Source organism: Neltuma alba, unplaced genomic scaffold (assembly GCF_004799145.2).
Source record: "Neltuma alba isolate B1F8T4 unplaced genomic scaffold, ASM479914v2 tig00012910_pilon, whole genome shotgun sequence".
NCBI classification, from domain to species: domain Eukaryota; kingdom Viridiplantae; phylum Streptophyta; class Magnoliopsida; order Fabales; family Fabaceae; genus Neltuma; species Neltuma alba.
The window spans coordinates 237,968-298,915 of NW_021637279.1; the positions used below are offsets into that span (position 1 = coordinate 237,968).

General features: G+C 33.1%; 7 protein-coding genes and 1 pseudogene across 8 annotated transcripts; 2 read left to right on the plus strand and 6 right to left on the minus strand.

The window, feature by feature from the left end:
- Positions 1-2,063: 2,063 nt before the first annotated feature.
- On the minus strand, positions 2,064-2,564 carry LOC114732395 (TMV resistance protein N-like). The gene has a single exon (XM_028919680.1). The coding sequence runs from the start codon at positions 2,562-2,564 to the stop codon at positions 2,064-2,066; it is 501 nt and encodes a 166-aa protein (XP_028775513.1).
- A 17,681-nt stretch (positions 2,565-20,245) lies between these two features.
- LOC114732396 (TMV resistance protein N-like) lies at positions 20,246-20,737 on the minus strand. The gene has a single exon (XM_028919681.1). It carries the CDS (start codon positions 20,735-20,737, stop codon positions 20,246-20,248), a length of 492 nt encoding a protein of 163 aa, XP_028775514.1.
- A 4,574-nt stretch (positions 20,738-25,311) lies between these two features.
- LOC114732397 (TMV resistance protein N-like) lies at positions 25,312-25,812 on the minus strand. Its single transcript, XM_028919682.1, has one exon. The coding sequence runs from the start codon at positions 25,810-25,812 to the stop codon at positions 25,312-25,314; it is 501 nt and encodes a 166-aa protein (XP_028775515.1).
- Positions 25,813-32,375: 6,563 nt separating this feature from the next.
- On the plus strand, positions 32,376-38,069 carry LOC114732417 (COP1-interacting protein 7-like). The gene is made up of 9 exons (XM_028919697.1): positions 32,376-32,485; positions 32,582-32,758; positions 33,510-33,637; positions 34,283-34,335; positions 34,415-34,464; positions 34,571-34,723; positions 34,985-35,223; positions 35,674-37,421; positions 37,537-38,069. Exons 1-9 carry the CDS (start codon positions 32,427-32,429, stop codon positions 37,750-37,752), a joined length of 2,823 nt encoding a protein of 940 aa, XP_028775530.1. The 5' UTR covers positions 32,376-32,426; the 3' UTR covers positions 37,753-38,069.
- A 2,483-nt stretch (positions 38,070-40,552) lies between these two features.
- On the plus strand, positions 40,553-44,073 carry LOC114732399 (uncharacterized protein At4g04980-like). The gene is made up of 10 exons (XM_028919683.1): positions 40,553-40,584; positions 40,739-40,933; positions 41,303-41,398; positions 41,494-41,623; positions 41,747-41,852; positions 41,946-42,869; positions 42,986-43,151; positions 43,243-43,407; positions 43,495-43,647; positions 43,762-44,073. The coding sequence occupies exons 2-10, from the start codon at positions 40,742-40,744 to the stop codon at positions 43,933-43,935; spliced, it is 2,106 nt and encodes a 701-aa protein (XP_028775516.1). The 5' UTR covers positions 40,553-40,584; positions 40,739-40,741; the 3' UTR covers positions 43,936-44,073.
- A 1,861-nt stretch (positions 44,074-45,934) lies between these two features.
- LOC114732400 (polyphenol oxidase, chloroplastic-like) lies at positions 45,935-47,768 on the minus strand. The gene is made up of 2 exons (XM_028919684.1): positions 46,971-47,768; positions 45,935-46,887 (listed from the first exon to the last, which is right to left on the minus strand). The coding sequence occupies exons 1-2, from the start codon at positions 47,766-47,768 to the stop codon at positions 45,970-45,972; spliced, it is 1,716 nt and encodes a 571-aa protein (XP_028775517.1). The 3' UTR covers positions 45,935-45,969.
- A 3,712-nt stretch (positions 47,769-51,480) lies between these two features.
- On the minus strand, positions 51,481-57,860 carry LOC114732420 (polyphenol oxidase, chloroplastic-like). Of its 2 annotated transcripts, XM_028919699.1 has the most exons (3): positions 57,705-57,860; positions 52,683-53,520; positions 51,481-52,605 (listed from the first exon to the last, which is right to left on the minus strand). In XM_028919699.1, the coding sequence occupies exons 2-3, from the start codon at positions 53,478-53,480 to the stop codon at positions 51,688-51,690; spliced, it is 1,716 nt and encodes a 571-aa protein (XP_028775532.1). In that variant the 5' UTR covers positions 53,481-53,520; positions 57,705-57,860; the 3' UTR covers positions 51,481-51,687. The 2 variants fall into 2 exon arrangements, 1 of the variants encoding a protein (XP_028775532.1); XR_003738980.1 differs by lacking the exons at positions 51,481-52,605; positions 52,683-53,520 and adding an exon at positions 57,086-57,548.
- Positions 57,861-58,813: 953 nt separating this feature from the next.
- On the minus strand, positions 58,814-60,737 carry LOC114732401 (polyphenol oxidase A1, chloroplastic-like; annotated as a pseudogene).
- Positions 60,738-60,948: the final 211 nt, after the last annotated feature.

A 60,948-nucleotide genomic window follows, 5' to 3' on the forward strand; every position in this document is an offset into this window, starting at 1 on the left:
CAAGGCGCAATTGCTCATTCTCAAATGGGCTATGCCCCAATTTCCTTACAAATAGAGACTGCCTAAGGAGCTTGGTGATGTGTGTGCGTGTGTGTATATTTATTCCTGTACCAACAGGAGTTAGATCTAGCAGAATGATTAATCCCTCACAATGTGACAAATCAAGGTTTGGATCTTTACTAGGAAAGGTACCCACATTTAGTGTCCGACACTACTTCGAATAGGATTGCCTCCACTAGAAGGATACCTATGTTTTAGCAAAAAATATATATATATTCCTGTAACCAAAAAAAAAAATCCACTTGTATATATTTTTGATTATTAAATTATCAATATACATAGCATAGTTGATAACAAATTTTTATTTAATTATATACGAGTATGATTAAAATAGTAAATTTTGAATAAAAACCATTAACCAACAGACACTGTAAAAAATGAAGCATCATTCACCATATTATGGACTTTAGGATGATTCAGTAATATATTATTCAATCGATAAGAATGAACTTTAGGATCAAGGTGCGGCACGGTGATCAAAACTAAAGAACTGTGATTCAATTATCACAGATGATACTACTGCTATTGTAAAAGAAAATAGTAGAATATAATGATAACATATAGCGATAAATCATCCGAATTCAATATCACAAATTTGTTTGACCTAATTGTCAGGCTAACTTCTGAAATAGTGAACAATGGGATGAATTTGCTAAATGAATTGGCATATATAGGAGAAGCAGACTTTATGGGGACATTAGGAGGCAAAGGGCCTCCAATGCCCCTTTTAATACTCCAACCTCCCAAATATTTTTTTCCTTAATAATTAAATTCCATATAAAATCAATAGCGTTTTGGTATCTTACATATATATAAAAGAGTATAGTTTTGAAATTTTTTAGGATTTTAAGAACAAATCAAAACTACACGATTTGACAATTTTTTCTTTAAAAAATAGTAAAAAATTCAAAACTACCCAGTGCATATATCATGCTCGTAAGGTCAATGTCAAAATATCACCCATTTTATGTAGATCTAATGACTGATGAAAAAAGAAAAAAAAATTGGAAGGTTAGAACATGAGAAGTGGCCTCCAAAGCCCCTTATTGGCCGATATTAGGGAAGGAGGTATGTGAGATGCATGCAGTAGAGCAGCGTCATGCTCATATTATAGGGATGCCGTTTCTGTCTGAATCTCAAACAAATTCATAAGCACTGCCTCCGACGTATTTCTTACCAGCTCCGACCAATCCCTGAAACATCCATTTTCTCAACTTATCATCAACTAAATCACACATTATTGTTTGGCTCATATATACATGTGCAATCACTAAATCTTTTTACGTTGGTAATAAGGCTATATATATCTTTATGCATATATAATGCAGTAACATCTTAGTGAAGTTACTGGTACACATTAGATTATATAACGTCCGTTTTGTGACATAAGACTTAATTGACTAATTTGAGAAGATTAAGAAAATTAATTAAATGAATTATTTATAGTAAATATGTGTTGTCTTTCTTAAAATATTCTTGTTAATCATATATGTTGGCTAAAACTACAATTTGATAAAACTTTTAATATATGCAATTACTCTAAGGACTACTTTGAAATAAATGAATAAATATGAAAGACAAAATAAATTGAGATCTTATATTTAAAATTAAATTAAAGTCAAACTAGCTCTTATGTTAAAAATTGGAAGTAGTATATGCCTATCTGATATATATGATAAATCTGCCATTAGTATGGCAAAAGAACCTGTTTATATACTGGCCAAATGCATTATGTTCGAAGTCCTGAGAGACTAGATGGAATTTGAGCAAGTGACACTAAAAATATCAAAGGAAATTAGCAATGCTTGGATTTGATATAAGCAAAGGGTGATTATATTCCTAACTAACCAAACTGATGCGTGCTAGATTCAAAGTTGTAACGTCGTAACTATATATGCTAGTTGGAACACAATATGTGCGCGCGCGCGTATCCTTCAAGTTTTTGTCATGCTAGCTATACAGTTGAACCCCTTCCACGTCTTAGAACCATAGATATAACTATGTTAGTAGAAAAGGAGCTGATTGACATACCCATTTAAGGGATCGAAAGAGATTCCTCGAATAGACTTAGCCTCTTCCAATGCTGAAGTAAACTTTCGGAGCTCTTCGGGAGTGAATCTTCTGCAGGGCTTAATCTGAAGCTGCGAGGGCTTGATGTTGTAGAAAACTGGGATCACTCTTTTCTTGGACTCCATGAGAAGAGCAAGCTCGTGCAGACAGAAGAAGGAATCACAGTAAGCAGGAGAGAAGACAGTGACACCAACCTTACACTCACCTATGGCCTTGTCTATATGATCCAACAACCTGTCACCCGGTTTCATGTTCTGTGTGTCCAAGAAGGCTCTCACCCTCACCATCCTCAGATTCTCGTACAGCAACCCTACGATGGTTCTTGCTGTGTCAATCTTCCTGTGGCTCAAGAACACGTCGCACGCTGTTCGCGCAATTCTAGGGCACTGTTGGGCTGGTAACAACGATTTCTGCACCGCTGCTGGACTGGCCATTGTTGCCCGGTTTCGGTTTTTCTAGTTAACTTGGTGGGTTCTCTGCTTCTCTGTTTCTGGTTTGTTAGTGGCGTGCATTCATACCTGTTTAAGGTTTTCTAATCGACGTAAAAGAAACGTATATTTTGTTTCTTTCTTAAGGGAAACGTTCTTCTATGTAAATGTAGACGAATGACTAACTGTATTAAATAAATTCTACGCATATGGTAGAAAAAGAATTTGGTTAATTGGTCTAATGATCACTGTGTGGCGCTTACAGTACTGATCCTTTGGACATTTTCATTCTCATCAAATACTACTTTTGAAATGTAATTAAGTGGGGTCCATTAATCTTTTCTTTTTGTGCGTGTATCTTGGACTTTGGGGGGAACCGAGCTAGATTTGTTTTCATGTTTGTTATACTACCATTTCAAAGATGACAATGGAGAGTTATACCACATCCACTACTTAATATAAGAGTTAGTTGACTAATTTGAATATATTAAGAAAGTTTTTTAAGTTAATTATTTGTAATAAACATGTATTGTCTTTCTTAAAATACCTTTACCAACCAAGTGTGTTGATTAGAACTATCATTGTTATGGAGACTAGCTTGAAAAAAATAAATATATATATATAAGAGACAAAATAGATTGAGGTCTTATATTTAAAATAAAAATAAAAATCAAATGAGATTTTATATTAAGAACCGGAAGTAATACTATTTTCTTCTGATGTTACGTACGTTCTAAACATTTATATTTTAAAACATTGTCGCACGAATCTCAGAAGACTCGTTCTTAGAAATGAACGTCAGATTTTCTTTAAAACTTATGAAGTCTTTCGAAATCGAAGTGTCCAAAATTTTCTTTTTTATTTTGATGCAAGTAAAATATAAAGTAGAGATTATGTTTAAACAATAAAATTACATATTTAAAAGTCTAATATCTGGGCACAATCATACTTTAAATTAAAAAAAAATCATGTTTCAACTTGAAAATTGAAAAATAGAAAGAACTTGACGGTGAGATTAATTAAATATGGTTCAAAACTCATTTTTAAGGATGAGTAATAAATCTAAATCCTTATATTTTTCTTTCCCCATTCACTCGTTGAGGCTTGAAAAGAAAATATTAAGTAAACAGTAATTCTTAGAGTTTTGCAATGACTTGATATGAAAGCTAGAGTCATCACAAAGGCTAAAACAAATTAATTAATCTGTCCTTATAGAACTAATTGAACTAGATTCAGCCTCTGATTTAATTTCCTATATATTCATTAGGTTGTTCTAACTTTCATGTTGCTTTTTCTTGCATTCAATTTCTTTTTCAAAGCATTCCTGAATGCTTGTAGTCTAGATATGATAGACTAATACAAAACTTTAATTAATTATAGTCGGTTGGATGAATGAGTGTCCAGTTGAAATAAAGTTGATACACTCAGGCAAAAAAAAAGAAAAAAAAGAAGAGAAATAAAGTTGATACACGAGGACAAAGTCATTAAACCTAACCTCCGTCAACATAACCGCGTTTATATACATTAACCGGATTTTTAGTAGCAAATAATGTCGCATGTTATATATGCATGTAATTCTATATATTAATTAATCAATTTATGACCGATTGCTCACACTTGACCTTATGATAAAGAACAATTCAAAGACTTATATGTGTTATGATAAACTTTTTTTTTTTTTATCAATAAATATGTAATGTTATGAATGACCCACTAGCAAAACGTTCAATCACAATTTTGAGTGACTTTTAGCGAAATTCAAATTTTATAACCAAGATGGGAGTATGATATAATCTTGATCTGTGTTTGCTCCAAATCTGTTTCGTATCATTATACAACATCAATCTACAATTATAGTATGGTGGAATTTAAATTTGAAAATTTCCTTTTAAAGTCTTCTGAACTAGAGAATTAGAGTCTAATTGCACAGGATTTTGTATTCTTATTGCTTAAGCATCTCCTCTAGTACTCAACGATAAGTGTATCTTACGACATTTGAAAAATGAGCTGCATAATTTGTAACTAACTTATAGATAATATTACTTCTGGTTCTTAATATAAAAGCTCAATCTACTTTATCTCTCATATTTATTTATTTTTTCAAGATAGTCATTTTAATAATAATAGTTTTAGCCAACAATTTTAACTGTAATATAGGGCACTATTTGGCGATCTACAAGTACTTATGCCGTGGCCCTTAAGATTACAAAATAAGAGTAAATCTAGAAGCACAGACACCTTACAAATTCTAACTATAAATATAGGAGCCATTCCTTGTCTGCTCTTAGCCCGAAAAGAAAAGAATTAATCTCAAATCTAATACTACCTCCGGTCTTTAATATAAAACCCCGTTTGACTTTTAGTTTGGTCCTAATTATAAGACCCCAATCCATTTTGTCTATCATATTTATGCATTTTTTCCAAGATAGTCCTTCTAATAATGATAGTTCTAGCCAACACACTTAATTAGCAAGGATATTTTAGGAATGACAACACTTATTTGTTACAAATAACTAACTTAACTTACTTCCTTAATCTCCTCAAATTAGTCAACTGGGTCTTATAATTAGGACTGGAGGTAGTATGATTTGGAGATGCCCTGTTCCACCTAAAAAAGGAAAAAATATACTACCTCCGGTCCTTAATATAAAATCATGTTTGACTTTTATTTTGGTCCTTAATATAAGACCCCAATCCACTTTGTTTATCATATTTATTCAATTTTTTCTAAGATAATACTTCTAATAATCATAGTTCTAATTAATATACTTGATTAGTAAGAATATTTTAGGAAAGGCAACACTTATTTAGGACAAATAACTAACTCAACTTACTTCCTTAATCTCCTCAGATTAGTCAACTGGCTCTTATAATTAGGACCGGAAGTAGTAAAATCTAACGAATGAACTAGTGTAAAATTTTTTACTGAGCCGGTCAGAGAAGTGGCTTACTGATTCACTAGTTTGACCGCTAAACTGGATTGGATTTTCATATTATATGTCATGAACCAACAGTTTTCGGAAGGCGCCATATATTTTAATAGGGAGAAAGTACGGTATGTCATAGTCTATAGTTATAGTTTTGATTTTGCTGAGGGCACATGCTGAAGGTTAAGTCTAATGAATAGTAGTCTTCGTTCAAATTGTGATACTCATCACTTATGATTATTACTACTTCTTGTTCTTAATAAAAGACTTTGTTTGATTTTTATTGTGGTCCTAAATATGAGACCTCAATCCACTTTGTCTCTCATATTTATCTATCTTTTTCAAGATAGTCATTATAATAATAGTAGTTCTAGCCAATATACTTTATTAGTACGGATATTTTAAAAAAAACAACACCCATTTATTATGAATAACGAACTTGACTAGTTTTTTTAATCTACTCAAATTAGACAACTAGCTCTTATATTAAGGACTAAAGGTATTACTTTTGATTCTTGGCAAGAAAGCAGCCAAATAATCAAACTTTTCAAACTCGGACGTACGAATTTTTTTCCAACAAAAAAAACATCATCAAATTCCTTATTATTTTAGTTAATGTAAGATTTGAAAACCGAATAAGAAAATGAAATAATTAAATATGGCGATTTTGGTGGCTATTAATTAAAGACAAAATATAATGCACGACAATTCTTGGCATGCCACTACGTACTATGATTTCAGTGTCATAAACTCGCATATATTATCTCAACTCTAATTTAGAGGAATCAAAAACTTAGAAAAGGAAGAAAAATAACGATCTTGGTTGTGCATAGTTTGATCACTTGGGTTATCAAAATTTTCAGTTCCGACGAAAAATCTAATCAAAACACAAAGTACAAGACGAACAACAAAAGGTTTTATTATGATATATATATATATATATATATATATATAGGACACGTATATGGTTTATCTTTTTATCGCATTTGATTAAAAATAATCACATACTTTTACATAATTTTGTTTTCCTCTCGCATGTAGTTGCAAAAATAGCTCAACGGAAAAAGAAAAGATAATGTTAAACTTTTATCAGTTCTGAATAAATCACACTAATTAATTTTTGCCATAAATTACACTAATTAACTTGAGTCAAATATTGTTTTCTTCTCTTATAAAAAAAACTTGAGTCAAATATATATTATAGAAATCTCTCTAATTAACTTTTTTATGGAAGATATTAAATAGTGTTGAGAATATTAAGTTAATTTATGTAAAATTGTACTATATGACTATTCATCAAAAAAGTTATACAGTGTTTGTATAGTTTTATTCTCAATTAGATATCAAAGTCATTAAGTAATTCTAGTTTTGGAAAACTATATATCGGGCAAAAAAATAAATTTCATCGCCATCTATAGTAATTAATCAAGTAAATAAAAAGGAGTTAGGTATAACTTTTGAAATAAGAAAAACAGATGTATCAATTACAAGTCAGCAAATTTGAAAAACCAAAAAAAAGGATTTGTATTTATTTTACCAACAATAAAATTCATACATGTAAACATATTTACCCATAGATATTTACGCGCGACAAATTCTAGATTGAAAGTTTCAAAATTCGAAACAGAGAAATTTCTGCAAAAAACAGCCTGCGAGTTAAGATGCAAATTTGTTTTGGGCCATGAACCTGACTAATTTTTTAAAAGTTTGATCCGCCAAACTTGGAAGAAAGAGCGTTCTTATTTGGGCCGTTTATATTGGGCCCAATGGTTTCAGATGTCCCCCGCCACCTATTTGGGCTCATAAATTTTCTTTTGTAATTTCTCAGTCCATGAATGTGCACCCGCATTAATCTGTCTATGGGCCCATATCTATATGGAGATCGTTAACTCACATAGCGGATCTGTTTCAAGTGAAAGAAAAAAAAAATTTAATAGGCAAAAGTATACATTTAGTGTTTTATTTTCAGACAAACTCTTAATTTGGTCTTTTAACTTTAAAGAGTATATTTTTAGTTCTTTAATCTCAAAATCGTTAGCATTAAATGATGATTTTTTTTGTAACAATTATGATTCTCATGAAAATTAAACTTAATATGTTACTATTTGAAAATGTTTTATTAACATCAAGATATCAATATTATTGTTTTTTACTAACAGTTTTAGGATTAAAAGACTAAAAACATATTTGTCAAAGTTAAGAGATCAACATAAAATCTTATGCAAACTTAAAGGGCCAAAAATATATTTTAACCAAAATAATTCTACTTGTGATTCTGAACGCTTTTTTTTAATTCAATGCTTCTAAAAGATTCTAAATAAATTTTAGCCCTGACTTCATATGTAATTTTCAATTTGACCCTCTCAATTATGAAGCATAGTCATATTACTATCATAATTTAATTTACAAATGATGTAAATTTTTTTATACCTTTTATATTTTATATTTCATATATATATATATGTATGTGTGTGCGCTCATGTAAAGAGATTATATTAGCTTGCCGGGTTCTATATTAAATTGTACAAAAGGGGGGGGGGAGAAAAGAGTAAATAAACGTAAATATTGTGTATATGCAAACAACCGTATTCTCTTATGCATGTCCCTTTTAACAAAGCGTATATGGTCCCTGAGCATAAATTAGTGAAGAACATGCAAAATTAAAACTAGAAAACACAGACAAAACCAAGTTATTAGTGGGCCTGTGGAAATTAAACTAATTTGTACAGAAGTAGAAGACAACCTAGAACAAGAAAAAAAAACATTATTACCAGGGTCGTGCGCGCGCGCGCTCGTGTGGAGATATTGCCAAAGGCAAAATGACGTTTTTGTAGTGTATGTGTGGTGAGAGATTTGGCTCAGAGATTTGAGTGAGGCCCCAAAATTGCTGAGGGCTTGCAGCTCTCAGAAACTAGCATCTAACTCCTTTGAGCAGTGCAGAGGAAGAAGTGCTTCCAGAGGAAGACGACGAGAAGGCGGCTAGGCTTTCTTACCGTCTTTGACACGAAATCTAATGAATGATTGTTGGGGACGGCAAACCTTGTTTCTTATACGCCCCAAAAAAATAAGCATGTCATGAGTATTTGTTGTTATTATTATTAGGTTAAAGTATACATTTAGTTCTTTAACTTTGTACAATATTTCAATTTGGTTCCTTAACTTTAAAAAGTATACTTTTAGTTCTTTAATCCTAAAATGTTTTTAAAAATGATGACATTAAGATCTTAAATGTTGATAAAATATTCTCATATTAAGTTTAATTTTCAAAAAATCCATGATTATTACAAAAAATAATCATTGAAACCTAATGATTTTAGGTTTAAAAGACTAAATGTATGTTTTTCAAAGTTAAAAGACAAAATTAAAACCTTATATAAAGTTAAAGGACCAAATGTTTACTTTAACCTTATTATTATACCCCCCACCTCTTTCTGCATCTCTAAATATAAGAAATAAATTCTTTTTGTTAAATTAGTATTTTCGCTTGTACTGCCATTAAATATATATTATTTATTATCTTTTTACAATAAATTTTTATCTTATTTTTTTTTCATGTACTCTCTTTATGAATAAAGATATAATTAAACAAATATATGTATATATACTTTATATATTTATTACTCTTAACTGAATTAGCTAATATTTTAAACTGCGTGGTTTTAGTAGATTTTTGTAATAAGACATAAAGTAAGCATCTACAATAGATCTGATATCCAAAACTACAGACAACGTATTGGGTTTAAGAAAGGGCAAATTATACTGAGATTTCACAAAAGACAAAATATGGCAAAAAAATTTTAAAAAATCTGATAATTGCTTGGGAGTCCTTAAGGGACTTGATTACAATAATAAAAAAGTTGAAAAGATATTGTTGTTTTTAGTACAGAAAAAGTACTAAAAGAAGAGAGTTGTCAATATGGGCAGCAACATTTATCAATATTGCTGCTTCATTTGCAAATTTATCTGTTGATATAAATTTAAAAAAATATGATTTTAAGTTAAACAATAACAAATAATATTGACATATTTTGTAAACTAATACTTTTTTACGATAATGTGATATAATATCATTATTAAAAGTCAATTATCACTTATAATGTGAAAAGTTCATTAATGACAAATGATTTCATGATTTCATATGACTGATAATTGATTCTTAATAACAATATTATATCACATATCATTAAAGAGTATTAGTTCACAAAATATGTTAATTATATTACTTGTCATTATATAACTTGAGATCACATTTTTTCAAACTTATATTAGCAGATAAATTGAGAAGTGAAACAGTACTATTAACAACTATCACAGTCTATGTTGATAATTATTGTAGCCTATCTCGACAACTCTCTCTCTTTTTATCATTTTTATATACTAACGGCAGGTCTTTTCAATTTTTTTATTATTGAAGTCAAGTGTTTTTAGGATTCCAAAGCAATGATTTTAAGAAACTGTTTTATAGTATTTTATCTTCTAACAGACTTCCATGGAATTCTCCAACCACCCAGTAGTCCATCAGTACGTGGGCGTTATTAATGACGTTTCACATGTACATTCCCTGCCTACTTTTCACCTTTAAACCATTGCGGCCTTGGGATGGCTGTTCATTTGTACATCGTCAAAAAAAAAAAAAAAGGAAGGGAACCAAGCTAAAACAAAACTAAAACACTACTCCATTACATATTATACACACAGTTGCAAAATATGTCATGTTCTTTTTTTATAACAGGTACTTAGATATTGTCTCAAATTTTGTTGGTTGATTTTTCATATTACCCTCATTTTATTATTCATGTTACTCATATTATTACTTTTAATTCTTACATATTGCCGTACCCACATATTATCTCTCTTTCTTTTCATATATTTATTATTTTAAACTAATTTTAACTAATATTTTGAACAACGTAATTTGAGTAATTGTCTCTTATAAAAGGAAACTGGAAGACTATTATCTATATATATCATGCTAATGTGTGCATCGAATTACATCGCATGTTTTTCATTTCAATCCACATGTGCATTGGAAAAATTGCTGGTTTGACATTAAACTAAACTAGGACAGCCTTTTTTATGTATGTATTGAACTCAAGACGATCAGATACTCTTCCGGTTTTTAATATAGGATCTAATTATTAAATTAATTTTGGTCCTAAATACAAGACCTATTTCTCATATTTATCAATTTTTTCTAAATTACTTTTATGGATATTCTCTTAACCATAATCAAGTAGAAGAAGGGACAGATGATATTAAGAAAGATGATTATGGTGTTTTAGGAAAAACATGTCATATTTTTTATAATTAACTAACTTACTTGACATCTTTAATCTAATCAAATTAGTTAAATAGGTCTTATATTAACAACCGAAGGAGTATAATTTACAAATAGCACCCGTTTCTACGGCTTGCATAAATATATTAATATGTTAATGTTTTCATCAATTTTTTTCTTTATTGAATTCGTAATTTTTTTTTCCTAGTAATGTAATGAAAACATATCTATCCAATTAGCTATCTATAAAATTTATATCACATTATACTAGTCCCCAAAATCTAAATACATATTATTCATGTCCTGGATTATGTACAATGGGAGCTTGTGTGTGTGTGTGTGTTTTTTTTTTTTTTTTTTAGTAGAAAGGAGCTTTTATGTATTTAGTTTTACACTCTTACGCATGCATTCACCCGCACACACATCACTTTGTTTAAGTTACTTGCACCTTATTTTTGTATATTAAAAAATGCATTAAATTAATAAAAAATTTTACATTTGCCCTTATTACAGTAAGAGTGTTGAAGAAAAAAAACGTCTTGTGCATTTCTCTTATTTGTTTTTTTTAAAAATTGTATTCAATAGGGGTAAAATTGAAAAATATCATTAATTATCCTACAAATAACTTATATTTAGAAACAAACTTTCTCCTACAAATGATTTATGGCTAAGAACAAAGTGGCATAAGCTATTAGTCCATAATATAAGTCACTAGTCATAAATTCTCACATATCAAGCAGTGCATTAGATTTAGAAAATTTTTCAATTGTACCATTATTAGAGTTTTTTATCTCTCTCTGCATTCACAAATTTACAAATTATGTACATATCTCTCCCTTCTCTCTCTCTTTCCAATAACAATTAAATAAAAATAAAATTAAAAATAAGTATTAAATATACTACAAGGGACTTGAATATTATATTTCTCATAAATTGGTTGTCTTTCAAGTGAATAAACAAAAGGAAAAAAAAGACAGGAAAAACACAAAACAAGGCACATATAAATTTTGTGCATCATGAAATTTAATAAATAAGCTACAAGGTTACAGATCAGCATAGCCTATCTATACGTATTATTGATTTTACTGAAGCCACTCACAATCCTCAATGTAAAAACTACTCAACTCATTTGAAACGATTGAAGAAGTTATAAATAAGTTATTTAACTTTAACAAATTCAACATAATCGTTCTAAATAATCATTGTCTAATACCACCTTCGATTCTTAATATAAGACCTCGTTTGACTTTTATTTTGATATTAAATATAAGACCTCAATCCACTTTGTCTATCATATTTATTCATTTTTTTTCAAGATAGTCTTTCTAACAATAGCAGTTCTAATCAATAAACTTCATTAGCAAGATATTTTAAAAAAGACAACACATATTTATTATAAATAATTAACTAACTTGTTTCTTTAATTTATTCAAATTAGTTAACTAGCTCTTATATTTAGGACCAGAGTTAGTACCATATTATATACTCCTCCGGTCCTTAATATATGACCCAATTATTGAATTGGTTTTGGTTCTAAATATAAGACTCATTTCTCATATTTTTCAATTTTCTCTAAATTACCCCTATGGATACTTCCTCAACCATAATCAAGTAGAAGAAGGAGATGGGGTATTAAGAAAGATGATTATGGTATTTTAGGAAAAATGTGTCACATTTTTTATAATTAACTAACTTACCTAACTTCCTTAATCTAATCAAATTAGTTAAATGGGTCTTATATTAAGGACCGGAGGATTATCAATTTATAAGTCAGCCATAAGATAAATTGATTTAAGAAAAAATGATAAATATGAGAAACAAAACATATTGGAGTCTTATATTTTGGAGCTTAATTAACGCTTTAACTATCTCTTAATTACATTAGAAAACGGAGGGAGTAACTTATTTCAAATTTCTTACATTAAAGTTCTTAAAACATCACCACTTGTTAGTTTGTATATATACGTAGATATATAGATGTGCCCGATTAAAATGCACGCTCTTCTTCTACAGCATTTAGTTACCATTGTAGCTGGCGTACAATATTACTTAATGAACACTTGATGAGAAAACATTACTCGCAAGGAATTGAAATATTACACCCATTGATGGCTTAAAGCCTAAAGGATAAAGCCCTGAACTAGCAGCAATTTAGTTACTTATTAGCTTTGACCCGACATTAATTGTTAATGAAAGCTTCTAATCAACCCAAACTGAACTGATGAAAATTAAACTTAGGAGAATACACAAATAGAAGCATTGGCACATGGTGACCAAATTTCTTGATTAAGCACTCATGCACTCATTTCTTCATGTAATTTGCTCATCATTACTGCATTAGAAGCTTCACGTACCAGTCATTGAATTAAATCAACCCCATCACATTAATTATCAAAATTCAAAATATAGTACAACGAAGTTTCATGTCAATACTGTAACGTTCACTGCTCCTTCAATTGGAGTTTTTATATGAATTGGTTGTTGTTTTCCAATTATTTAAAATGTTCACTTTTAAGTAACCGATTTCTATGCAAAACAATCATCAACTAACCAATGTGTGTGTTTTGTTTGTATTTTCTGTTAGTTTGATATATAGATGATTTATGGGATGTAATATGTGTGATAAGCATGAGTCCAAAAAGAGAGTCAAATCCTAAAAAATTAACCTATTAGAAGGGAGAGTCTGTTAAACCTATAAACCACACAATACTTGTAAGGTTCCTCAATATGGGATTCATAACAATGCAACACCCTCCGAGAGTGAAGTTGAGAATCATGAATTCCTAAAATTTTCCCTTTTAAGGAAGAGAGTGAAGATTTTGTTTTATATAAAAAAAATCATAAAATGGTGAAAGCATGAACAAAAGGGCCGGGAAAACTTCATAGAAATTCATGGGCCTCAACTTCAAGATGGAAAGTGATTGATAATTGGACATCGGAAATTAAAGAGACATCACTGAAACTAAAACTGAAAGAGACAGATAAAGTAGATATAATATACTCTTTGGAGGAGTCGAAGGGCAGCCCCACAATGGACTTAGCTTCTTCAATTGCCAAATTAAACCTCCTGAGATCTTTTTGGGAACAGCTCAAAATTGCATTGTCCTCAACATGAAGCTGTGACAGTTTTACATCATAGAAAATGGGAACGATTTTTTTTTTTTTTTTTTTCACGAGAAGTAAGAGCTCATGGAGACAGAGATAAGATTCACAATAACGAGGTGAAAAGACAGCAACCCCAACCTTACATCCTCATATAGCTTTATCAATTGTATCCAACAACCTATCTCCAGGTTTCATAGATTCTGCGTCCAAGAATGGCTTGCATCGGTGCTGAATCAGATGGTCATACAGCAAGCGAGCTACCTTGCGTCTCGTATCAGCCTTACAGTGGTTTATGAACACGTAGCATGCAGGCCCTGCAACGTTGTGCCAAATTAGTAGTAGGCAGACACACTCTTCTTGTGAGCTAAATGCTGCAAACAACAGAAAATAATACCAAAATACTACATGTTCAAAACTATTTACTAAAAGTCGTTCTTCACAAGCTCGAGTTTAACTTAACACACAACTCGTTCTTTCCAAGCTCGAGTTTTGCATCCTAATGGTTTTTTTAATAATTTTTTTATAAAGTAGATAGCAGGCTAGCTTGTCACCTACACTAGCCCATTCTCTCCTTACAAATCCCCACGTCACTTTTTCTTGGTCCCACTTCTGTCCACACTCCCCTCCAGCCCCCTCCCCTCCTCCTTTTATAATCAAGGTATTAAAAACCGGATCGGTTGTTGAACCGGTTAAGACAATGGGTCAAGGGTTAGTGGGTCAAACCGGAATTGAACCGGAGTTAGACCGGAATTAATTAAAAATATAATATAAATAAAATCTATAAAAATATTTATATTTGATTATAAAAATATTTTAATAAATATGATATTTATAATATCATATTAAAAAAACACATATAAAATATATGTTATCATAAAAAATGGAATTTCCACGTTCCCTGTACTCCTTTTTTTCCCTCCAGACCTCCCCCTACTTCTTTTAATCGTATATATGTTTATATATAATCAATATAAAGCGAAGAACGTATGAAAGAAGTCATATCCAAATTTTCAAAAATGAAAAGAAAGGACGAAGTGGTACTGTAAGTCTAGTATCATATGCTGCTATAAAATTAATGCTCTTTTTTATTTCTGGAGATTCTCAATGTTCTTGTTTTCTCCTTTCTTTTAAGCACATTCTTCCAGGAAAAAAAAAAGTCAGATCTTGAAATCTCGTTCCAGCACACTCGAAAGGCGAACCTCGCTAGAGTTATCTATCACCTTCACCTCTATCAGTTGTTACCTTCCTCTTCTCCCTTAAGTTCCTGCGATTTGCGAACTCCATCATCCTTGTCTCCCCCAGTCATTCTCACCCAGATATTAGCCCCAACAATTGACTTTCCTTGCCTCCAGCACCGCTGTCACCGCCGACGACGCCTCTCACCTCCACTGGCTCTTTCAAACGCTGGCTACACATGTTTCATGTCTTGTTTCTTTCATCTACTATATTTTTCTTCTCTTCTTCTTCTTCTCATTTCTTTCTCTTTTACCTGGGAACTTGCTTTATTTTCATAATCCTCACACCTTCCTGGGCATTTTAAAAATGAACCAGGTTACCTGTTCAACCCAACGGGTTATGCGGGTTATAGCCGGTTCATACCGGTTTGACCGGTTTCACACCGGTTCGGAACAGTATCGGTTTAGACAATGAATTGGACCGGACAAGTGTTCGGTTTGCCGGTTTTCGGCCTGAACCGTCCGGTCTGGTCCGAGTTTTCAAACCATGTTTATAATTTTATTCACCGCACACACATTCACAAAATATTCAGCTGAATATTTTAAATAATTTTCAAATTTTTAATATATATCTTTATATGATAATTTACTAAATAAATATGTTTTTATACTAAAATAAAAATAATTACTTTTAAACTGATTAATTATTAAAGCTAATTTTTTTGCCAGCATAAAAACTAAAAATTTGATAAGTAGAAATATTTAATATTTTAAATATGTAAGATATATATATTTTTAATTATATCTTTATTTGTAAAAAAATCATGAGAGATAATAACAAGAAATTTATTGAAGAGAGATACTAGTAAGATAATAAGAAGAAATTTTCTGTAGAGAGATACTAGTAACATAATAAGGAAAAAAATTTTACATGACAGATAATAAAAAGAAATTTATTGAAGAGGGATCTTGGTGAGAAATAATCCCTCCCGTCCTATTTATAAGCTTTAAATCTAAAAAGAGGTGTGCTCTATTTTATAAGTTTCAATGTGGGTTTGTCTTAATATTTAATGTATTTTTCTAATGTTGTGTTTAATTATTTTTCTCTTATTATATTTTTCCACACATTCTCTTTTATCTTTTTTCTCATTTATTATAAGAGCATATTTAAAAAAAAAGTGTATTTTTATCATATTTATTATTTTTAACTAATTTTAATAAGGTTAAAAGACAATTTACAAATAAGGATATAATTTAAAAAATATGTATATATCTTACGCATTTAAAATATTATATATTTCTACTTATCAAATTTTTAGTTTTTATGCTGGCAAAAAAAGTAGCTTTAATAATTAATTAGTTTAAAAGTAATTATTTTTATTTTAGTATAAAAATATATTTATTTAGTAAATTACTATATAAAGGAATATATTAAAAATTTAGAAATTATTAAAAATATTTAGCTGAATATTTTGTGAATGTGTGCACGGTGAATGGAGGGCGGCTGAAGGTAGAGTCGAAAAAACAGGCTGAGCCCGTCGAGCCGGCCCGTTTAGGTCCTGAAATTATGAGGACCGGGCTTGATATTTTTTTATTTAAATGGGAAATAAGCCCTGGAAGGCTCGCCCTGGAGGGCTGAGGGCTTAAAAGGGCCAGCCTTGGAGGGGTGCGGGCCGGCCCGTTTACCCTTTTATAATTTTTTTTGTTTTTAAATTTTGTATATAATTCTAATGTTATTAATTTTTTACATTGTTAATAATATTTCAAATATTTAGTTATTATTATCATTTTAAGATTAAATTTATTTTTAGACAACAATTTATCCAATTAAATTTTTAAAAAATGGGTTAATTTTGGACTTTAATAATGATTTGATTTATATTATATGCGTTGATATTTTTAAAATATATATATTTGATAATAGAGTATTTTTATACTTATATAACATGTGATTTTATAATTTGAATTAGAAATTCATGAGTTTCAATAACAATGTTTCTCACATTAAAGTAAAATAATAACTAGATTGTAAAATTTAAAAGTAAAATTCCTATAAAGAAGAAAAACTTGATATTTTTGTTACGAAAGAAAAGCACACTTATGAAGAAGAGTAATTAATTATAGTGATGATGAAATTTCAAAAGATTAATGATAGTGTTTATTTATTACACAATTGCACTATAGATAAAACTTTTGGATGTTGTTATCTTATTAATGAATGTTTTAGATATTCTTGGATGTTGATGAATATTTATATATGATGATATTTTATATTTTTGATTTAATTTTATTCATATTTATGTCTTTTATTAATAATTTTATTGGTTTATTTTTATTTTTTATAAAAAATATGATAAATATAAAAAATAGTATTTTTTTTAAACCGGTCAAAAGCCCCCGGGCCGGTCCTGAGCCCTGTAGCTTAAAAGCCGGGCCTAACGAATTGGGGTATTTTTGAAATTTCAGTCCTGCAGGGCCGGTCCTTTTAAGCCCACCAACTTTGAAGGGGAGGTCCTGACTCCTACCTCTAGCTAAAGGGGAGTGTCAACAGCAGTGGGACCAAGAAAAAGTGACGTGGGGATTTGTAACGAGAGAATGGGATGGAGTAGGTGACAGGCTAGCCTCCTAGCTACTTTATAAAAAAATATTTAATAAACAATTAGGATGCAGAACTCAAGTTTGGGAAGAACGAGTTGTGTGTTAAGTTAAACTCGAGCTTGTGAAGAATGATCTTGACTGTAGTATTTCAGTAAATAGTTTTGAACATGTAGTATTTGGTATTGTTTTTTTTTACTGTTTGCAGCATTTTTGTGAACAGGGATGGTTATGCAACATTATGTTTATATATGAACTTTAAGGATTGAAACCGAGGGAAAATGACGAAAAAGTCAGGTCTGGGAAGATACCTACTATTTTGGACGCTGACTTAAGCATGAGAGAAGTCTTTGAATGTCTACTTTTCGTGATGTTGAATTAGCTTACAAATATCTTGTTCTTCAAGCAGGTCTATATATTTTAGCCAGTTTCTTGTTTTTAATTGTTGTATCATCTCTTTAGGTTGGAAATATAATAATTTTTTTGATATAATTTAAAATATCTTTAAGTCACTTTGTACTCGAAACTAATTTCTAACAAGCTATGAGCATTAAAGTTAAAACCTTTCCAATAAATATGTTTTTCATAATTCAAACTTGTGTTCTTGTTTTTACGAAGTGAGACTACTTACCATCTTAATCAAACAGCTTTTTGGTTAATATATAATAATTCATTACTTGCACATAGTTTATTTTATACACGTTTTTTGGACCCTATTGAACAAATGCATTCAAATATATTAATTTGCAGCCAAATTAGATATGAATGTAGTGTCGGTATATTATGCGCATGATACATAGCATAAGAGAAAGGCCAATTAGTATAATTCAATTCTCTCTTGACCAAAGCCACTTGCACGGCTTATATAGTGCTTCCAGCACTGCTAGTTGCATAAGTTCTTTGTGGCTTCTTTTTCCCTCTTGATGAAAACTATAGTGTTTCCAGCACTGCTATTTTAACACCCATTTTAGCAAGCCCAACAAGTTATTTGTTTATTCATAAATTTCCAGAAATCTTAACTTCCAATTATACCCCCATATAAACTAGAATTATGAAATTGAAAAAGTCATATTATTCTAATTTTTTTTTCCTAGAGCGCGCAACTCTCCTCTTGAACAAAATAATTACTCTTACTTTTACATTATTGCTCAACTTTTTCACCTTCCTTTTATCCCTAAATATAAGTTCTGTTACAAATTTTAATTCTTATTAATTACTTGTTTTTAAAAAACTCTTTCTAGGAATAATTAATCTATTTGTAAATATGTGGTTGAGATTTAAAATATTGTGACATTCAATAGCGGACAAAAATCAAAAAAGAAAAAAAAAACTCAACGTTTACATAATTCATAGATTTTAGTACCTCCTGAATGTGCATTTTTAAATATTACGACTTATATTTAGCCATCGAAAAATTTTTATATGTTAAAAAAGTTCATCTTGCAAGTGAGGAAATGTAATTATTTTCTTTGAAACAAGAGAGAGGCAATCAATAATATTTAATATCTCGCTGGCAATATATATATTTAATATTTGATTATTGATTAAGATGGTAAGTAGTCTCACTTCGTAAGAAGGAGAACACAAGCTTGAATTCTAAAAAACACACTTATTAGAAGGGTTTTAATCTTAATGCTCATAACCTAATAGAAATTAATTTCAAGTCTAAAGTGACTTGAGGATATTTTGAATTGCATAAAAAAAATTTATCATATTTCTATCCTAAAGAGATGATATGACAGTTAAAAACAAGAAACTGGCTAAAATATATAGACCTGCTTGAAGAACAAGATATTTGTAGCTAGCAACCCCATTCAACATCCTGGAAAGCAGATATTCAAAGACTTCTCTCGTGCTTAAGTCAGCTTGGAAAATAGTGGGTATCTTCCCAGATTGGACTTTTTTGCCATTTTCCCTCAGTTTCAAGTCAACTTGGAAAATAGTGGGTATCTTCCGAGCTAGGTCTGACTTTTTTGTCATTTTCCCTCAGTTTCAACCCCCAAAATTCATATATAAATATAACGTTGCATAACCATCCCTGTTCACAAAACTACAGACAGAAACCAAACCTAATTCAGTAGTAGGCAGATACACTCTTCTGTTTGAAGATGGGATTGCATACAAAAATTTGGCACAACGTTGCAGGGCCTACATGCAGTTGATACGAGACATACGGTGGTTCGCTTACTGTACGACCATCTGATTTAGCAACGATGCAAGCCATTCTTGGACGCAGAAACTATGAAACCTGGAGATAGGTTTTTGGACGCAATTGATAAAGCTATACGAGGATGTAAGGTTGAGGTTGATGTCTTTTCTATTGTGACTCTTATTTCTGTCTCTATGAGCTCTCACTCCCCGTGGAATCAAAGAAACAAATCATTCCCATTTTCTATGACGTGAAGCCGTCACAGCTTCATGTTGAGGACAGTGCAATTTTGAGCTGTTCCCGAAAAGATTTCAAGAGGTTTAATTTGGCAATTGATGAAGAGGCTAAGTCCATTGTGGCGCTACCGTTCGACTCCTCCAAAGAGTGTATTGTATCTGCTTTATGTCTCTTTTAGTTTTAGTTTTAGTGATGTCTCTTTAATTTCCCCTGTCCAATTATCAATCACTTTCAATCTTGAAGCTGAGGCCCATGAATTTCCATTGGAGGGAGTCGAAGGGCAGCCCCACAATGGATTTAGCTTCTTCAGTTGCCAAATTAAACCTCTTGAGATCTTTTTGGGAACAGCCCCAAATTGCACTGTCCTTAACACGAAGCTGTGACGGCTTCACATCATAGAAAATGGGAACGATTCGTTTCTTCGATTCCACGAGGAGTGAGAGCTCATGGAGACAGAAATAAGAGTCACAATAGCGAGGCGAAAAGACAGCAACCCCAACCTTACATCCTCGTATAGCTTTATCAATTGTGTCCAACAACCTATCTCCAGGTTTCATAGTTTCTATGTCCAAGAATGGCTTGCATCGTTGCTGAATCAGATGGTCGTACAGTAAGCGAACCCCTGTACATCTCGTATCAACTGTACGGTGATTTATGAACACGTCACATGCAGGCCCTGCAACGTTGTGCCAAATTTTTGCATGCAATCCCATCTTCAAACAGAAAAGTGTGTCTGCCTACTACTGAATTAGGTTTGGTTTCTGTCTGTAGTTTGGTGAACAGGGATGGTTATGCAACGTTATATTTATATATAAATTTTGAGGGTTGAAACTGAGGGAAAATGACGAAAAAGTCAGATCTGGGAAGATACCCACTATTTTCCAAGCTGACTTAAGCACAAGAGAAGTCTTTGAATATCTGCTTTTCGTGATGTTGAATGGGCTTGCTAGCTACAAATATCTTGTTCTTCAAGAAGGTCTATATATTTTAGCCAGTTTCTTGTTTTTAACTGTCGTATCATCTCTTTAGGGTTGGAAATATAATAATTTTTTTTATGCAACTTAAAATATTCTCAAGTGACTTTAGACTTGAAACTAATTTCTATTAGGCTATGAGTATTAAGGTTAAAACATTTCTAATAAGTGTGTTTTTTAGAATTCAAACTTGTGTTCTCCTTCTTATGAAGTGAGACTACTTACCATTTTAATCAATAATCAGATATTAAATATATATATTGCCAGCGAGATATTAAATATTATTGATTGCCTCTCTCTTGTTTCAAAGAAAATAATTACATTTCCTCACTTACAAGATGAACTTTTTTAACATGTAAAGGCTAAATATAAGTCCTAATATTTAAAAATGCACACTCAGGAGGTACTAAAATCTATGAATTATGTAGACGTTGAGTTTTTTTTTTTCTCTTTTCATTTTTGTCCTCTATTGAATGTCACAATATTTTAAATCTCAACTACATATTTACAAATAGATTAATTATTCCTAGAAAGAGATTTTTTTTAAAACAAGTAATTAATTATATAAAAATTTGTAACAGAACTTACATTTAGGGATAAAAGGAAGGTGAAAACGTTGACTGAGAGTAATTATTTTTGTTCAAGGGGAGAGTTGCGCGCTCTAGAAAAAAAAAGAATAATATGACTTTTTCAATTTCATAATTCTAGTTTATATGGGGATATAATTGGAAGTTAAGATTTCTGGAAATTTATGAATAAACAAATAACTTGTTGGGCTTACTATAATGGATGTTAAAATAGCAGTGCTGGAAGCACTATGTAAGCCGTGCAAATGACTTTGGTCAAGAGAGAATTGAATTATACTAATTGGCCTTTTCTATTATGTTATGTATCATGCGCATAATATACAGCAGCGGCTGACACATAGGTTGACGTATGCCGGCGTGGGAACCGTACTGTAGGCTTGGTTCCATGTACTAAATTAATTAGAGCCGTATGCAGCACCGGCTGACTCGTCTCGCTTTTCACGTGTATTTTTTAATTCTTTAAAATGGATCTTATTTTTTAAATATTAATATTTAATAATATTTATCTATAAATTTATATTTTTTAAAAAAGTGACTATTTGTGATTGAAAAATTTAAAATAATAAATATAAATAATTTGATATAAATATTTTTTTATATACTACGTTTAATCTTTAACAATGAAACTTGTTCACAATTAGGTGGCGAGAGATAGAGAGAGGGAGGGAAAAAAAAAGAGTTCGTTACGTTGGTAACACCTCTCTTTATATATATATTACTTTCTGTTTTTAACAGAGGAGCCAATTAAAAATTATATTAATTTTAAATATAAAATCTTAATTTATTTTATCTTTTAAATTTATAATTCATTCACTAAACTATCCTTATTGATTACACAATATTAAGAGGGTTTCCATCCAAATGCAATCATAATTAAAAGAATAGTTTAGAAAATTCAACTCAAATTTATTACAAATAACTAACTTAAAAACTTTTTCAATCAACCTAAATTAGCCAACTAATTTTTATATTAAAGACCTGAGGTCGTATTATATATGTATTGACTTATTTTTCTTTGGAGGAGAGAAATATGTGCATTAACTATTAAGTTTACAAATAACTCACTCTAACTTTTTTTTTTTGGGGGTCAGAAGAAGTATTCATTCATTCAAAGCAAACAAGATTAAACTGCAAATAAACTCACTCTAATTAGATCATCAATATCGAATCAATATAAAATTTATAAATTTATTTTGCATGGTCTATAAGTCGGAAAAAGGGACGCGTTCCTCGCGTTATCTCATACAAATACACGGAGCCTGCCTAATTATTCGCGACACATGAATTACAATTTGTTAATACTATTTTCAGTCCTATTTATATAATCCCTTTTATAGTTTACAAACTGGATTTTATAAATAGGACCAAAGGTAGTATAATTCTTATTATAAAATTGACCTTTTAATGTTATGAAGATATACTTCTCCGATCCTAAATATAAGACTCTGATATATTCTTCTGGTTCTAAATATAAAACTCTTATATGTATTAGTATAAAGGTCTTATATTTAGGAATAGTAATACCACCCACACATTGATCGCCGAAACTGTTGAGCGTCGGCGGCAAAGACTTCTTCTCCTTTTTGCTTTTTGGTGTGCCAATGAACCCTTTTTTGGAAATCACAACGCGGGTTTTAAATGCAATTCCAGTGAGGCCCAAGGTCCAAGGCGGAATTTCTCGTTCTCAAATGGGCCATAGGCCCAATTTCCTTATAAATATACACTGCCAGAGCAGGCTAGTGGTGTGCGTGTGTGTGTTCCTGTAACCAAAAAAGAAAATCCACTGATATATTTTTGATGATTAAATTATCAATATACTCCTTCGATCCTTAATATAAGACTCATTTAACTAATTTGATTAGATTAAAGAAGTTAGGTAAGTTAGTTAATTATAAGAAAAGTGACACATTTTTCCCAAAATACCATAATCATCTTTCTTAATACCTCATTTCCCACTTCTACTTGATTATGGGTGAGAGAGTATCTATAGGGGTAATTTAGAGAAAATTAATAAATATGAGAAATGGGTCTTATATTTAGGACCAAAACTAACTCAAGAATTGAGTCCTATATTAAGAATCAAAGAAGTATATAGCATAGTTGATTGCCAGGCAAGGGGCCTCCAATGGGTCCGGATTGTCTCAGCGGCGCGTCCCTCAGCGTCTCTCAGTGTCCCAATATCTACCATCAGATTTAATCTATAAGCTCACAATATGCCACATCATCAAGCTATTAAAAATTTAAAAAATCTAATTAATGCTATAAAATTGCTTTTTTTTTAAAAAAAAAGTACTATTTTTTTGAAAAAAGAAATTTGAGTGCACCATCTAATTTCTTGGATCTATTTGTTTTAATTGTAGAGTTTAATAAGAGTTCAAATTAATATAAATTGAGTCAGATAGGATAATAAAAAGAGGTAGAGTTTTGCCATCAAGTATTTTAATTAAAAATTTTAAAAAATAAAATACTTGATATAGTTTTGCCACTCTTTATAGTTCTGTCTAACTCGATCTGTATCATATTGAATTTAGATAAATCTTCCAGTTTAAGATGAATAAATCCAAAAAATTATATATAAATATATGATGGTTTTTTTTGGTCCAATATAAATATATGATGGTTAAGTTTTTTTATTCTTTATGATTATTTGAATAAGTCTGGAGTCTAAACATTTCATAAATTTTTTAACTAAAATAAGTCTGGTGAAAAAAATTGGATATTTCATACTAAAAATATCCTAGTTGAAATCTAGTAAAAAATTCTACACTATATTTAAGATTTATTTCTAATTTTTAATAGCACCATGACGTGGCATAATATGATCCGCGCTAGATTTATTTTAACGGCTGCGATTTGAACGCTGAGGGACGCTGAGAGAAGAGGACGCTGAGAGTATCCTCTTCCGCCTCCAATGCCCCTTTTAATACTCCAACCTCCCAAATATTTTTTTCCTTAATCATTAAATTCCATATAAAATCAATGACATTTTGGTACCTTACATATATATAAAAGGGTGCAGTTTTGAATTTTTTAGGATTTTAAAAATAAATCAAAACTACAGAATTTGACAATATCTTTCTTAAACAAATAGTAAAAAAATTCAAAACTATACTATGAATATATCTCAATCGTAAGGTCAATATCAAAATGTCATTCATTTTATGTAGGATCTAATGATTAATAAAAAAAGAAAAAAAAATTTGGAAGGTTAGAACACGAGAAGAGGCCTCCAAAGCCCATTATTGGCCGATATTGGGGAAGGAGGCGCGTGAGATGCATGCAGTAGAGGAGCGTCATGCTCATATTATACGGATGCCGTTTCTGTCCGAACCTCAAACAAGTTCATAAGCACTGCCTCCGATGTATTCCTTACCAGCTCCGACCAATCCCTGAAACACCCATTTTCTCAACTTATCATTAACTAAATCACACTTTATTGTTTGGCTCATATATCCATGTGCAATCATTAAATCCTTTTGCGTTATTTTATTATATATATAATATATAATATAATAACGTCTTAGTGAAGTTACTATAGCTGGTACCTTCGATTATGCCTAACTGATATCTGATAAATCTGCCATTAGTATAGTAAAAAGAACCTGTATGTATATATGCTGACCGAATTTGGACTGAGTTACTCATCGAACTAATGCCATTATTGTTTTTGTTATGCTAACTATTTAGTAACCCCACCCACGTCTTAGAACCATAGATATAATTATGTTAGTAGAAAAGGAACTTATTGATATACCCATTTAAGGGATCGAAGGAGATTCCTCGAATAGACTTAGCCTCTTCCAATGCTGAACTAAACTTTCGGTGCTCTTCAAGAGTGAATCTTCTGGAGGGCTTAATCTGAAGCTGCGAGGGCTCGATGTTGTAGAAAACTGGGATCACTCTTTTCTTGGATTCCATGAGAAGAGCAAGCTCGTGCAGACAGAAGAAGGAATCACAGTAAGCGGGAGAGAAGACAGTGACACCAACCTTACACTCACCTATGGCCTTGTCTATATGATCCACCAACCTGTTTCCTGGTTTCATGTTCTCTGTGTCTAAGAAGGCTCTCACTCTCACCAACCTCAGATTCTCGTACAGCAACCCTACGATGGTTCTTGCCGTGTCAATCTTCCTGTGGCTCAAGAACACGTCGCAGGCTGTTCGCGCAATCCCAGGGCACTGTTTGGCTAGTAACAATGATTTCTGCATGGCTGCTGGACTGGCCATTATTGCCCGGTTTCGGTTTTTCTGGTTAACTTTGTGGGTTCTCTGCTTCTCTGTTTCTGGTTTGCTAGTGGCGTGAATTTATACCTGTTTAAGGTTTTCTAATCGACGTAAAAGAAACGTATATTTTGTTTCTTTCTTAAGGGAAACGTTCGTCAATGTAAATGTTGATGAATGACTGACTGTATTGAATAAATTCTACGCATACGGTAGAAACAGATTTTGGTTAATTAGTCTAATGATCGGCGATCGCTATGTGGGGTTCACACTGCTGATCCTTGGGACACTTTCATTCTCATCAAATATTCTGCCGGCCGTCGTGAAGGTCAAAAAGTTGGCTTTGTTCGCCACAATTATGGCCATAAATAATTAACTACATCGATTATGTTCACTTTAGGATCTCGAAAATTGTTTTGTTTGTGTATATATAAGTATTATATATCTGCTTTTGAAACGTAATTAAGTGGGGTCCATTAGTTTTCTTTTTGTGCATGTGTCTTGGACTTTGTGGGGAACCGAACTAGATTTGTTTACATGTTTGTTATGCTACAATTTCAGAGGAAGATGGAGACTTAATACCGTTTTCTTCTGATGTTACGTACGTTCTAAGCATTTTATATTTTAAAACATTGTCCCTCGAATCTCAGAAGACTCGTTCTTAGAAATGAATGTCAAATTTTCATTAAAATCTATACAGTCTTTTGAAATCGAAGTGTCCAAAATTTTCTTTTTTATTTTGATGCAAGTAAAGTATAACGTAAAGATTATGTTTAAACAACAAAATTACATATTTAACAATCTAATATCTGGGCACAATCATACTTTAAATTAAAAAAAAATCATGTTTCAACTTGAAAATTGAAAAATAGGAGGAAAAAAAAACTTGACGGTGAGATTAAGTATGGTTCAAGACTCATTTTTAAGGATGAATAATAAATCTAAATCCTTATATTTTTCTTTTCCCACTCACTCGTTGAGACTTGAAAAGAAAATATCAAGTAAACAGTAAGTCTTAGAGTTTTGCATGAATTGATATGAAAGCCAGAGTCATCACAAAGGCTAAAACAAACGACTTTAATTAAGCTAGATTCAGCTTCTTATTTAATTTCCTATATATATATATATATATATATATATATATCATTAGGTTGTTCTAACTTTCATGTTGCTTTTTCTTGCATTCAATTTCTTTTTTAAAGCATTCCTGAATACTTATAGTCTAAACATGATAGATTAATATAAAGCTTTATTTAATTATAGTCGGTTGGATGAATGACTGTCCAATTGAAATAAAGTTAATACACGAGGACAAAGTCATTAAACCTAACCTCCGTCAACATAACCGCGTTTAGAATGTAATAAAAAAATATAACCCCATTTCATTAATTAGTATATGAAAAAGAAGAAAAGGCATAATATTTTTATGTTATATGTAGTGACTTTTGCGTGTGGGATATATGTTTGTTATATACTACCTTCGATCCTTAATATAAGACCCTGTTTGACTTTTATTTTGGTCCTAAATATAAGACCCCAATCCACTTTGTCTCTCATCTTTATACATTTTTTTTCCAAAGTAACCCTTCTAACAACAATAGTTCTAGTCAATACACTTGATTAGTAAGGATATTTTAGAAAAGACAACACCTATTTAGGGCACATAACTAACTCAACTTACTTTCTTAATCTCCTTAAATTAGTCAACTGGCTCTTATAATTAGGACCCGAGGTAGTACATTAACTTGATTTTTATGAAGTAAATCATACCAAATGATGCCACACGTTATATATGCATGTAATTTTATATATTAATTGATCAATTTATAACAGATTGCTCATACTTAACTTCATGATAGAGAATAATTCAAAGACTTGTATGCGTTATGATAAACTTTTTATTGATCGATGAATATATAATGTTATGAACGACACGCTAGCAAAACGTTCAATTACAACTTTGAGTGAGTTGTAGCAAAATTCAAATTTTATAACCAAGATGGGAGTATGATATAGTCGTGATCTGTGTTTTGGATCCAAATCTGCTTCATATTATTGTACAATATCAATCTACAGTTTTAGTATGGTGGGATTTAAATTTCAAAATTTTCTTTGAAAAGCTGTCTTCTGAGCTAGAGAATTAAGAGTCTAATTGTACAGTATTTTGTATTCTTATTGCTCAAGCATCTCCTCTAGTACTCAACGATAAGTATATCCTACGACAGCTGCGTAATTTGTAACTAACATGTAAACAATACTGTTTTTGATCTTTAATATAAGAGCTAAATAATTAATTTGTTAATATTACAAAATTATTAACTAAGTTAATTATTTGTAACAAATTAAATGAGTCTTGGTTTTCTTAAACCATCTTTTTAAATCATGTGTGTTGGAATTGTTCTTTGACTGAGAGCTGCCTTGATACGTGCAATTGATATAGATAATTTGAGAAAAAATTATAAATTTGATAAACAAAGTAGATTGAGATATTATATTAATAATCAAAATGAACCTCTTATCTGGTTCATATATTTTGGACAAAAGGTAATAAGGTTATAAATTATATATCGGGTTTTGCTAGATTCTGACACAGGATTTTGTGTTCTTAGTGCGCAAAGAATGATGAGTGTGCCATATGAACTGTCAAGTTTGATAAACGAACTTTTTTTTTGTGTGGCTAAATGCATGTATCTTTCTATCAGAGATAATCTTATTCAAAACACTATTGGGTATTGCGTATAGCACTATAAATGAACAAACTTGTTGATAGCTAGCTAACAAGGGTTGGTTTAGTTAATAAGGAGCCGGTTTATATATAACTCATAAAGTTGTGAGTTCAAATTCCGCTACCGATGTGAGGATGTTATTGGTGAGTGATCTTTAAATATTTCTACAAGTATTTTCTAAGTTTAAAGGCATGTCTTGACCTTAATGAGTTTTTTAGGCTCCCTTACTAAAACTTTTTTGCAGCGAAAAAATAAATTGTTAATAGCGAGCGTATGAATTTTGCACACATGTTTGGGTGTGGTCACATTTTCATGATATTTCTGGACCAAAAACATTGTGAAATTTCTTACTTAAGCCCGTCAAACTGTATGATGAGTGCATGAGGGAGCTTGTCATTTACCAGTGGGCCCAGGCCCAATTATAAAATCATGTTCACTCGTCCCACCTCCAACTACAAGCTTGTGATGTTTGTTTTTGAGTATGTTGATTTATGGGGGAAAAAAAAAGACAAAAAAAATCAACCTTAAAAACATTTTTTGTTGGGGGTATGTTGGTATATTGGAATAAAAAGACCAAATTGGTGAAATTACTTGTTAGTCCTCTATACTTATTCGTTTTGTTTTTTGATTTTATACAATTCAAATACATGCATACACACAAATATGTTAAAATTGAACTTAAATTAAAGATCTCATCTGAGTATGGTTGGTGGTGTTATTGCTGGGGCAATTAATAGTTGACAATCCAAAACCAAAAATATATTTTCTTCCCAAAACTATGATTTGGATTGAAACCCACTAGTGATGTAGCTTTTTAAAGTGATTAATTTTCTCAAAATCTATTTTCCAAAAGCTAATACAAACACCCGAGTGTTCTAATATAAATCGATCTATATATGCCACCAAGAAAGAATACTCTTGGTATCTTAGGGGTTTAAAGCAAAAAAAAAAAAGCTACACAAACACGGTGTATAAATATGCCCAGGAGGGAGGTGAAATGAACGTGGGATATTTGTCAAAAAAAGGAGAGTGGCTACAATAATTGAAAGGCATCAACTATCATGTTGTGGGGTTGATTGCGAAATGTTTGGCATGTTGTTATATAGAAGGGAATATCTGAAAAACTATTAATATGGTGTGAACAACTCATTCATAACCCCACAACAAATGCAACTACATATTTTATTATATCATATGTAGGTATATAAATAACAAGAAGTTCTCTTTTTCCAGCTCAGAGTTATTATTTAGCCTTACAGCTGTTTCGCAGTTGGCATCAGATCCATTTCCACACATATTTTTCTCTCTAAATTATAACAACAGAATTACATTTAAAGTATTTTTATAAGTTGTTACAGTTACATTTATTGGTATACATGAGGTGTAAAGCCTCGCTAGATTTCCTTGTCTCCCAAATTCAAATCTCACACGACACTTATGCTGGGAGGACTTATTTGGCACGTTAAATAAAAGATTTTTTTTTTTGTTGCTTTTTTACGGGAAAAATTATTCTTACCGCTGAAAGATGTTGGTGTAAATGAAAGGCGAAAATATAAATAAAATATTTGTGAAAACTTGAACAGACCATTTTGGCCCAAAGAAGTTATATTCGCTAACATTTCAGTAAACTCCATGTCGGTCTACTTTTGACTCATCTTTCATAAATCACAATTAGGATAAAAGCGATTTACTAACTCCATTCCTCTTTTCTGTATATACACCGACAGTACAAGCGCAATTAAGGTTTATTTAAATTTAAATCGATACATTAACTAAAATAATATTTAGTGGGACCCTAATATATATATTCTTTCAGTCCTAAATATAAGACCCTTATACACACGTGTATAAGGGTTTTATATTTAAAATCGAAGGAGTATAAGACCTATTTTGTATTACATTAAAAAATAGATATTATATTTAGGATCGAAAAAGTATATATATATTGAGTTGAGTAAAAGCATCTGGATTTTTCTTAAATAAAGTTGAGGACGCGAATTTTGTAAATAAAAAAATTATGATAAAAACTCTTCTCAATTGGTCGAGCTTGGAGTTGAATAAATGGATGAAAAAAATGGTTAGCTTTTTATTTTCATGCATAACAGACATATATTCAAAATGCTAATTCAGCGGGAAGATCCGAAGATGTATAATATACTAATTAAAATTTTCAGAATGATTATGATTATATATATAGAGAGACACATATATCGTCACTTTAAAATTTCAATAGACCGCTTGTACTGTTTTATGCTTTATTAATACCCTAATACAATCTAATGATATATTTAAAGAGTATTTATGGAAAAGGATCTTTTAATGAAATATTCTTAAAATTATTATAATTTAAGTTATTTAATTTTTTAGGCTGTAGAAAAATCTCAAAGAAACAATTATTTTAAAATAAAGGGTGATTCATAATTAACATAATTGTAGGCTTTAATATAACATCTAATCTGTAGTTAAAAGTTAATTTGAATTGCAAATTAAATATTATCTTTTGTTCTAAATATAAGAGTTATTTGACTAATTTAATTATATTAAAAAAATTAGTTAAACTAGTTATTCATAACAAATATAACTTTATCTTTCTAAAATATTTTTTTTAGCCATGACTATTTATAAATAGAAACTTCTTTAATATATATAATTAATAAAAATACTTTAACAAATAAATTGATATTTTATATTTAAAACTAAATCAGATTATAACGACTTATTTATTGTATTAAACATGGAAGGTAGTCTCCCAAAAATAAAATGAAAATTTTTAGCGCCAACGAATCTGCCAGGTTTTGAAGGAGAGCGAAGGTTGGAAAGGCAATCAATTATAATTAAATCAATGATAAGTAATTTATGAGAATTTATACGAATAAAATTAAAATCGGATATATTATCCGCAGACCACAAGCCATCATGAAAGCAACATAAGAAACAATCACTCTGAAAACCTCACGAGTCACAACACAGTCCTCTTTTTTGGAAGACATGTGATAACCTCCCAACCAACCAAAAAAAAGAAAAAAAGAAAAAAGAAAAGCTTCTATGAGCTTTTTTTGACTTTTTCCAAAGTACACTCTGTGGAGTTTAGATTTTAGAAGCCTAAAAACTTGTGGTCCCCGGGTTGAAAGCTAACCATGAACCGCCAAGTATGAGTTCAGATATTTTTGATTTTTTTACTTACTATAATTTATTTTTATTTAAATAATTAAAACAAGTATTAAGTGTATGGTTCCAGAGAGTGAGAAGAAAGAGTATTATTGTTTTGGGAAAAAACTCATCTTCAACAAGATTTTTATATTTATTATCTCAATTTTTTTAATTATAGACGGTTATATTTTTTTGTTTACTATAAATTTATAATTATTACGTCAAGTTTTTTAATTTTACATGGATATATTTTTTTTTATGGAAATTTATAACCAAATTTCACGAGAAGAAAGCACGCAATAATTAGACCCTTTTTCACCTACCTCATCAAAGGCCAAAAACCCAAAGTGCTTCTCTGATCTTGCTTTCTCTCTCTAATCCCAGTAAAATCCCTCATACTCATGACCGGAGGAGTTAGATCTAGCTATGATAGTAATTATACTTTACTATATTGCATGTGGAATCCTATAATGTCCGAATTTACACTCCAAGGTGACCAAAGCTGCATCTAAGCATCTTCCTGCTGGCTCTCTCTCTCTCTCTCTCTCTCTCTCTCTCTCTCTCTCTATACTCTCACCGTCCCATGGCCAGCTTAGACCCAATGCGATGATGGCCACGTTCCGCAACTTCACAGCTTGCACTACCCAACACTCAAACTAAAAGCTTTTCTTAATGTTCACGGACAACAAGTGAGCATTCCTTATTGTGCAGTGAAGATTATGCTCTGACACTCTGCTGACCCTCATGGATTCCAAGGCCGTTCTCGATTATGCTCTGTTTCAACTCACCCCAACAAGAACTAGGTGGGTTTTCACGCTGGTTTTCTCCTTGGACACCTAAATTTGTGTTTACTGTATCGCCTTGTTCTCCATTTCATTCTATTGTGTGTCTGTTTGTAGATGTGAGCTGGTCGTGTTTTCTGGGGGTGCTCATGAGAAAATAGCTTCTGGTTTGTTCGATCCTTTTGTTTCTCACTTGAAATTCGCAAAAGATGAGATCTCCAAGGGTGGATACTCAATTAAGCTTCTCCCACCCACCCTCCCTGCACTTTGGTTCTCCAAAGCCACATTTGAGAGGTGATTGTCTCATGATATGGAACTTTACTTGGCAGTTTTGATGTCTCTTAATGATGGGGTTTGAACATAATTCATCGTTTGTTCTTCAAGTAGTTTCTACCATGGTACTCATTAATGCTCGCATAAATAATGGATTTTTCACTCAAATAGCGAAAACCTGCAATTTCTTTCTGTGTAATAGGATTGAATCTAGCAATGGGATGCCCACTAACTTCTCGATTAAATGTCTCAATGTGTGTGATAACTCTTATTTGAGAATTAGCCCTCACGTTAAAAACTTGTGGTGCTGGGAATTTTCTCAGTATTTACAATTCAGTAGTCTCGAATCAGTGGGTTCAATGACTGGAATGCAGATCTCGATTAATAACTTTTTATGATGTGGATCATCGAATTAATTTATTTGGTTTTGTGGGCTTATAGAACACAAGTTTATTGGATCAACGATTTTTGTAGGCTGGAGGCCTAGAAAATGGATAAGACTTGAGAGGACTAAGATACAGTAGGATACTCGAAAAGGTGCGGACAAAGAAAGGAAGCTGTAGGATTTGCTTAGAATTTAGGATCTTCTGCATTTTTCCCTGCGCAAGCCTCTCTGCTCCTCTAAGTAGCATTTGTATAGATCCAACGTGCAGATTCGTTGGGCTAATTTTGCTTCTTTCATTTTTGTTTTTCTGGTTATCAGCTTCCCTCTTCTCATTCTTCTTCTCCTGTTATTGGTTTGGGTTGGGTTGGGGGCGATTGATTTTTACAGATTTGTGCGCTTTGTCAGCACACCGGCTATCTTGGAGAGATTTGGCAGCATTGAGAAGGAGATCATGCAGACTGAAAGCTCATATGACGCTAACAAGTTATCAATGTCTAATGTAACTTTCGATGAAGGTATGGTCAAGAACTGCCACTTAAACATGCTTGTGGATTTTTCTTTAGTCATTAGGTTATAGGTACTCTGTTGTAATCGACATCTGTATAATCAATGTGGATATAAAATATGAAATTTATAATAAGCTGATGCACTATTCAATAATCGTGAACAGTATGATTTATTCCTTAATCTTTGTACAGTTTATGTGGGCTCACCTAATAAGTTGAACGATCATGCATGTTGGTTAGTTACAGCACTTAAGGCACTAACAAAAGGGAAAGCAAGTCAAAGATTAGACAATCACTTTATTCTTGTGGTTACGCTTCAGCTAATGAAATTACAGGAAACCCTTCTTATTCTGTATATTGGTTTCCTTCACAGTAAATTCAAGTTTAAATCTTCTTTTCAATGAAATATTTGCTTGTTTTTAAAGAAAATTATGAAAAAATAGCCATTAAATACTAATTTTTTTTTTTTTTGTTATGAAATGGTTGATGTACACATCGCTTGCAATTTTATTTATGATTCCCCCTCGTTTCTCTGTTCTGTGTAACTCCCTGCATTTTCTGGAGAAGTGACAGTGTAAATAATATTCTATACACTTTCTTCACTTAATTAATCACCATTTTAGTCATTTTCTACTGATTTCTGTGGTGTACCAGGAATCGTGTCACAATCCAGTGGCAATGCCAGGAGGTTAAGTGATTCTTCAAAGGTATTGTCTCTAATAAAATCACTCAAATTTACCTTAAACTTCTCCCAGTCAATTAATTTATGCTCTGTGTTTGTATCAGCTAAATGGTGAACTTGAAGGTTGTGAAAACAAAGAAGAGGAAAACTCAAAGTATCTTCTTATCTTTATATCTAATTGCTGCCAATTAAATTATCTCAATTTGCTTGCAAGTTCATCAACGGTTAGGACTAACACATTCAGTTTCCATAATGATAAGGATGTCTCTACAGCGTCTGTTAGAGTCTCGATTGGCACTGCTCCGGAAAGAGCAAGCAATGGCTTATGCACGTGGCCTTGTTGCTGGATTTGAAATTGATAATATTGATGATCTCATATGCTTTGCAAATGCATTTGGAGCATCCCGTTTAAGGTGAGAACTGGATATATTTAAGTTATAAGCGATTACTTGTAAACCATAAAGTGTAATATTGTCATCCCGCATATTGAGTTTGAAAGATTACATGTATATCGGACAGAATTTTTCATACCATGGAACTGCTTCCTCTAATTAAGATATGCTACATCACCTAAAATTCATCCAGCATCTATGGCAAATCTTTCCCCTAATTGGCATAAACCTTCAGTTCAGTTTCTAAGGTTGAATCTAAATCTAAGGATGTATTATGTATAGGGAAGCGTGTATTGGTTTTAAGGAATTATGGAAGAAAAAGCATGGGGATGATCTTTGGATAAAGGAAGTCGCTGCCATGCAGTCATGCTTACCACCAGCACTCTCGTTTTCTGGAGCATCAGGAATTATTCTAGCCAATGAAGTTCCTACCCCTGATCAGAACAAGATTGATAATTCCAAGGAAAGTCTTTCTTCTAGTGATGACACATCAAACTCTTCCGCGTCAAACAGAAAAGAAGGTATTATTTTGTTCTTTTTTGAATTTCCCAAGCTTAGTCACATCACGTAAATTGTATAGGGACTTCAGTTATCTTAGGTGAATCTCACTATTTAACATCTTTATGGTTTCTTATTGTATTTATTTTATTTGTCACTCAGTTGTGTACTGCAGTCTGATTCAGTTCCTAAAAACTTCTTCATTATGTTTTCATGATGCACTCTTTGTTGTCTATTTTTCCTCTTATTCACCCTTTCGCAATGCAGTGCAGTGCAGTGCAGTGCAGAAAAAGATTGAATGCATATAATGCTGCTTGGCATTGGATATGCCGCCTAAGTCAGAACATTTTTACAAACCTTAATTTTGCGTAATGGAAATGAATTATGGAGATCCGTGTTTATTTCCAGTAATCACACTGTCGTTTTCTCACAAATTTAAAGAAACCTTAGCTTGTAACGGATGCTTTGTGCAGATGACAAATTGCCTCCTTCAGATCAGGTACCATCATATCCTGCAAATGTTCAGATGCCAATGCCATGGCCTTACAATGTACCTCCATTCATGTACAATCTTCAAAGTCCCATGCAGCAAGTGCCTCCATATCCAGGATACCCTTTGACTAATATGCAGTCCGTTCCTCCATACCTTCTAAGAAATATGCATTGGCCTTCCAACCTGGAGAATTCTAACGTTAATGTACCTAGGCAGTCTAATTCTCAGAAGAAGAAGTCTTCTGCAACTAGAAAGGAGAAATCTCTTTACAAGCAAGAATCGGAAGATTTAGAAGACCAGCAGACAGAGTCTAGTGACCCTGATTCCATGAGTGAATCAGATTCAGATGGGGAGTCAGACTCAAAGCATTCCCTGAAGGATGATTCAAAAAAGAAAAAGCACAGAAGAAGATCTGGAACTGTTGTAATTCGCAATATTAATTACATCACTCCAAATAAGAAAAATGGAAATGAGGGTAAAGCCTCGGATGAATCATCTATAGATGATGATGATGTCATTGATGAAAAAAATATTAAACAGAAGGTCAATATTGCACTTGAATCATTGCAGAAGGTTCATAAGGTTGACAAACATGCTAATAAGAAAAACGGAGTGGCCCAATCAAATGGTGCTTCTGAGCCGGAGCTACGCGAAAATATGAGCGATGCATCTGAGGGAGGGAAGACAAATGAGAACTGGGCTGCTTTCCAGAATCTTTTAAAGATAGATGAGGATACAGGCAATGATGCAGCAGAAAGGCTGCAGCCAATTGATGTTCAGGCTGACCAATTTGTGGCAAGAAATTCTGAAGATCGAATGTCATATGCTGCTGATCCGTCTCATGACTTGGAATTCAAAAAAGTTCCAAAGCAGATGAAAGTCCCAAATGACTCTTTTATTGTAACTCAGAGAGATGGAGGAAATGAAGGGGGAGCTAAGTTTGATGATTATGTAGACAGCCGTACTCCAATTGGAAAAAGTAGGGACAACATGGGTGAGGAGATAATGTTTTCACATAGGTCTGAAGAATCTGGAAACGACATTGGTTACTCATTATCTACTTGTGTTTCTAACTCTTCAGTAAACAAGTTTACAAACGCAGAAGATTGGTTTGTTGCTGATCATTCAGAGAACACGAAGAGCCCGGAAACAGCAATTTTGCCAGCAGTGTTCGATGGTGATCGCATTTTATCATCAGTGGATTCCCATGCTGAAAAAAGAAACGGAAGCACTCCAGTTGATGATTCATTCATGATACAGGGTCAATTGGCCCATCATGATCGGCCTGATTCTCAGTGGAAGACTGACATTAGCATAGTGGCAGATCTAAATTCAGCCGGCAAGCTGGAAAATGACGCACATGTTTCACAAAGTAAACATGAATCGTTGAAGAATCAGGAGCCAAATGACCTTTGTGTGGTTCTCCAACGGGATTCTGGGTTAGGCCCTGTTGAGGCCTCTTGGACAATGGACTATGAAATTGACTTTTCATACACAGATAGAAGATCCTCTGTTGATGATTTAAACAATGAAGTGAACAAAAATCTTCCTGGCAGTCCGAAGAAAATTGACAAAAACAAAGTTCCAGCAACAAGGAATTCAGCAAGAGAAGAAAAGACTAAACCTTTGCGTGGATCCCTCGGAAGGGGCAGGCCAGAAATCTTTTCTAGGAACAAAAAGCCATCGACTATAAGCAGGCCCATCGTTCATAAGAGCAAACTGGAACAGGTAGGGTTCAATCTGCAGTTGCATTTTTGCACGTTGACATTTTACATATTGAACCTACTTTTTGGTTCGAAGCAAGTGTTCTTAACATTGATCTATAATCTATGGTGGTGATCAGGAAGAAGAAACTCGGAAAAGGATGGAGGAACTGTTGGCTGAACGCCAGAGGAGAATAGCAGAAAGAACTGCAGCTAGTGGCCTTGCTCGAGCAACATCAAAGAAAGACCAAGTTGAAAATAAAATAGCGAGGGTGTCCGCCAGAAGTGACAAGAATAGGACTCAGTCCATGAAGGAGACGAACAAGATAAGTTCTGTCAGAGTCAGAGCTGCTTAGCTAAACTATTAGTACTTCCTATCATTAAATATACTGTGTCATCATGTCATTTGTGTCAATATGAACTAGGCGCCTAATGTGGTCAAGTACCCGGTCGATTTAAGTTATCAGAGATTTCATTCATTCTCGTGTATTATCATAGAACAATAAAGGTTATGCTGTGAAATAGATGTATACCACCATTGTCAACCCCCAGTCTTCTGCAATTTCATTGTTCGCTGCATCAAACCTTGCGTATCTTTGTTTTTTGGGTGCAAATATCTGTAAAATAAATGCTCCATGGTATTTGTTTTTGTGCAAATAAAGAACAAACCTGGTGTATATGTACATATATACGCGCGCGCGTGTATGGATATATGAATGCAGACATGTGCACTATACTCTTTTTGCTGTCAAACTGGAATAGTTATTGTACATTTGGATGGAGTCAATATGTTGTTTTCGCCTAAGGCTTATGAATGGTATCTCGCCCCTACATTTTTTCTTTTTTTCATTCGATGTTGATTGGTTGACACTTTATGGCCGAGCAGTCTCTGGCCCAAATATGATGAGGTAGGTTTGAACGAGTGAAAAACAGAATCATTGATTATAGTTTTTAGTTGTGAATGGGGAAATTACTAACAGGAGGATTTTTTTCCCACCTTCAACGACCCATCAAGAGGTGCGTGGAAGATAATGAAAGGAGATCAGAGTATACCAAGTAACAAGTAATTTGGATGGTTGGCGGAGCACTTGGATGCGAGCATCTTGCCACCAACATATGAATCTGTGGGTAAGAAAATGATGATTGCTGGGGATAGAGGCATGGCCGGCCGATGACGAGGTTGGGGAAGAAGACGGCAGGAGCACAAGAAAATGTCTGCTTTTGGCAGATAAAAACAAAATGTCAAATGATAGATCACGGGAAAAGGAGGGATGGCGGGATATAGGATTGCTCATTCCTTTCATTTTTTTCGATGGAATGAGGATTGCAAAGCAGACATAAATCTTGCAACCAAACATTTTTTGTCGCCGAATCCCCTTTCCGTTCCCGTGAATGCTATCAAATCTCTTGCACCCAAACTGTATAGATTTTGTGCGTGTGTGTGGGTTTTTTCTAAAAGGAATACAAGAGTAGTTAGTTTTTTACCATCAAGTTCAGTTAATTATAATTATATAATACCTTCAGTCCTATTTATAAGACCTCGTTTATAAACTACAAATAAAATCTTATTATTAGGACCGGAGGTAGTATTAAGGATTTCAATTTCCTAGAATATATGTTGTATACAATTATACGAGATCTAGTTGTCGAGCCTACCACAACCTGCGAATCGTTTTTTTTAATTTTTGGGGGAAGGAGTCGTCTTTCTCGCTTCGTACAACCACTGTTATTAATTTCCTAGCTAGTATGTTTATTAATTATAAATCTCCAGCAAAACATTTATTTATTTATTGCCAACTAACAAAACATGTATTATATACTATATGATTATACTTCCCCATTCCGAAGGTATACCAGATGGGACAGGAATGAATGTGAGCCCACGTCGTTTGTTCAATATCAAAAAATAAAACAAAATACAAATTTTATTTTCCAATCAGCTGATTTCCAATTAAAAAAAAATTCTGAATTATGAACATTCAATTATTAAATTCAATGGCCACGTGATTTCACATCTTTTGTGATATAAACAAGTAGTGCTTTCCAAGTGTCATATTGACGCCGCAATCTGCATTATATCAATGAAAAACAAAGAAAAAAATTGTGTTGTTGTTAATTAGTCAATTCATTAGAAATTATTAAAAAAATTAATAATTAAATCATGTTTAACCCTCCAAAAAAATAATTAGAGCATAAGAATCAGGAAACATCAATAAAATGGTTAGGTTCGGTACGCAAAGAGATCAATCATATATCCCAAGAACTCAGAAACAATAATTTGTTGAAACTGAAAATAAATTTGCTTAAATTTAGAACTCGTCACCATCTAATCAAAAGTTTTCTGTTTAATTAGCACCTTAACCTCTTGATGTGCACTGATTAACAGCATTAACGAAAACTACAACTAATCTCTCCTAATGCTCTAGTTAATTAACCTTATAACCCTTTCCTCCTCCTTTCTTTCTCCTTGGCTTTCACCCTTTTCTGAAAGTTCCCTCGTCAAATTCTCCACTTTCTAATTCAACTTCACCACCATTAACACATGGTGTAGTGTCTTGATAATATATATACATCTTATATATTAATTTACGCCAACAATTTTTCTTTGAAAGCTTTCTTATTCCACAAGCAGCTTTGAAGAATTCTATTGTCAATAATTAATTCCACTTAGTTATTTGTCTTGAAGGGGTTTTGATCTCTTCAAATTCAAAGCAACATTCCAGAATGATTCCACGCGTTTTGTGAACATAGTGGTCTGCAACTCCGACTTCTTCTTCGTCTTCTTTTATTATTATTATTATTTTTGTTTTAGTCAAATCAATATAAAGGTTCAGGATTTTCATGGCTACCATGGGTTTCTGTGGCTTGAAGCCGTTGTTCCATCGGCGTAGCAAGACGTTTGCTTTCGAGGTAAGATTCTTCCTCTTTTCTTTGCTGTCCTTATCCCTTTGAGACATATGACCCACAAGAATTAGTTCACATTAATTCGGATCGAACCAGCATTTAGTGACATAGAGATAATCTTTATTTCTTTAAACCCCATTCAGATCAAACTTTTAGAGTTTGGAAAAACTGGGATTTCTGATACTTCATTGTCCTCAAACATGTGTGTCGTTATTGTTATTTTTCATGATGATATGGTGGCCGTCAATTTCAAGCTTTCAGTTTCCTGGAAAACTGGAACTGTTGTATGTCGTGTCATTTGTATTATACTTTCAGCAACCAAATTATTAGCTTCAAATTCTCTCTGATATCTGCAGTATAAATTAAAGAAATTTTCGGGTAGAGAGGGATTTAAATGTTGATCAGATTTTGTGAGTGCAAGTATAATTTCATTTGCAGGCAATGAAAGGCCAAAGCACGCCCAGGAATATGAAGCCATCGAAATTTAAGAAAAAAAGAAGAGAAGAGACTATGAAGAGTTCAGTTGTGAGTGCAGACCAAAAGGTTCTCATGATGGAGCTCCAAAAGAAGATCTTGGTCTTCAGGGACATCTTGGACCTCCCTCCTTGTGATCCCTCTGCTTCATTGCATGAGGTACATATGTCTGTGTGTGTACATTTATATATATATATATATATATAATACTTCTCTGGTCCTTAATATAATAACTAATTACTAAGTTAATTTTGGTCCTAAATATAAGATCTATTTCTCATATTTATTAATTTTTTCTAAATTACCCCTATGGATACTCTCTCAACCATAATCAACCAAGTGAGGGAGTAGAGATATTAAGAAAGATGATTATGGTATTTTAGAAAAAACATGTCATATTTCTTATAATTAACTAACTTATCTAACTTTTTTAATCTAATCAAATCAGTTAAATAAGTCTTATATTAAGGACCGGAGGAGTATATATTGTGCCTATATAGTTTATCTTACATGTCAAATGATATGCAGCTGGTAATTAAGACACTGGAGAATCTGCAAAGGCTTTACCCAGAGGTGATACCAGGGAATGAAGTGGCAGAGATTAAGAACAAGTTTATTGATGAGGTTTATTATTCATATATACCTAATCTATTTGAAATGTTTATATCTTAATGTGAATTTAAATCATAGCAGAATTTACTGACTTTTTTTTTTCACAGCGTCTAGCCTACTTCTGCAAGGCTTTGAAGTCTCTTGGAGAGTCATGGCTTGTGAACAATAATGATTCTATGGTCAAGTTCAACTTTGAGTTCCCTTCATGTAAAGACGGAGGCAATATGCAGCAACTAGGTATGCCTTTAATTTGCTTCAAATAAAAGTACAAAACCTAAAGAGATTGTAAATGTCATGGTTGGTTTAAACTGATGTATATAATTCGAGGACTTAATTAGTACTCTGTTTTTTTTTTGGCAGGTGAAGCTTTAATGGCGACACTGAATCAGTTGATAAAAATAATAGGGAGTGAGAAGTTTGAGGTGAAGGAAGAGGAAGAGCAGAAGAAAGAGCTGAGATACAGCTTGTCGTTTACGGATAGTAACTACTCTTTCAGCTCGCCGCCCATCACACCCACGTCGGTTCTTCCACAAGAGATCAGATATTCTTATTCCTACAGACAGAATAATCAGAATAATAATGGAGAAAGCCCGCCAAGAAGTTCATCGGCTTCATCATCTTCCTCGTCGTCATCACTTCTCTGGTCTCTCAGGCTTGAAGCTCTGGGAAAGTTGAGTCCTCTTGATATCAAGCGCTTATCCTTCCACATGCCACAACCTGACACAGCACAAGAGAAATTATCAAAAGCTGAGGAGGATGATAAGAATAATGATAATATGGAAGTGGATGGTAAATTTGAAAAGGACAATTCAGAGGATCTTGTTTTTCATATGGATGCATCGGAGGAATCTGTTTCTGATACTCCAAATGATCATACAATGTCTGAAACACATCTTCCAATTAGCCATTCACCTTCATCACCTCCTCCTCCGCCGCCACCCCCACCATCACTGCCTCAATTGCAGCAAAATGCAGTAGTCGTGGAAGCACCACTGCCGCCTCCTCCTCCGTCGCGACCCCAGTTGCAGCAAAATGCGACGGTAGTAGGCCCAAGACCGCCGCAGCCACCTCCTCCTCCGCCATCCGCACCTAGCTTGCAGCAAAATGCAGCAACGACCAATTCTCCGCCGCCACCTCCGCCTCCCCTTCCTCTGCGGCCAGGTTCAGCTCCACCACCCCCTCCACCCGTGCTCCCACCAGGAGGCGGAGTTCCGGCCCCTCCACCTCTGACGCCACCAGGAAATGGAGGCACCCCTCCGCCGCCGCCTCCAGGTGGCGCAGGCAGGTGCCTTCGTCCCAAAGTGACAACCAAGTTGAAAAGATCGTCCCACATAGGCAATCTGTATCGAACTCTCAAGGGAAAAGTGGAAGGATCGAGCTTGAATGCCAAATCATGTGGTGAGAGAAGGAGTCCGATTGGGCAAAGCACCGCCGCCGGAGGAAAACAAGGCATGGCCCAAGCTCTTGCAGAGATGACCAGAAGGTATCTTATTTTTGACTTTCACGTACGAGTTTTACCTTGTAGTCAAGATAGATTTTCATAGAGCTTTACATATTAAAGGAAATATATGTATCTAACCTCTTTACTATTCTGATTAGATCATCTTACTTCCAACAAATAGAGGAAGACGTTAAGAAGTACTCAAAACAAATCACAGAGATGAGATCTTCAATATCTAACTTCAAGACGAACGATATGACAGAGTTGGTCAATTTCCACAAAGTTATTGAATCTGTACTTGAGAATCTAACAGATGAATCACAGGTCAGTTCAGTATGATCCAATATTAGTGATATATTTTAGTTCTTTTATGACTATCTATGAGGATGGTGAAAGAATTTTAATGGCCGTGTAGGTGTTGTCACGATTTGAAGGTTTCCCCACGAAGAAGTTGGAAGCTATAAGAATGGCAGCCGCGCTATACAATAAGTTATATTCAATAGTGTCAGAGCTTCAAAATTGGAACATAGTGCTTCCCTCGGATCAGTTTCTGGACAAGGTTGAACGTTATTTCAACAAGGTGATTCCTCGAGCTAATAAACTAAATACAACAATACAATACACATAGAGGTGATGTTAACTCATTAAAGTGCATAATAACATGCAGATAAAGACAGAAGTGGATGCATTGGATCGAACCAAAGAAGAAGAGTGCAAGAAATTTAAGAGTCATAACATCGAATTCGACTTCACCATTCTCATAAAAATCAAGGAAGCAATGGTGGATGTTTCCTCCAACTGCATGGAGTTAGTGTTAAAGGTAGGTGTGTGTGTGTGTGTATTTATTCTTCATCACAACAGCTTCCTCTGATGTGTTATATGAACAGTTTTATCATACACACATATATAATCTTAGCCTTTATAACATGAACAGGAGAGGCGCGAAGATTCAGGATCAAAGGGTAAAAATGGGAATGCAAGAATGTTATGGAGGGCTTTTCAGTTCGTATTTAGGGTTTACACTTTTGCTGGTGGGCAAGATGACCGAGCAGACAAGCTTACGAGAGAACTAGCTCGAGAAATAGAAAGCAATCCCATCAACGCATGATTTTATTTATTGCAAGCCTTCATTTAAACTCAATTTAGTAAACAGACTTTCTAAGATAAAGAATATATCTTCTATATATACTTGATACACACAAACACACACACAGGCACACTGTGCTATATTATATTATAAGACTAAACAGCAAGTTGGTGATGAGGTTAATTGTTGCAGCAATATATGCGCACCCATCATCACAGAATCCCTTTTTCCATTGTAGTTTTTGAGGGAGATTTATTAATAATTAATTGTGATTTAGATTACAAAATTGCAATAACCTCATGTGTACCGGAAGCACGAAGCTAAACCTGCAGCTTCTCTTCTTAATTATGTTTGATCCATTTATTGATAATAATGATTTTATCTCTTTGTTTAAGGTCTGCTCGATCGTCCAGTATTTTATGTTAGTAGTACTTTTTCGATGCTAAATATATTGCTAACAAAATGAATCCAAGTACTATAGAGCTGGCATATGGGAGGAGAAATATAGTACCACCTCTAGTTTTTAATATAAGAGTTAATTGACTAATTTAAGTATATTAAAAAAGTTTGTTAAGTTAGTTATTTATCATAAATAGGTTGTCTTCCTCAAAATACCTTTATTAATCATGTATATTAGCTAAAATTATTATTTGATAGAATATTTAATATGTGCAACTATAACAGGGACTATTTTGAAATAAACGATTAAGACTAAAGTACACATTTAGTCCTTTAACTTTATATAAGATTTTACTTTGGTCTTTTAACCCTAAAATTGTTAGTCTTAAATGATTTTTTTTAACAATCATGATTATTTTGAATATTAAACTTAATATATTAGCATTTAGTAATGTTTTATTAGCATTCAAGAGCTCAATATCATCATTTTTTGTTAACAATTTTAAAATTAGATGGCTAAAAGTTTAATTTTTAAAGTTAAAGGACCAAAATAAAATTTTATGCAAAGCTAAAGAACTAAAAGTGTACTTTAGCTAATGATTAAATTGAGAGACAAAATGAATTAGAGTCTTATATTTAGAATCTTGAATATCAAATTAGTTTTTATATTAAGCATTGAACGTAACACTTAAAAGGATTGAATTTGCGACACGCAGTGTTTTGCAGAGGTCGATCAACTTGTTACTTCTTTTCTCTCTCTTTTTTTTTTGTGTGCCTAAATTTGCCCCCAGCATTATAATATCGATTGGCGTATTTCATTTTACTTCTTCTCGATTGCATATATACGCAAGAGTCAAGTTGGAATAAATAAATGATTAGTTCCCCCGAATTTCACAATATATGAGTGTGTGTGCACGTGCATGCTAGCTAGCTAACTAGCTTGTGATGATGACGTAATTGTGAAGGGTTTCATATACGTTGACCAATTATAAAAACAGATGAATTTAACGAATTGACATAATTACCCTTTCTCTCAATGAAATTGCTTAAAGTAATCGCATTACCTAAATTCCAAATTCTCATATCTCAAAATGTCAAATAATTTAGGAAAGGAATTGTCAGATCCCTACACCGAGACTTACGGGGTAAACAAGTGTTTTTTTTTTTTTTTAAAGAACTCTTTCATGTTAAAATATCAAACATGAGCTATAAATTTATCATATCTCATCGTCAAATTCTGGGAGATAACTGGGAATCACTGCACCCAGACTCGTTTGCTGAATATCATAGTTTTTGAAATCTTCTCCACCATTAAATTATGAAACATGTATGAGCTGCAAATTACCATATCTCTAAGTTAAAATTTAAAAGATAATTGTGATGAGATCCCACAGCTAGACACATTATCCATATATCAACATTTGGAAGGATACGTATTGAACAATTATATTATCTCTGGCTGGTACATAATCAGGACCTTGACGATCATAGCATTATATATTAACACAATAACTCCACCACATAACTAGAATTATTATCTCCTCTGTGCAAGGATAGTCATAGAATAGTATAGACCGAACATTATATTACTATTACACACCCTTATTTAATAATGAGACATGATAATTAATAAATTAGCGCTAAGATTTGTTCAATTCATTCATTCAGATACTCAATTCTGATACGTTCAATGGTAACGCGTCCATCCCCAGTCTGAGGCACGAGAGTGACGACCACGCTCCTGTCGTCATCAGCACCCAAATCCCGCAGCAACTCTGTAATCCCAAATCTCATATTAGTCTTCATCGTCAGCTTCTTGTGATGACGTGGCACGCTCACAAAACTTCCCGCCAACTCGGTTGTCGTGGGCCCACCGGGCCCGCTGAATTCACCTTCCCGGTGCACATACACATCAAACTTCACTGGGGAATCCCTCGAAGAAAACTCAATACCTTCAAGCACTAACACCTCCTCCGTCATTTCCTTCTTCTTCTTCTCCTCTCTTTCCACTACAGTACTCAGGGATAAGGGTAAAACCAGAGGGAACTGTACCTTAGCCCCATCGAATTTGTTCCCTAACTTTTTCATAAACTTGCTTTTGAAAGGTGAGGGCTTGGCTTCTTTCCATGGGATTTCAACATCTTGGTACATGTAGCCTAGCTTTCTGGTATCGAGGCAATCCTTGATTTTCACGCGTACGAGGTCCTTGTTCTCGTCGTAGAATAAGAACCCAGATTCCAACCAGTCTGGGTCTGTGATGTCCCGTCTCTTTCCACCCGGCAAAGTCTTCCAGATCTCCCACATTCGATCCACGTTGGCATGATGGGAATAGAAGATGGGGTCTCTTGCGGCGGTATTGAAGATTCCCATATCCTCACCGTGCGGCTGGCGGTTATCGCCGGTCCAGTCGTGCATCGTGTTGTGAGGAACGAGCTCTAAGGTGCCGCCCCCGTCGGGATCGCTATCTCCGGCCCGGTAAGCCGTTCCAAAGAATAAAGAAGGAAGCTTGGAACCGCTCACCATTTGCTTGTACATTGTTTTGAGATTTACATCCACTTGATCATCCCAACTTCTCTGCGTAAATTGAAAGTTAAAAAAAAAAAAAAATTGATGCGTGGATTGTAAATTTGTGCAATTCAAGAGAACCAAAGTCATACCTGGCGTTCACAGCCATTGAAGAGAAAATCCACAGGTGTTGGCGGTTGATGATTGGTGCTTCTGAGAGAGTCGTAAAGAGAAGAGTGAGGATCCGTATATATCTCCGGAATCATCATGCCTGCTGGCGCATCCCAGTTCCAAAACGGGAGAGCAAAACTAGGGTCATTGATCAAGCTGGACAATATTCTCTCGTGGAAATAGAGGAACCAACGATGGAAGGGAAAGAAGAGCCAAGAACCGTGGATTTGAATGTCCAGATCAGGAAACCCTACTTGGTGATAAGCACCATCACAATAAGCACAGTGAACATTTGCTTGTTGAATGAAGTTACGAGGATCATCTAGTGGAAGAGCTTTCATGCGACGAACGGCTTCTTCGTATTTCTCTTTATAGCCTTCATCAACTAAATGAGCAGCTGGTCGGATCTTAAGCTTATAAACTGATGGAAATTCGAAGTCTTTTATGTATGGAGATGGTGGGAGGCAACAGTTGGTCCGCGTAGCACTGCTGAGGACCTCCGGCGATCCACACTCTGTGAGGTCCGGCGGCAGGATCGGCTTGGCGAAGGCGAATGGGTCATTCTGGTGAAGAGAACCGCAAAGGCCACCTAGACCTATGAGGAGGTTTCTTCTGGAAAGATCAGGGACTGCCTGGGAGTGATGGGTTTTAGGGTTTTTGGGGTTGAAGTCATCATCATCATTTGTGGCTTTGCACGCCACTAATTTGATGGCTTTAGGTTTGTTGAATTTGAAGAAGGGACGGGCTGAGAGAAAGGAAGGGTACTGTAAAGAAGCCATGAATATCCCTCAAGAGCTTTCTTACTTCCAATTGTGTGTTCTTGAAAGGAAACACATCGAACTAAATATTCATGGCCGATCCCGTCTTTATCAACTTATTGACTTGTTTCATCATGTCAATGAAACCTTTGCTTTTAAAATAACGTTGAGTTCTTCCCATGATGAAGCATTAGCTGTACTTTTTTATGTTAAATATTCTAGAAATATGGTACTCCTTCGATTCTAAATATAATACTCATTTTATAGTACAATTTGTACTACAAAATGAGTCTTATATTTAAGACTATTATTTATTACATAATCCTAATAGAGTTGAAGTGGCAGTCACATGCATTTGAGGAGAAATAAGATATAAATAGATTCATAGAAGTACTCCCTCCAATCTATAATATATTATAAGAAGTTCGGTTGACTTTTTTCACATATCAATAAATAGAAATTTAGTCATTAAATATATCCTAAAATGATAAAATTGTCCTATTTTAGCCCTAAGAAATCATAAGATTGCTTAATGTTACAATTTTATTATCTCCCACGCTCTCTCCTATATTTAATATGGGCAAAAGTAAAAAAAAATTACACTAATGATTCTGACAAAGTCTTATATTTTGGAATATAATTTTATCCTCGCTGACTTCTTATATTATAAATGGGAGAGAGTATATAATAAATCTATTCATCAAGAAATAAAGAGGGTTGACAAACTAAAACACTTAAAAATTCAGTATTTTGAATGTAACGTATGTAAGCACAAAATTAAAGCGTCATAAAATATAGTACTACCACGTAATTGCAAACTTTTACATCTATTAAGAACTAAAAATATATGATCACCCCATTATATATCAACATAAAATAATTAATTACACCATATATATAACTAAATTTTTTCCTCAGTGCAGGGATAATAGAAAATTACACGCTCAACGAGACATACAATTTTTTTTGGGTGAATAACGAGACATATATAATTTAATAAAGTGGCAGTAAGATTCATTGAAAGAAGTAATATATATACATAATGATTGAAAAGTTTTACTGATATTTTCTTTCTCATGGAAAATTCTTTCAATGCTAATATTTTCCGGTCCGGTTTCTCTCCTATATTCTTCCCCTACTCTACTCCTACTTTTCCTTTCACCATAATCGGATTAAAATTTCAATGATTCAAATTTAACATTATTTAAAATATTATTATTTTATTTAAAAATATATAGATAAATTTTAATTGCTAAAATTTAACATGAAAAGCTCACACTTTAGATTGTTATAATAAACTAGATTTTCTTGCGTTACATATGAACCATTCATATCAAATTTTAACCTTTAAAATATATTAACACATTTTTTCAATAAAATTGTTTATGTAAATTTTGAATAATTAAAATTGTAATAATATTTTTATAAAATGTTAAATCAGAACCATTAAATAATTATGAGTTATTCATATCAAATTTTAGCACTAAGGAGCTTTCTTGCTTGCAACTGTGTGTTCTTCCAAGCAAACCTATGAAAATACTCTTCCGGTCCTTAATATAAGACTTATTTAACTAATTTGATTAGATTAAGAAAGTTAGGTAAGTTAGTTAATTGTAAGAAATATGACATGTTTTTACTAAAATACTATAATCATTTTTCTTAATATCCTCTCTCCTTCTTCTACTTGATTATGGTTGAGGGAGTATCTATAGGGGTAATCAAGAAAAAATTGGTAAATATGAGAAATAGGTCTTATATTTAGGATCAAAATCAACTCAATAATAACTGGAGGAGTAATATATTCATGGCCAGATCCACTTTCTATATCATCGACTTAGGGCATGTTTGGATTGTCGTTTCCAACAGCAAAAGTGTCTTAGAAATGGTGAAGCTGAGGTTGTAAACTAAGTTGGACAAAAAACGTTGTTTGGCTGGGCTAACTTTTCCAACCAACTTATGGCCTTCAACTAATTGGACTCAATAGAGAAAAATCTGACTTTTCAAACTGCAGTTTCAAACAGTGATCATTAAAAATCAACATTCCAGATTTACCCTCATATTTTCCCCTCTCAGACCAAATGAATTTTAATTTATATTCATGTTTGTCCATTATATATATTTAATTAATTATCTACAATGTGTTTTCAAATTTATCTACAATGTGTTTTTAAATTTTTCACAAATAACAAATTTTTTTATTTTATAATTTCATAAATAAACTATTTATATCTTATCATACTAATTTTATGTATTTTTTTAAACTATAATCACATTAAAAAATAAAATTTTAAATACTACTATTCAATAAAGTCCATACCATTTTCAGTCATTTTACAACTAAACTAATTTTTCTATTAATCATCCAAACAACTTTTAATTTTTTCAACTGACTTTTTAAAAGCACCCATCCAAATATATTCTGACTGACTTTTACTCTAACTTTAGTTACAAAAATCATTTTTGCCCAAAGCCAATCCAAACATGTCCTTGATGACTTAGCTTTCTTTGGTTAGGTCAATGAAACTTCTACTTTTGGAAACTACGTTCTTCCCTATAACTAAATAACGTAACAGCCGTACTTTTTATAATCTATTTAGTTAAAATTTAATGCAAGTAATCAGCTCAAATTAAAGTAGCTTGTGGGAGCTTTTGGTGGCCTGCGGTTCTCACTACCCCAAAGGTTTTGCCCGGACTTTATCAAAATCATTCATCTCGCTTGTGTTGAGCTGCAAAATCATTATAAAAGTTTTATATATAATCAAATCGCAATTTTACTCTCAACATAAAATACGCTTACTCCATATTGGCAGTCAGGTAGCATATAAAATTGATCTTAAATAATATTTAAGTAATTTGAATTTTGAAAAATGACATGATCTTTTGATATTGTTTAATATATATATTGGAATATTAATGTCTTATACTAACTCTTCTCTTAATACGTTCAATTATATATGCAATAAATTATTAGGACCGCCAAGAAGTTAAATAGCAATAAAATAGAAACAATCAACGTTGCTCCCCTATTAGAATTAGGACCAACAAGGAGTAGTAAATGCGTATAGCAATACCACTGCCCACTAATTACTGTGTCTAAAAATTATGGTGGAACACTATTTGAAGGCTTAAAATGACACTTCAAAAATTACAGTTTCCTTCTATATATATATATATATATATAAGTAATTATTTTTAATACTGAAAAATTGAAGTGGCAGTCACATGGAAGGGAAAACAAGATGAGGATGAGTTAGTGATTGAACGGCTTATATTGATTTTGGGTCAGAAACAACGTCTGCTCCTATGTTAATAGCAATTATCACTAATATATAATAAATAGATTCATCATGAAATAAAAGAGGGGCGAGAAACTGAAACACTAAAAAATTCGGTATTTCTTTGATATAAGGGTAAAGGTGTAATTTTAACCCCGTCTGCTTCTGTCCCCTCCCCCAAAAAGAACTCTTTCTTGTTACGATATCAAACATGGGCTAGAAATTTGTCATATCTCATTATCAAATTTTGGGAGGTAACTGTGAATCACTGCACCTAGACTCGTTCGCTGAATATCCAAGTTTTTAAAATCTTCTTCCCCATTAAATTATGAAACATGTATGAGCTGCAAATTACCGTATCTCTATGTCAAAATTTAAAGGTAATTGTGATGAGATCCCACAGCTAGACACATTATCCATATATCAACATTTGGTAGCATACGTATTGAACAATTATATTATCTCTGGCTGGTACATAATCAGGACATTGACGATCATAGCATTATATATTAACACAATAACTCCACCACATAACTAGAATTATTACCTCCTCTGTGCAAGGATAGTCATAGAAAATTATAGACCGAACATTATATTACTAGTACACACCCTTAATTAATAATGAGACATGATAAATAATAAAGTATCGCCGAGATTTATTCAATTCATTCACTCAGATGCTCAATTCTGATACGTTCAATGGTAACGCGTCCATCCCCAGTCTGAGGCACGAGAGTGACGACCACGCTCCTGTCGTCATCAGCACCCAAATCCCGCAGCAACTCTGTAATCCCAAATCTCATATTAGTCTTCATCGTCAGCTTCTTGTGATGACGTGGCACGCTCACAAAACTTCCCGCCAACTCGGTTGTCGTGGGCCCACCGGGCCCGCTGAATTCACCTTCCCGGTGCACATACACATCAAACTTCACTGGGGAATCCCTCGAAGAAAACTCAATACCTTCAAGCACTAACACCTCCTCCGTCATTTCCTTCTTCTTCTTCTCCTCTCTTTCCACTACAGTACTCAGGGATAAGGGTAAAACCAGAGGGAACTGTACCTTAGCCCCATCGAATTTGTTCCCTAACTTTTTCATAAACTTGCTTTTGAAAGGTGAGGGCTTGGCTTCTTTCCATGGGATTTCAACATCTTGGTACATGTAGCCTAGCTTTCTGGTATCGAGGCAATCCTTGATTTTCACGCGTACGAGGTCCTTGTTCTCGTCGTAGAATAAGAACCCAGATTCCAACCAGTCTGGGTCTGTGATGTCCCGTCTCTTTCCACCCGGCAAAGTCTTCCAGATCTCCCACATTCGATCCACGTTGGCATGATGGGAATAGAAGATGGGGTCTCTTGCGGCGGTATTGAAGATTCCCATATCCTCACCGTGCGGCTGGCGGTTATCGCCGGTCCAGTCGTGCATCGTGTTGTGAGGAACGAGCTCGAAGGTTCCGCCCCCGTCGGGGTCGCTATCTCCGGCGCCGTAAGCCGTTCCAAAGAATAGAGAAGGAAGCTTTGAACTGCTCACCATTTGCTTGTACATTGTTTTGAGATTTACATCCACTTGATCATCCCAACTTCTCTGCGTAAATTAAAAGTTAACAAAAAATTGATGCATGGGTTGTAAATTTGTGAAATTAAAGAGAATCAAACTCATACCTGGCGTTCACAGCCATTGAAAAGAAAATCCACAGGCGCTGGCGGTTGATGATTGGTGCTTCTGAAAGAGTCGTAAAGTGAAGAGTGAGGACCCGTATATATCTCCGGAATCATCATGCCTGCTGGCGCATCCCAGTTCCAAAACGGGAGAGCAAAATTAGGGTCATTGATCAAGCTGGACAATATTCTCTCGTGGAAATAGAGGAACCAACGATGGAAGGGAAAGAAGAGCCATGAACCGTGGATTTGAATATCCAGATCAGGAAACCCTACTTGGCGAAAAGCACCATCACAATAAGCACAGTGAACATTTGCTTGTTGAATGAAGTTACGGGGATCATCTGGCGGGAGAGCTTTCATGCGACGAACAGCTTCTTCGTATTTCTCTCTATAGCCTTCATCAACCAAATGAGCAGCTGGTCGGATCTTAAGCTTATAAACTGATGGAAATTCGAAGTCTTTTATGTATGGAGAGGGTGGGAGGCAATAGTTGGTCCGCGTAGCACTGCTGAGGAACTCCGGCGGCACACACTCTATGAGGTCCGGCGGCAAGATCGGCTTGGCGAAGGCGAATGGGTCATTCCGGTGAAGAGAACCGCAAAGGCCTCCTAAACCTATGAGGAGGTTTCTTCTGCAAAGGTCCGGGACTGCCTGGTGGTGATGGGTTTTAGGATTTTTCGGCTTGAAGTCATCATCATCCTTTGTGGCTTTGCACGCCACTAATTTGATGGCTTTAAGGTTGTTGAATTTGAAGAAGGGACGGGCTGAGAGAAAGGAAGGATACTGCAAAGAAGCCATGAATATCCCTCAAGAGCTTTCTTACTTCCAATTGTGTGTTCTTGAAATGAAACATATCAAACTAAATATTCGTGGCCGATCCACTTTCTTCATCGTCAACTTACTGACTTCATCAGTTCAATGAAACCTTTACTTTTAAAATAACGTTGAGTTCTTCCCATGATTAAGCGTTAGCTGTACTTTTTTACGTTAAGTATTCCAGAAATATGGTATTATTACAGAATCCTAATAGAGTTGAAATGGCAGTCACATGCATGTGAGGAGAAATAAGATATAAATAGAGTCATAGAAGTACTCCCTCCAATCTATAATATATTATAAGAAGTCCGGTTAACTTTTCTCACACACCAATAAATAAAAATTTAGTCATTAAATGTGTCCTCAAATGATAAAATTGTCCTATCTTATCCCTCAGAATTCATGAGGTTGCTTAATATTATATTTTTATTATCTCCCATCTCTGTCCTATATTTAATATGAGCAAAAGTAAAAAAGTTACATTTAATTATTCTGACAAAGTCTTATATTTTGTAACACAATTTTATCTCACCGGCTTCTTATATTATAAATGGGAGGGAGTACTATGTAATAAATCTATCCATCAAGAAATAAAGAGGGTTGACAGACTAAAACACTTAAAAATCCAATGGTCCAGATTTTACCCCCTCCTTTTTCTTTCACTATTATCGGACTAAAATTTTAATGATTCAAACTTAACATTATATAAAAATATTATTATTTTATTTAAAAAATACATAAATACATTTTAATTGCTAAAATTTGACATGAAAAACTCACAATTTAGATTGTTATTATAAACTAGATTTTCTTGCATTACAGTTATGAATTATTCAGATCAAATTTTAACTGTTAAAATATATTTACATATTTTTTAAGTAAAGTTGTTTATGTATTTTTTAACTAAAATTGTAATAATATTTTTATAAAATGTTAAATCGGAACCATTAAATAATTATGAGTTATTCCCATCAAATTTAGCATTCAGGAGCTTTCTTGCTTGCAATTGTGTGTTCTTCCAAGGAAACCTATGACTATAATATATTCGTGGCCAGATCCACTTTCTGTATCATCGACTTATTGGCTTAGCTTTCTTTGGTTAGGTCAATGAAACTTCTACTTTTAGAAACTACGTTCTTTCCCATAACTAAATAACAGCCGTACTTTTTGTAATCTATTTAGTTAAAATTTAATGCAAGTAATCAGCTCAAATTAAAGTAACTTGTGGGAGCTTTTGGTGGCTTGGGGTTCTCACTACCTCAAAGGTTTTGCCCGGACCTATAATTAGTTATTATAGATAAATTTATCAAAATCATTCATCTCCCTTGTGTTGAGCTGTAAAATCATTATAAAAGTTTTATATATAATCAAATCATTATTTTACTCTCAACAAAAAGTACGCTTAATCCATATTGGCAGTCATGTAGCATATAAAATTGATCTTAAGTAATATTTAACTAATTTTAATTTTGAAAAATGACATGATCTTTTGATATTATGTATCTATTGGAATATTAATGTCTTATTCTCTTAATACGTTCAATTATATATACAATAAATTATTAGGACCGCCAAGAAGTTAAATAGCAATAAAATGGAAATAATCAACTTTGCCCTCCTATTAGAATTAGGACCAACAAGGAGTAGTAAATGCAAATGGGAATACCACTGCCCACTAATTACTGTGTCTAAAAATTATGGTGGACCACCATTTGAAGGCCTAAAATGAATACTTCAAAAATTACAGTTTCCTTCCATATATATATATATATATATGTATATGCTTTATCTACATCTAATGGTTTTTATTTTTAAAGGATGAAAGTAATTATTTTTACTACTGAATCCTGGTAGAATTGAAGTGGCAGTCACATGGAAGGGAAAATAAGATGAGGAGTTAGTGATTGAACGGGTTATATTGATTTTGGGTCAGAAACAACGTCTGCTTCTATGTTAATAGCAATTACCACTAATATATATATATATATATATATATAAATAGATTCATCATGAAATAAAAGAGGGTTGAGAAACTAAAACACTAAAAAAATTCGGTGTTCCTTTGATACAGGGGTAAAGTTGTAATTTTAACCCCAATATTATTTCTTAGGAGTATCCAATATCTTGATTTTCTTAGTTGTGCAATTTTATTCATAATTTTTTTTTTTCACCTGAGATATAAGATCAAAGGTAAAATTGTACAAAAAAACACAAAAAACCATGGGTAAAATTACACACACAAAAATTATGGGTGAAATTATAACATTAAAAAGATTAGGATGCTGGGTGCACATGAAAAATAAGATCAGAGATAAAATTATACATTTAGCCCTAATATAACGTGCCATATGATATCCACGTCAATGATAATAGCTAACTTTGAAACGTAAACTATTGTAACTCTCCATAACAAACTAATAATGCTAAGATATAAGCACAAAAATCTTCATAAAATATAGTGCAACCACGTAACTGAAAACTTTTACATCTATATAAATATTTTATCCTTTATTTGGATAGGAAGAAAATTAAAGGGAAAAAAATACTGCGAGGAAAAATTGTTAAAAATAGTAAGATTTGAAAGTTTTCTTTCATAACATTCTCCTCTCAATTTTCCTTCTATTTTTCCATCTATCCAAACCAAAATGTTGGTGCACTTTCCTCTTTCGCCGATCCAAAGAATTCAACTAAAGGACGCATTCTATAAAATGAAAATCTAAATTATTATATATAAAACATATGTTAAATTGTGTGTGCCCTAAGACTGGGCCCGTATACTTGTTTACTCTTTACACAATATATAAAACTTCTAGAATTACCTAAGAGTTGATCAATTTGGTAAGGAGTTAGTTTAATTCACAAGATCATGAGTTCGAATCCCACTGTTCTGGTCTTAATGAGTCTCTAGAACCCAACATACCTAGTTTTTCTTTCAGCAAAAAAAATTTAGAACTAGAAAATAAGTTTTCATCCTGAAAAAAAAAAAGAAGAAGTAGAAAATGCTGCAAGGAAATTTGGTACGTTCCAGTTAACTTTGATTTTGGGGGGAATAACAATTTAGGACCAATAGATAAATCAAAATTTAATTTTAGGATTAAGACATTGACAAATTGTAATTTTAGAAATGACTGAGAATTGAAAAATTCCAAAAATTATGTATTCATATAATAAATTTAATAAGATGACTTATATTGCTCAAAAAAAAAATAAGATGACTTATACGAAGGATAAAAGAAATACTCTCTCTCTAATATATAAATAAAATGAGAGAGAAGTATAACAAGAACATTTATTTCTCTCAGAAAATTCTTCATAAAGGAATATTTACTAGGCGATGAGGAGGAGAGCGAAACATCTAAGAATGCATAAAAAAATATATGTCGGACCCGCTATATGGTCTGTACTCTAAGTACTGGTCAGAGTAAAGATAAGGTGAATAGAAACCTTTCCTTAGATGCTAGTCAGAGTCTAGATAAGATCAGATAAGGCTGTGCTCCTATATCTCACGTGCAGTTTTATGTGGACAAAAAAAACTTAAAAAAAAAAACCGCTAAATATCAAATCAGGAATATTGTTGCTTTTCAATTCAATTGTAGTCAATCGTTGTTAAATTATAATAAATAAGACTGATTTGAAATTTTAAAATTTAAGACTTTTTTTGGAGGGATTTTGCCTAAAAATGATACTCCCTTCTATCTATAATATAAGATGTTATTTAGAAGAAAATTATGTTCTAAGATAGATATAAGACATTGTTGAGATAATTAATGTAATTTGTGTCTTCATTTTTGCCCATATTAAATATATGAGAGAGAGGAGAGGGACGGGAGATAATAAAAGTGTAACATTAAAAACTTTATGATTTTCTCAAGAGATAAAATAGAAAAATTTTATCATTTAATGAATAAACTTCCATCTGAGAGAAGTCAAGCTTAAGAAGTTAAACAATGAAGGATATGAATTGGCTTTATAGTACATAAAATGTAATAGAAAAGTAACCTTCGAGAATGAATGATGAATACCTGATAGTGAAATATATAAACGTTCGGCCTGTTTTGTGAAGAATTTTAAAAACTCTTGGTTCAGCAAGGAAAAACCAATTACAGAACAATAAAATACATTAAAATGAAAGGCAAAATAAAACTAAGAGCAACAGTTGAAGAGGATATGTAGAAAAGTGAAAGGATGAAGAAGGCTTGGATTTACCTGCAGGTTCTGCTCCAGAAGCACTCCCTGCTGTTATATGAGAGTATATGACCAATATCCATCACCACACTCACCCAACGGTTGTCGGTATCGGAGACCGCAAACTCAAGCTCCCACGGCGGGTTTGTAAGCAAAGGAGAAAGAACGATTCACTTGGAAAATTGAGGAAGAGATTAAAACAAAAAAATAAAAGAGGAATGGGACAAGACAATAGGAAACACGAGAGACTAAAAAGTCAAGAATGGAGAGGAGAAGGAAAAAAGAAGAAGACGATTTACCAAAAAGAAGTGAAGGAGTCCATGTCTCTTGCTAAGAGGAGAACTAAAATGAAGAAAAGATGAAACACAGCAAAAAATGGAGGCAGCCGACAAAAGTATAATAATTGTCAAGAGCAGAGAAAGCATGTGACAGTCAATTTTGAAATATGTCATAATTAATTAATAATTTTATTTTTCCAAAAACCAAATACTTCTACAAAAACTAAATAGAAATCATTTTTGAGATAACAATATAACATTAACAGCTCGGTTTTTAAGATCTTGTTTTTAATGTTAGTTTTGGAAAAAATATTAAATTAATTGTAAGACAAAATTATTATATGTATATAAAAATTGACACAAATCTAAAAGATTTCAAATTTAAAAAAATATGAGAAATCTACTATATTATAAATGTAAGTAAAAATATTTATATTACTACGTCAAAAAATATTTATATTATAATATTGTTATATTTTTAAAGCTAAAAATTATTATAAACATTAAAAGATTTAAATATCAATTTTTTAATTGTATTAAAATTCAAGTAAGTTCTGCATGTATTAATTTTTAATTTAAAACTGTTAATATTAATGCCAACTTTAAATATATATATCTAGTAAATTTATATTTACTTCTTATATTTATATCATCATATATATTTCTAATATTATTTTTTATTTGATTATTATACTTTAAAACATTGGATATGACGTGGAAAGGTAGCCAAAAAAGCATGAGAAAAGAATCTTGCAGATTTTGAAATGAAAGAGAGAGAGGATTGAGATGGAGGGAACTTCAAATTTTGAAACTCCCACCTTTACATCCTAAGAAAAGCATCTGGAAAACATGCTATACACAAATACACAAAATTAAAATTGATTGATTGATTCTGATACGTTCAATGGTAATTCGTCCTTTCCCAGCCTGAGGCATAAGAGTGACACCCACGCGCTTGTCATCATCAGCACCCAAATCCTCCAGTAACTCTGGAATCCCAGGTCTCAGATTAGTCTTCATGGTCATCCCCTTGTGATGATGTGGCACGCTCACAAAGCTTCCCGCCAACTCAGTAGTCATGGGCCCATCGGCCCCGCTGAATTCACCTTCGCGGTGCACATACACATCAAACTTCACTGGTGAATCGCTCGCAGAAAACTCGATCCCTTCAATCACTAACACCTCCTCCGTCATTTCCTTCTCCTCCTTACTCCTTCCCTTCTTCTCTCTTTCCACAACAATATTCACCTGCGAGCGTAAAACCAGAAGGAAATTTACCTTGCCTTCATCGAATTTTTTCCCCAGTTCTCCCAAGAATCCTGGAACGTGTAGGCTTAGCATCTTTCCGTGGGATTTCAACATCTTGGTACGTGTAGCCTAGCTTTCTGGTGTCGAGGCAATCCTTGATTTTCACGCGTACGAGGTCCTTGTTCTCGTCGTAGAATAAGAACCCAGATTCCAACCAATCTGGGTCTGATATCCCGTCTTTTTCCGCCCGGCAGAGTCTTCCAGATCTTCCACATCCGATCGACATTGGCATCATGGGAATAGAAGATGGGGTCTCTTGCGGCGGAATAGAAGCTTCCCCTGTCCTCACCGTTGGGCCGGCAGTTATCACCAGTCCAATTATGCATCGTGTTGTGAGGAATGAGCTCTATGGTGCCGGCTCCATTATTGGGATGCTCTGTCCGCACCAAAGAAGAGGGAAGGACGTTTCGCACCGCTCACCATTTGGGATCACTCATGCTCTTCTCGTCATTTTACTTATTTTTTTTTTTCGAGTGGAAAGGCAAGCATAAGCTTGGGATCATTTTACTTATTTAGATTATCTTTTTATCCCTTTCAATTTCAGTGGGTATTTTCTGGTCATTTTCCATTTTTTCTTTTCAGTCGCATGCCTATTCAAACTCGTGACTTTATAGACAAGAGCATGACACCCTAGGCAGCAAGTCACAAGTCTGCAAGGCATTGATGATTTGTTTTCACATGAGAAATAAGATTAAAGATAAAATTGCCCGAAAAGACAGAAAAGAATATCATGGGTAAAATTACACAAAAAAAATTATGGGTGAAACTGCACCATTAAAAAGATCAGGAAGATAGATCTTCTTAGGAAATAAGATCAGAAATAAAATTACACATTTACTCTTAATATAACGTGCCTTATGATTTTCGTGTCAATGATAATAGCAAACTTTGGAAACGTAAATTATTGAACTCTCCGCAAGAAGTTAATTAAATAATGCTAATATACTCCTCCGGTCCTTAATATAGGACCCAATTGTTGAGTTGGTTTTGGTCCTAAATATAAGACTCATTTATCATATTTATCAATTTTCTCTAAATTACCCCTATAGATATTCCTTAAACCATAATCAAGTAGAAAAGGGAGAAAGGTATTAATAAAGATGATCATGGTGTTTTAGGAAAAACATGTCACATTTCTTATAATTAACTAACTTACCTAACTTCCTTAATTTAATCAAATTAGTCAAATGGGTCTTATATTAAGGACCGGAGGAGTATAAGCACAATGTTACCGCGTAATTGAAAACTTTTACATCTATATAAATCTCTTATCCTTTATTTGGATAGGAAGAAAATTAAAGAAAAAAAATACTGAAAGGAAAAATAGTTTAAAATGGTAAAATTTCAAAGTTACGTTTTCTTTCATAATATTCTCCTCAATTTTCCTTCCACTTTTCCATCTATCCAAACCAAATGTTGATGCACTTTCCTTTTTCGCTGATCCAACGAATTCAACCAAAGGATGCATTCTATAAAATGAAAATCTAAATTATTATATATAAAAATATATATTCAATTGTGTGGGCCCCAAGATCGGGTCCACATACTTGTTTACTCTTTACACAATATAAAACTTTTAGAACTACAAAATGAGTTTCCGCCCTGGAAAAAAAAAAGGGAGAAAATGCTGCAAGGAAATTTGATACGTTCCAGTTAACTTTGATTTTGAGGGAATAACA

Excerpts from the sequence above, each read along its gene's own strand:
- LOC114732395 (XM_028919680.1), bottom strand. The coding sequence starts at position 2,564 with ATGGCCAGTCCAGCAGCGGTGCAGAAATCGTTGTTACCAGCCCAACAG.
- LOC114732396 (XM_028919681.1), bottom strand. The coding sequence starts at position 20,737 with ATGGGATTGCATGCAAAAATTTGGCACAACGTTGCAGGGCCTGCATGT.
- LOC114732397 (XM_028919682.1), bottom strand. The coding sequence starts at position 25,812 with ATGGCCAGTCCAGCAGCCATGCAGAAATCATTGTTACTAGCCAAACAG.
- LOC114732417 (XM_028919697.1), top strand. The coding sequence starts at position 32,427 with ATGGATTCCAAGGCCGTTCTCGATTATGCTCTGTTTCAACTCACCCCA. Across the intron at positions 33,638-34,282 it reads TAATGTAACTTTCGATGAAG|GAATCGTGTCACAATCCAGT; the intron begins GTATGGTCAAGA and ends GTGGTGTACCAG. Across the intron at positions 34,465-34,570 it reads AAAGAAGAGGAAAACTCAAA|GATGTCTCTACAGCGTCTGT; the intron begins GTATCTTCTTAT and ends CATAATGATAAG.
- LOC114732399 (XM_028919683.1), top strand. The coding sequence starts at position 40,742 with ATGAAAGGCCAAAGCACGCCCAGGAATATGAAGCCATCGAAATTTAAG. Across the intron at positions 41,399-41,493 it reads AGAACAAGTTTATTGATGAG|CGTCTAGCCTACTTCTGCAA; the intron begins GTTTATTATTCA and ends TTTTTTTCACAG. Across the intron at positions 41,853-41,945 it reads AAAGAGCTGAGATACAGCTT|ACAGAATAATCAGAATAATA; the intron begins GTCGTTTACGGA and ends TTATTCCTACAG.
- LOC114732400 (XM_028919684.1), bottom strand. The coding sequence starts at position 47,768 with ATGGCTTCTTTACAGTACCCTTCCTTTCTCTCAGCCCGTCCCTTCTTC. Across the intron at positions 46,888-46,970 it reads TCAATGGCTGTGAACGCCAG|AGAAGTTGGGATGATCAAGT; the intron begins GTATGACTTTGG and ends CAATTTACGCAG.
- LOC114732420 (XM_028919699.1), bottom strand. The coding sequence starts at position 53,480 with ATGGCTTCTTTGCAGTATCCTTCCTTTCTCTCAGCCCGTCCCTTCTTC. Across the intron at positions 52,606-52,682 it reads TCAATGGCTGTGAACGCCAG|AGAAGTTGGGATGATCAAGT; the intron begins GTATGAGTTTGA and ends TAATTTACGCAG.